At 40.3% G+C, this 72,089-nt stretch overlaps 4 protein-coding genes across 9 annotated transcripts in view; 1 reads left to right on the forward strand and 3 right to left on the reverse strand.

The window, feature by feature from the left end:
• Positions 1-13,069: 13,069 nt before the first annotated feature.
• On the forward strand, positions 13,070-16,656 carry tlx3a (T cell leukemia homeobox 3a). Its single transcript, XM_088987458.1, has 3 exons — positions 13,070-13,662; positions 14,416-14,653; positions 15,760-16,656. Exons 1-3 carry the CDS (start codon positions 13,257-13,259, stop codon positions 15,941-15,943), a joined length of 828 nt encoding a protein of 275 aa, XP_088843584.1. The 5' UTR covers positions 13,070-13,256; the 3' UTR covers positions 15,944-16,656.
• A 140-nt stretch (positions 16,657-16,796) lies between these two features.
• kcnip1a (Kv channel interacting protein 1 a) lies at positions 16,797-55,096 on the reverse strand. Of its 2 annotated transcripts, XM_088987468.1 has the most exons (9): positions 34,399-34,488; positions 34,221-34,327; positions 23,587-23,711; positions 22,398-22,467; positions 22,238-22,308; positions 22,066-22,173; positions 21,092-21,196; positions 19,078-19,140; positions 16,797-18,283 (listed from the first exon to the last, which is right to left on the reverse strand). In XM_088987468.1, exons 1-9 carry the CDS (start codon positions 34,404-34,406, stop codon positions 18,236-18,238), a joined length of 705 nt encoding a protein of 234 aa, XP_088843594.1. In that variant the 5' UTR covers positions 34,407-34,488; the 3' UTR covers positions 16,797-18,235. The 2 variants fall into 2 exon arrangements, with proteins under 2 accessions (XP_088843594.1, XP_088843600.1); XM_088987474.1 differs by lacking the exons at positions 34,221-34,327; positions 34,399-34,488 and adding an exon at positions 53,752-55,096.
• Positions 55,097-60,464: 5,368 nt separating this feature from the next.
• LOC148901466 (uncharacterized) lies at positions 60,465-70,854 on the reverse strand. 2 transcript variants are annotated; one of them, XM_088987488.1, is made up of 14 exons: positions 70,717-70,854; positions 69,797-70,612; positions 69,013-69,432; positions 67,640-68,929; positions 67,461-67,541; positions 67,231-67,401; positions 66,748-66,864; positions 66,546-66,665; positions 66,406-66,462; positions 65,617-66,321; positions 64,836-65,526; positions 62,976-63,106; positions 62,021-62,074; positions 60,465-61,714 (listed from the first exon to the last, which is right to left on the reverse strand). In XM_088987488.1, the coding sequence occupies exons 1-14, from the start codon at positions 70,717-70,719 to the stop codon at positions 61,586-61,588; spliced, it is 4,785 nt and encodes a 1,594-aa protein (XP_088843614.1). In that variant the 5' UTR covers positions 70,720-70,854; the 3' UTR covers positions 60,465-61,585. The 2 variants fall into 2 exon arrangements, with proteins under 2 accessions (XP_088843614.1, XP_088843622.1); XM_088987496.1 differs by lacking the exon at positions 62,021-62,074.
• A 1,021-nt stretch (positions 70,855-71,875) lies between these two features.
• jakmip1 (janus kinase and microtubule interacting protein 1) overlaps positions 71,876-72,089 on the reverse strand; it is a 20,839-nt gene continuing 20,625 nt past the window's right edge. For all 4 annotated transcript variants that reach the window (XM_088987526.1, XM_088987533.1, XM_088987507.1 and 1 more), the window contains exon 23: positions 71,876-72,011. The gene's annotated coding sequence lies outside the window, so the exon portion shown is untranslated. The remainder of the gene's footprint in view (positions 72,012-72,089) is intronic.

The raw sequence follows: 72,089 nt of genomic DNA on the forward strand, positions 1-72,089 counted from the left end.
TTACTTTACTGTCACTTTAAGAGAGGACACTTTCTCCTTAAAATCTCAATGAACACATTAATGTGAGAGAGCTGAGAACATGATGTGTTGGAAAAGTTCCAAGATGGGTGTCCGTGCTGCAAGTAAGTGAGGCAAATGCAGCACTTGTATCACATAATGTCACATTTCGGTTTGCGACCAACGGGTGTCACTGTAGGCCCTGGCCTGCAGCTGCACAGGTGTTGGTCGTTTTCATCAGTGGCAGTTAAAACGACTCCTGACCGGACCATTCAGTGACAGGTTTGTTTCATCTTGTCATGTTTTATTCATGGTTTTGTTTGGTACTTTGGACCTTTTTGTTATGATGACTTTGTTGTTTGAGGTTTTGTTCGTGCCGACTTTATGTAATACTATTTGTCAAATGTACCCTGCTCCTCCGTCCTGCCTGCATTGTTGGGGTCCAATACAATTAACCACCTTGCAAACCGTGACACATAATGGAGAGGGAACACTTGTGGTTTGGGGTCGAAACATATCTTGTGTGACTCCGTTCTTGGAACTCTTTTGAGATGCCTCCTCCCTCCAACATGTTGTTTCAAATTACGATTAATGGGTGCCATTTCTACCTCGCAGTCAAAACATCTCTCGTTGGAATCTCGGTTCCAGCCTGTGTGGTCTTCACATATTCCTCAGGTTGTTCACACATCCCGTAGGTGAAATTGATGACTCCTAATTGCCTTGAGGTGTAAATGTCATTGAAACTGGCTGTTTGTCTCTTGTATTTGCCCTTCAAATGACATATGACCAGATTGCCACAAGTAGCTTGATAAGCCACCTTGCCTCCACTCTTATAGTCATAGCCATGACGCTGTGAGCAAACCATGTGATCATCATTGACATTGCAGGAAGCACCGGAGCTAGCGTTAGCTTTATGTTGTGCTGTGACAAGTGACAAGTTGCATATTGACTGCCATTAAAGCAAATGAAAGATCTAGCGAATGCAAACAATTCAAAAGCAGCTCAGAGGGAATGGGTTGTAAGTGACATCATGTATTTTGAAGAAGAAAAACATTTACAAAGAAAAGTGTGAGCTGTCAGAGTCATCTTGACTGCGGTTGTTTTATTATGAAGAAGCTGGCAGTCTCATGGTTCTGTTTGTGATTCTGTGCAGGCAGGAGCAGAGGGTGTTCCCTCCAGTGCTGGATCCACCTTATATGTCATCTTCCTTTAAAAAGGACTGCAATGGCAACAGCTCATCAAAAAACTAAATTGATACTAGACAGATTTTCTTTCAACTGTGCACTTTTTCTCTTGTCTATTACTCTATTGAGTAGGAAATGGTTTCCCAGGGGAGTAGTCACAGAGTCCAGGTCTGCGTGGAAATGGCTCACCGCCACAAGATTTAAAAAGTTTACACACTGTTTTTCAAATACAGTGATACCTCGGCTTACGAATGCTTTAGCTCACAAACTTTTCACCTTATGAACATTAAATTCGCGAGAATGTAATCTTGGCATACAAACTAGTTTTTGGCGGACGAACCAAACCACACAGCGCCACGGCGGCTGGTGGACTAGTTTTCAGCGGATGTACAGCAAACCACACGGTCGAACATCGCCACGGTAGCTGGCGGACTAGTTTTCCACAGCCCCTTTGAGTGCAGATGTGGTTTGCTATCGAGTGGAGTACTTTTGCAATTATGGGACCAAAAAAGACCCCACCACAGGCTAGTGTTAAGCCGAAGAGGACACCAAAGAGGACTGCGAGACTAATAAAGGCAAATCCAATCCAATCCAAAGAAAATTATGGTCAAGCAGAAGAAGGAGATCATCGAAAAACACAGTACGCTAAGTCGACCGTTGCTACGTGTGGCTAAGGGTGTTTCTGTGTTGTCTAAGCAACAGTCTCAGGCAATAGAAGAGGTTCAAAAACTTCTGTTGATTTGGATTAACGAAAAGCAGCTAGCAGGGAACCGTGTGAATGAGGGTATTATTGCCGAGAAAGCACGGCAATTTCACTTGGATATCATCAGGACGCAACTACATCAACGACCATCACAAAGGTATATAAAACGAATTTATTATATAGTACAGTTTATTTCTTTAATTACAATACAATAGCAGATTTATTATACATAAAATATGTATATTTTTGGTAGTTTTAAGGCTTATTTAGTAGTAAAGTGTGCTTTAAGGCGACCTGGGAACTGATTATTCTCATTTGTAATGGTTTCTTATGGGAAATAAATGTTTAGCAGGCGAACTTTTCGCCTTACACACACTTTCTGGGTACTTAAGTTCATAAACTGAAGTATCACTGTATTAGGTTTTTATGACATAAAATTGAGAACAAGACAAACCATTTCAAAAGGTTTTCCTTTTGAAGGTTCAAACCCTGAAGTTAAATTTAGCAGATGGTCGCCGTTGTGGTTGTTGGAATAGTCCATAAACATGTATAATATTTCATTTATCCATTTTGTGTAAAATATATTCCCACAAACAAAGTGGCAGTGTGTGCTTGTGTTCGTGTATGTGTGTGTAAGGAGGGTATAATGCTGCCCACCTGCAGTAATTAACATGCCGCAGATAACCAGATTCATTTAAACAAATTAGCCACATTACTGGCCACGGTGTACTCGCTGATGGCAATTAATAAGAAATTAGCCACAATCAGCCCTATACTAACATCTCACAGAGGGGCCGCCGCTGGAAATTAATAAGCGGAGATTCATCTCTCTTACTGTCTTTCTGGCTCCTTGTCCTCCTCCCGCATAGCCAAACACACACACCTACATTGTTCATCACACACCTCAAATACACTTTTTTTCTTCCTATGTAGCATCTCATGATCTGCAATCTGCTCATGTCAGCTCGCCAGCTTCCTCTTTACCAGGGTGTGAAATCTCCCTGATAGACATATGTGTGTGTGTGTGTGTGTGTGGTATATACAAGTATTACACACACACCCACACACAGACCAATAGAGATATACCATAGATCGTATATTTCACCAGTGTGCGCCCTACTGCATGCATGTATACGCATAAAGATACCACAAAAATGAGAAGTGGAGGCCATCAGTAGCGAAATGGCCCGCCTCTGGGGGTCCTCACACCAATCAGCAAAGTTCACCAAGAATCAATTAACACCAGTGGGAGGGGGCAGAGGGTACGGCAACGCACACACTAAGACATACACACAGTGCCCGCAACCATGATGCCCACACACATGGCACTGTCTGAGGAGATATCCGTCAGATCACACATTCAACTAGATGCTGGCTCACCAGCCAGTGTGCATATGTGTGTGTCCATCCTGGACTGCCGGGGACCCTCATTGTGTGAGTTTGGGGAACAGATTGGAGGTCAGCAGGTGGTTAGACCAGGGTCACCCCCGTCTGAGTCGTATGTGTGTTTGTATGTGTGTTTCTGACCCCTACCTGCTAGGCTGGCCTGCAGGGAACCATGTATATAATGGATAGAGCTAATTCCAAGTAGAAATGCGTTTAATCTGTGGAGAAAATAAATAATAATAAAATAATATAATAAATAAATAAATAAATAAATAAATAAATAAATAAATAAATAAATAAATAAATAAATACATAAATAAATAAATAAATAAATAACAAGCATAGCAGCACAAAGAACCCCTCACATTTGGACTTGATGAAAACCATTCATCATGTCATTCTTACCCAAAATCATTGACAAGTTGGGACTTAAGAAATAAATTGCGTCTCTTGAGTGATTGGGAAACATTTCTCGTGGGGGGTAGTCAGAAACATTGTGCTACAAAAGACAGAAGAGACCCAAATAAAGTGATCACAGAGCATCTTCCATTTAAACATTCCACTGTGAAACCACACCTCCTTCTTCCTGTGTCATCTCCATCTGTTCCACTGTTGCACTCGTCCATCCTCTTGCACCCCCTCCTCGCCATCCATCCCCTTTTCCCCTCGTTTGCTTTGCTCCTCTTTGGGCTTCCTACCCTGGGGGAAGTAAGGTGATCTCCACATGCTGGCGTAAGTGACTGGTATTAGTCTGCTTCTATGTCTGTCTGTTTGATCCCACCACTAATGACTCCACTGGGAGGGAGCACTGATAATGGGAAATCAATATAGAGGATAGCGCTCAAGAGTGGCCTCACTTAGCTCTCCCTCTTTCACGCCTCATGGCAAAGTGTGTGTGTGTGTGTGTGTGTGTGTGTGTGTGTGTGTGTGTGTGTGTGTGTGTGTGTGTGTGTGTGTGTGTGTGTGTGTGTGTGTGTGTGTGTGTGTGTGTGTGTGTGTGTGTGTGTGTGTGTGTGTGTGTGTGTGTGTGTGTGTGTGTGTGTGTGTGTGTGTGTGTGTGTGTGTGTGTGTGTGTGTGTGTGTGTGTGTGTGTGTGTGTGTGTGTGTGTGTGTGTGTGTGTGTGTGTGTACCTTCTTCAGACAGTACAACTAAATATCAACAACTATGATATACTTAATAAGTACAATCTAATAAAATTCAAATGTGTTTGTCTGACACCAAAACGTATTCATAATAAATGAATATAAATAATTAAATGTGGTGACTTCAGAAATTTGGAATGAATGCTGAAAAATGCTCAGTCAAACATATACACAAACACTTTCGCGTAATCGTTTCGGACACTGACGAAGGCGGAAGTAGACGCAGAAACATGTCAGGTATTTGAACACCTACACTGGCTGTAAGTAAAGAATCTGCTTTAAATTAAATTATATACACAAACAGAAATTAAGTATTGCATAGTGTCAAAGCTATCCCAGGTGCCACCCGAACATTCCCTCTTCGGGGCTTTGAGCAATCAGATTGAATGCGAAGTAAATTCAATGATTTTATATGTCATCATTTCTATGGCAAACAGATTGAGAATTTTGAAAGTCACATTTAGCTACTCTAGGTTTTACTTGCAATTATCAGCATTTTATTTTGAACTAGTTGTTTTGCTACAGTATCTCATGTCAATGTGACAAATTTAAAATGTCAGTAATGTCTGAAACTTACTGATACTTTTTTTTCTTTCCTCCATATCAAACATAAGTTTGAACTGAGAAAAATAACATTATTTTTTTAAATAGCTTTTTTATTTTACTGACATTAAATTCAATTATGCAGTGATCAAATATAAATGGTGCCCTTTTTGGCACAGTGTCTGTAGCCTTGACTCTGAAGCATTCACACCATTAGGTTTTAGAAGCATATGGACATTTCAGAGGTGTGTGTGTGTGTGTATGCATGTGTGTGTGCGCGTATATTTGAGTTAATGTGCGACTCCTCAATCAGTCATACTTATACGCCTGGAGCAAGACAGGTGGGGCTGGTGGCATGAGGCTGGTCGCCCCCCCCCCCCCAATCGCCCTCTCCCCCAACACTCATAGGCTTCCAACCCTGAGGGTCCAGAAGGCCAAGCAAAGCAGGAGGCTGAAGTGCAGCTCCCTTTGCCAGGCACCGGTCCACTATGGCTGGTGGCAGCTGGTTTACTGTCACCTCGCCTCCCTCCTCTGGCCCACTCCTCTCCTGCATGAATGCCCCATGGGCAGTCAACAGGAGGGGTGAGGAGGTCAAGAGGCAGGGGAGAATTGGTGGAACGGCAGCGACACGCGGGATAATCGGCTTTTATGAAGCGGAGAGGGCACAGACAGAGAGAAGGGGAACGTGTCTCTGACACAATGTGACTGGACGGCAAGCAGTAATGAATTAGCGCATTAGCTCTAGACCAGGGGCGTTCAAGACAACTCAGCTGCTCTTAACAACACACATGCATATGCTCCCACACACGTATAAATCACTCAGAGGTCCTTACAACGAGACCTGCAGTTAATTAATGACATCAGTCATATTTTCTCTATTCTCTATTGCGTCCATTTTCAAAAGTATCGCATTGAATCCACCAAAAGAAAATACGTATAGGGAAAATAAGAGTTGAAACTCACCCCCTATAACAAAAAAAACATTATGAGAACCCCAACATGAGTTCAATTATCATCAGGCCCCAAACGTGCCCTTTAATTCTTTAAGTCTTTCTCTCACATGACAATTTAGCTTCCACTCCCAGCATATCCCTTTTAAATCTGACCAGTGTGGTTGCATCCTTCCTTCTCATCCTCTGCTCCCTTCTTCTTAACTAGCGTGAAGGGGCAGCCATGCATTCAACCATCAGACCGGCCAAACATGCTCCATGCCCCTCACAGAGGCATGAATGCGCTGCCCAAGTATATAGTTCCTTCACATGACATATCAGTGCATCCTTTGTGGTGAAATAAGTATCCCACTGTCTTTTATGTTGATTTGAATGCACCATCCATACTTAAAGTTGATCTTTTTAGTTTTCTTTTAGCATGTCGTATTCTTCATTTTACTGCTGCAATTGTGTGTGTGAGTTGGTGGGGCAGGGGGTTGCCTGCCTTATTGTGTATGAAATTACCAATGTCTCTTTTTAAATGAAATATGAGTACAGTACAAGCAGTTCTATTCCAAATAAAAAATGTTGCCAATGCTATTATTTCTTGTAGTAGTTATTGTGGTTTAAATATGACAATTTGAAATTTTGGTTTGGACTGGAGGAAGCACTTGACGTGTTTGATTTGCTCTCGCGGCTCGAATCAAATGAAGTGTGGAACTGTATAGTGGAACTGTAAAATGGAACTGCATAGTGCCACTTAGCAGTTTTTTTGACAACGATACTAGTGCAGCGTGTTCTACCGGAAACAAATTCCTTGTGTGTCCTACATACTTGGCAATAAAGATGATTCTGATTCTGATTCTGATGTGGCGGGCCAGATTTGGCCCCCGGGCCTTGACTTTGACACCTGTGATGTAAAGTCGCTCACCTCTGGCTTGTCCCTGGTGTCATTGTAGTGGATAGTTCATTCAGTACAGACATAATGTACAACCTCCCAAGAAAAAAATACAATGGGAAGGACAACATTTAGGCGGCGTTCGCATGGCAGGCGATGATGGCCAAATCCGATTTTCTGTTCAATCCATCATTTATTTTTGGAATGGAAACTGAAAGTAGGACATTGAATGATACGCACAAAAGACATCATGCAGCAGTATTAAAGGGAAGTAAATATAGTTCAGCATTTCGGGTAGGGCGAAGGAACTGCAATTCCTCAAGACAATGGCCCCAGAGCTGTCCAGCAATGACAGTCGAATGGCACCGACATTCCTCCCATTCAAAAACAGTACTGGCATATTCATGGTGCCGAATAGCATATATTATATATAGGTGCTCTGGTTTCCCAGAACCTGACACAGTTTGGCGGGGCGACGTCTGAGCCGGCATGTCATTCGATTGTCTCTCATCATTGTATGAGGTAGGCATTAGCGTGAAGGGTCTTCAGATATGTACGATGTGTTCATAGTATAATCACTCATCCAAATATATCTCTATCTATATATATCTCTCTCTCTCTCTCTATATATATATATATATATATATATATATATATATATATATATATATATATATATATATATATATATATATATATATATATATATATATATATATATATATATATATATATATATATATATATATATATATATAGATAGATAGAGATATATTTGGATGAGTGATTATACTATGAACACATCGTACATATCTGATTTAGAAGAGGCCCAGGTCGGATTGGAAAAAATAATTGATTTGTGGTCTTTACATTCCATGAAACAAAAGAGAAAGTCACAATTTAGTTGCGGTTTTAGACACACCACACCTAAATACTAATGAGTAATTTTTAATGTAGAACATACAGTAAACTCTTGTTATATCGATATTCTTGGGAGTCAGAAAAAATATCGAGGATTATTGCAAGCGATAAAGATATCTGACTACAACACAATTAAATACATGTATGGAAAACAAAAACTGCAACGTTTACATTACTTACGTTGATGAAGTATTCTGCGGCACGTCGAACTATTTCGCGATGAATGAGTTGCTTGTTGGATTGTCCCCCACAGCCACGATTGCCTTGTATTTTGTTCAGATATCACAATTTGTTTCCCCGTGGTTGAAATTGGTGTCAAACAACTGTATACTGTTTAAGAAGACTACAGTATTGTGACGTTCTCATCCTCTTTGATCCAGGTCCGAAGTCCAACGCTTCGTATGCCGTCTTTATTTTATCCTTACTCTTCAACCACGTTGATAAAATATTTTGCGGCACGTTGAATTCTTTTACAATGGAGGATTTGCTCCTTGTTGGATTCTCCTCAACAGCCACGATTGCCTTGTATTTCGTTCCGAGGTCACAATTCTTTCGTTTCGCCATGGTTGAAAATGGTAGAAAATGGCGTCTGCTACACTGCACGAGACACGGAAGCTGGTCACTTGACCAAGTCACATGGGTGTGTGTGTGTTGTGACCAAGTCACGTGACCAACGGTGCGACTGATACAGATTTCGATAATGGTGGTACTGTATAGAAACCCCTAAGCAAATATCGATTCACCTTAAACTGCTTTTGTATTGATATAAACATAGCAAAATGGCCGGCGGGAGATGAAAAAGAGCACCGTAGTAACCGGATTATTGTAATAACCATGTATTGTACTAAACGGAACAAATTATACATAAAAAGACTAGAAATTTGCCGGGAAATGAAAATAGTATCGTAATAAGCAGTATTATCAATTTAACCGATATCGATATAACGAGACTTTACTGTAATTTCTATTTCTCTCTGGTGTGCAACTGAAAATGAATCTCCTGCCAGCCCATGGCAAAACAAAAGTCTATAGATACCTGGTCAAATAATAAAATGAGTGTTAATAGAGATCTTGAATTTGTATTTTTAAATGTGCTTGCCTGTGACTCTTGAGTTTCATGCATGAGAATTATTTAATTAACACATGAGACCCTGCACTGCCTTTCATTTTTAAGCATATAGATGTACAATTGCCCTGTCCTGCATGTGTCCCGCGTGTTAAGTGCATGTGCTTGAATGCACTGTCACGAATGTCAGCAGGTAAGAAGTGCTGCAGAGTTCAAAGACCACAACAAAGAGGAGGATGCTTGCTGATCGCGGTCCTGGCCTGCACGCTCCCTATGGGTGATCCATATCTCTCATTTCAAGCAACAATCCCACTGAGCATGTCAATATGAAACACGATAGCGAAAAGCAAGAAGCACCCAACCTCCCGCACACACGCACGCACACACACGCGCGCGCACACACGACACTCGCACGACGTGCACTGCATTTTTATGCGTGCAGGAGGGGCGAAACGTGTAAATTCGACTAAATCAAGTCCCTGCAACAGTAAAATACATTGTGGCTTTATTGCGCTCAATGTGATGTGATTTATTCCACGACTTTGCCTCGATGCTGCTGAGGCCGTAAAGCTTTGTTTGCACCATTAAAAAAAGAAAACATTTAAAAAGGAATCATCAGCCTTGTAAATGTTGTCAGATGGCCTATGCCATGCACTGTCTTTGGGCTTAATACTACCTATATTAAAGAGTTTAAATATTTCATAAGGGCGGTTTTAAGAGCGAGGGAGGGGAAATCGTTAGCCGCGGTAAAGTTTCATTAACTGCTCCCCGTTTTGGCTGCGAGGCAAACTCATCTCCTCTTATTGTAATAAAACAATCTCTCTCTCTCTCTCTCTCTCTCTCTCTCTCTCTCTCTCTCTCTCTCTCTCTCTCTCTCTCTCTCTCTCTCTCTCTCTCTCTCTCTCTCTCTCTCTCTCTCTCTCTCTCTCTCTCTCTCTCTCTCTCTCTCTCTCTCTCTCTCTCTCTCTCTCTCTCTCTCTCTCTCTCTCTCTCTCTCTCTCTCTCTCTCTCTCTCTCTCTCTCTCTCTCTCTCTCTCTCTCTCTCTCTCTCTCTCTCTCTCTGCTTCTCTCTCTGTCACTCTCTCTCTCGCCCTCCCTCCCTCTCTCGTTCTCTTTCTCCATCCCATCTCACTCTCTGCTTCTCCTTTACATCATAATAACACACTACATCCCCTTTAAATGCACTATTACTTACCGCTGCCTTTTCATATTCGAACATCACGGGCACTTTAGCGACAATATAAAAGCGTGTCATTCATTATTCACAAGCAGCCGGCCTGGTCCCCCTTAAGAATGATGGGGTAAAAAAAGAATGAGGAAAAAGTAAGGCGCGCCGGTGAAATTGATAACGTTGAGGAGACAAGCAATAAAAACGCAGCCCCCTGGTACCGAGCTGCAGACCATACACACCCTGATTATGCAGATCAAGTGGTAATTTCTCAAACAAATCGCACCCTTTCACTCTTTTGTTGTCGTTTCTTTTGGGGACGTTTGGCGTCACCCTGTCATCTTTTATATTGCTGGCAGTGGGGAAAAAAGAGGATTGATGCATCACGGAAAATTACATTTCTGCATGTCTAAAGAGCAATAAAGTGCTAAATGTTGGTTCCATGTTGTTTCTTTAAAAGGAACAGTTTACTGCGATTTGGTTATTTTTTAAATCTTAAATTTCTTAAAATCCCAGATTACAATGGATTATATTTGAAACCGTGGGTGCGCGGCAGGTCTGTGCAGGTTTTAGCGCCCCTTCAACGAAGCAGTCAGGGCTAAATGTTCCAATTTGTCACTTTTATCATACTATTCATCACCATTCCGGTCATGTCCTGCTCTCCACCCACAAAAAAGTCGTTGTGCAAATGCTTTCCATAAAATTATATTGTGCTTCATTGCATCTTTTAGTCACGCGGTCGTGTCACTATTTCGGGCGGAATTATATTCGTTAAATGTCACCGAGAGAAACATAAACACGAAGTGATGACAGCTTTTAACAGACCAATTTCTCCCCATCAAAAGCCACCGGTGAGCTCACATATGGCAACTATTGAGGCGGCCAAAACTCACGTGCTCAAATCAGGCTGTCCATATTGCCAAACAAACACCCCGGGCCTCGACCCAGCTCTTATTTGCTTTAATAGACCGAATATTACAGAAAAGAAGATGCGTATCATTTATTATTATTCTTTACTGAATACTGAATGCAAACTTTCTATTCGGGTGTCTCTTGAAAATAAAACGACATTACACATTATTGTGCTTTCTAACTAAGAATACGAATAAAAATAACAATAAGAATAAGTATAAGAAGAATAAGTATAAGAAGAATATAATGGCTACGCGATGTATTTTTGACGTGTCAAAAAAGCAAAGTATTGTGCCATATAAAAAAAAACTCTATAGATCTTTTTTATCTGTATAGCTGCTGATGTATACCGCTATTTTCATTATGACTGGATGTAGTTTTGCGGCTTGGTGACAGTATATAAAATAAAGAAACAAAATACAGAACTACATATTTAACACAATTAAATGTGTATAGTCCAATTTTAATTACACCTGCAACAATGCACGCATTGTTAAATGAATATTATAATTATTAATTTAAAAAATAAATAATTAATACCTTAATACATTTTTTTCACATTTTTGCATGCATGGCTAGAATCTTCATGTAATGTTCCCGAATATTGCATTCGAGGCAAAAGCAACACAAAACACGTCTTACTTATGTGCAGCTGTACACACTGCAAAAAAACGTTAATAAACGCATGTCTCGAATGAGAAGTTATATTTTATAAGAATAATGCAATGAATGCAAAAAAAGTGTATTTTTTAAGCTTGGGACTGCGAGTGTATAATTGGTATAAAAGCCAACCAAATAAAATGGCATTCGTGGCCAACTCTTTCCAACAGACACCAAATAAACCCACCTTGTCAATAATTGAACCTTGTGCTTTGTTAGAGTGAAGTAATGTGATCTCGTAAAAAGGCCCCTGCCGCAGCCAAGGGGTAAGCGCATTAGTCTGTCCTGGAGACAAGTTAGCAAAAATGTGATTATCGGGCCAATTTGGGTGCAGGTTCCATTGGATGTGAGGGCTCAAGCATCTTCCAGAGGAGCGAACACTTTATTTGAAGCAGCCCATGGCCGTGGTTTGTCAGCTCACTGAATGTGGAACACTGCACCCATACACAAGCACCCTGTAAAGCGCAATGGGCATGCTGGCGGGTGCATGCCTGTCAAAATGAGTTTCGACCTTTATGCACAGTTTGAAGTCATTAAAATATTCCTTCCACTTGTCAGAGACGTTAACAAAGTAAGCAATAGTCCCCATTATTTATATTAAATAAAATTCTGATACATCAAATCAACCAATATTATTTTTCCACCTTAAAATGAATTGATGAAAATGCTGCTCTTCATTTGATATGCCCTTAACATTTTAGAAATAAAAGAGCTGCATATGAAAAATATGTCCATGTCGTTTGACACTGAAGAGGATGTGTTCATTTTACAATATTCTTATTATAGACAGCCAACTGTTACTCGTGTCTATACAACGACCATCTGCATAACCGTGAGTCCTGGATTTTGAACACTTGGTTGAATACCTAGCAGATAAAGCATGACAGACGTCTCTAAGTATGTTGAAGTGCACATGAAATGCAAACAGCTGCAATATTATCAGACATTCCCGACAATGGCAATCAAAACATGGCAAGTATAAGAAAACGTTCAGTTTATCATAATTAGACATTGATGAAAAGGTTTCTTCAGCCGTCATCTGTACTTATTTGAAAGAAGAAATAAGTACTTCTTTCAAAGAAGTACAGATGACGGCTGAAGAAACCCTTTCATCGATGGACCACTCCTGTACGGCTGAGAGGCATAGCTGAAATGAGGCTTCAATATATGTCTGTGTGCTACTATTACAGTCTAGAAAATGAAATATAGACAAGCCAGTTTTAAGGGAATAGTTGCTTGAAATACATTCAAAAGGGGAAACATGAGTGCATGCCATGAAAGCACATTTTACGTGAATTATTAGTTGTGACTTTCTGCTCACAATCTCTGAAATTAGTTTGATGTTGATTTTGAGACTTGACTTGCATATAGGGTTGAATGGCTGTGAGTCTTATGAGATATATTTCGTTCATCCTGCCAAATTGACGTCCTAACCACACCGACATTCAGTCAGTCATCCCAAAACAGCCAATGAAAAGAGCAGATAAGGAGAGTGGGAGGAGGATGGAACTGCCAGACGTCGCAATTCGGGGGAGGAGGTTGAGGACGATGGAGCATCACAAACGCCCATCAAAGTTTAACAAACGCCACCACGAGACAGCGCGGTCGCTCCAAAAAGGCCGTTTGAACCCGGCAAGCTTGGACGAGCCCGACAGACATGGAGACTTGTCCTACTTACGGACCAGTTTGACCCAGTTGTGAGCCCTTAAGATAAAAAAAAACATATATTCAACTCCAACCACCAAGATGGACCAAGCACCGAGTCCTCCTCCTAAATCAAGCCAGCACGAGCCCATCAGTTTCGGCATCGATCAGATCCTGGGAGCCGGTACAGAGTCAGACAACGGGCCCGTCAGACATCGCAATGTGAGCGGTGGGGACAGTTTCTACAGTTTAACCAGCACGACCGGGAGCAACGCGTCTTCCTACACTGCCCTGTCCATCTCCCTGTCCGGCGTCATGCCCCAGGTCGAGGCGTCGGGCACGTACGGAGAAAGAAGGAGTGTGGGAAGCCGAGGAGTAATTCGGGTGCCGGCCCACCGACCGACGACGGCACCGGGACCGCAAGCCCCGGTTCAGAGTGCAGTGCCCGGCTTTGGAGGGCTGTGTTTCCCCTGGATAGGAAACCGCTTCGCCAAGGAAAGGATATCCGGTAGTACATACAGCGTTTCTTTTCACTTGCTTAAACACACACTGTGCATACAGGCTATGAATGGCGTCCCACGTATACATTTCTAGATTCGCGGTTTAATCGTGTTTACAGTTGAGTAGGAGATTGATTGAACATAAACATCACGAATGAGGGTCTGCTCGACTCAATCCACGTTTTTTTTTAATTACAAGAGCAGCCATTAACTCATCCAGCACTTCCGAATAAGGGGTGGACATTTTATGCAATTTAAATGTATCGAAAAGGTTACATTGTTTCAAATATGAAAGGCGCTTATAAATGAAATGTATGATGATGACGACGACGATGATGATGATGATGAAATATGGCATAGTAAAAAAAGAAAAAGCTTCAGAAACATTTTTTTTCATAAAACAACATGTAAATGGAAAAAAAGACCGAAGTCTATTTCCTATCTGTGAAAAAGGAGACTAACGCGTGCATTAACTCGTGATATGTAAGTGTTATTCAACATATTTATTCGTCACCGAAATAGTAAAAACACAATTGTAATCACAATTTTTTTTGATGTGGACAAAAAAGATTCAAGTTCACAGTAAAATCAAGAAGAGTAATAAAAAACAACAACATTGTGTTGGAATTCAGTTTGGTAAGTGTAAAAATGTAATGTGTACCGCGTGAAAACGTGACAATGTATGTACATAAATTGTATTTTCTAAACTTGATTCTATTTTTTACTACAGTGAATCACGGTATCTTTCTGTCCTCATCCAGCTGCTCTGGTTCCATTCTCGGTGACACGGCGGATAGGCCACCCGTACCAGAACCGCACGCCCCCCAAAAGGAAAAAGCCCCGCACGTCCTTTTCAAGAGTGCAGATATGCGAGTTGGAGAAACGTTTCCACCGCCAGAAGTACCTGGCCAGTGCCGAGAGAGCCGCCCTGGCTAAGAGCCTCAAAATGACAGACGCCCAGGTCAAAACCTGGTTCCAGAACCGCAGAACCAAGTGGAGGTGTGTTGGTTCGCATTATAATGCAATACAACACAATACAATACAATATAATATAATGCATATTGATTTATGTAGTGCTTTAACAACAGCTGGTATTAGCTCTTTAAAAGTGACGATAATGAAAACGAATTGCGTTGAGCCATATAAATCCACAGCCAGGTTTTATATTTACATTTACTGGTTCATTGACACAGCTTGCAATACCTGTATATATACAAACATTCGGGATTCTGATAAAAAAGGAACGACAAAGGTTCTCGGTTAACTACATTTTTCCAAGTGTACACGTTACACAACAAAACCTGAAAAATGTGAAATATTAACTACTTTTTTATCATGCTCATTTCTCGTCGTGCATAAATACATACTCATAATGCTCATACGCACCCACAACATGGCATAACCTATATAGACACACATTTAAAATATTAAGTGAAAAAACAACCATACGTACATTGATATATATTCATGGCAATATATATATATATATATATATATATATATATATATATATATATATATATATATATATATATATATATATATATATATATATATATATATATATATATATATATATATATATATATATATATATATATATATATATATATATATATGGCAAAATGAAATGGAAAGAAATGTAGTGTTTTCTAGATTAACGTTATAAAATTGCGAATATGCATGACGTAAATTGTTGAATACTATAATGTTGGAGTTTAATGGGGCACACAATGTTGTTTTTGGATTGAACGATATAGACAGACAGACAGACAGACAGAGACAACAGACAGACAGAGACAACAGACAGACAGACAGAGATAGATAGATAGATAGATAGATAGATAGATAGATAGATAGATAGATAGATAGATAGATAGATAGATAGATAGATAGATAGATAGATAGATAGATAGATAGATAGATAGATAGATAGATAGATAGATAGATAGATAGATAGATAGATAGATAGATAGACAGACAGACAAACAGACAGACAGACACGACTGTAGTAACTTATTTCGTTGTTTTGCAATGCTGTGAAATTTTTTTTTCACTTTTGTCACTGTGATCTCTCATGATTGTTTGATTTGCGCTCGCGTTAGGAGGCAAACGGCTGAAGAGCGAGAGGCGGAGCGCCAGCAGGCCAATCGGCTCATCCTGCAGCTGCAGCAGTCCGCCCTGCACAAATCCCTGGGCGAATCCGCCGTGTCCGACCCTCTGTGTGCTCACAACTCCTCCCTCTATGCCTTGCAGAACCTGCAACCCTGGGCTGAGGACAGGGAATAGAGACTTGACACCGGGTTTCAAACCAATGCGCGTCTTGGGTTATGCCGAATAGGGCGACAAGATCCACTTTTGGGGGAGTGGAGCCATTTGAGGACTTTTAATCTGCGAGTGAACTTTGCTTGATGGGAAATTGCAAGAGAACCTGGTGAGTGGACGGGCGGCATTAGAGCGCTGATTTTGGAATATTTTTGGGAGGGTGGGTGACGTCAATCACGAAGAAAAATGGACTTCATTTTTCACCTCTCAGACTTTTTCATATGTCCCCCCGGCAATAAAAGAATCGAGGGGGACCAAAGTGTTCAAAACATTTCAAAGCATAGTGATTGTCTTCCAAAGTGTATTTATACATTTTATTTGGGAGATTTCGCGTCACCAGCCATAGAATGTGTACAAGTGAGGTCTTATGCAATATCTCATTAATAGGCATTACTTTAAGGATACATTTAAAGGTTCCGTGAGCCTATGGGCTCTTATATGAAAATGTTAACAGCAAATAAAATGTAAGACACATGCACTCAAACTTTGTATATCCTGTCCAACCCAACAAAAATATAATTAACTTAAAGGTTTTGAAGAATACTGCACTTAAAGCCTCATTAGAGCTCATTTATCGAATGATTTATCCCATTTATTTACAGGGCACCAACACAATCACTTGTATATATGACATTCGGTGCGCTCAAAATGTTACACAATAAGTATAATTAAAGAAATGGAGCAAAGAAGAGATGTTGAGGAATAAAGGTGATGCATGTTCAATGTTGATTTGTCCGTAGTCAGGACGTTCATATGCTGTATTGTGTGCCAAAAAAAGGATGTAGGCTACCGTTTTTTTTTGTACTTTTATTGTGTGGAGAATGGCATAAATACACGTTTTTAACTAAATTGTAGTTTTCATCACATCAGCAAAAGGTTTTAAGACACAACAAGATGACCAATGATTTAGCAATAGTTTTTAAAAAAGTTTATTGGCAATTGTTTTCTTCTCATTCTTTCTTTTTAAACAATAATTCATTGCACACAAAACCACCTCGACAGTTTTTATGTTGTCCATCAGTCTTTGCTGGTGTCCCCATTTCTGGATGCAAAACTGTCACACTAGGGCCTGTTCTCATGAGAATTCAATAGGATTTAATTGAAAAGTGGCATGATGAAATAGAAAATGAAGTCATTTTGAAGGTGGCAGGATGTATGCTTTAAGTGTAGTTTTTTTAATTGTATAAAAATAATACTCCAGCTCTTCTTCATTTGGATAAATATTGTGCTGTAATGTGGTGTTTGTGCTGTGGCTGGAGAATCCATTTTGGAACAGTTCAGTTCTCAACTTTTGTATGATTTCCTATGACATTCTCCTGAGAATACAGTCCCCTACTGTAGTTGCACAGAGAGCGGCGGTTAGATTTATGTCCTTGCTATTCTTTTAAACAACTTCGCTTAAACAAAATGGCTTCAGAAATGAAAAATCAGTCTGAGTTTTGTGCATCAAGTCACATTTTTGACAACCCGCCATACTGTCATCTCACTCTCACAGTGAACGTTTTTGGTTGATGACATTGCAAACTTCAGGTCCCTCTATGTAAAATTGTCTATTGAGCTGCACATAATATGAAAATACATGCTCCGACAAATGTCATTTTTTTATTCAGGCAAACAAAGAGTTCACATTCAGACAAACATGCACGTTCCAGAGGCATTCTCCAACTGTGTGCCAGTAAAATCCCCAAAGTTACTGTCTTCTTGCTGACAAGCCAAAGTGTAAATGAAGGTACAGTATTACACAGTAAATCCAACAATGCTGTATGAGACAGATAAGCAGCAATGACCCATTGGAAGCAGAAATAACAAATAGAACATTTTATATTGTCACAACATCAAGACTCGATCGGACACACTTGGTCACAAATTTGATATGCCCCCTCAGGGTATGGATGCACTCTGTATGGCACACCAACTTAAATAGATACCTGCATGTGTGACAATATTGCTCATTTTTTGGGGACTGATACAGATATTAAAAAAAGAGGACAGTTATTATGAAACACCTGTGTGTTCAACCAAAATACATAGATTTGAATATTTTCACAAAATTCACACTTAACAATGTGACAGAAACAAACAAATCAGATAAGGGTCTGAAGGATTTTTTTTTCCCAAAGTCGATGACGTTTTCACCATGTTTCAGTCAAACACCTTCCACGTAGTTCAGTGACAGTGGCAAGTCACTTTTGTGATTTTGCTCTTTCTTTGCCACATGACACTCCGATGAGGTCATGACCTTCTCCCATTTGATCACTAGATAACATTTTCAAAGAGTTGAAGAGACCTCATGATGTTTTCATCCTGTGTCAAGGTAGATAGAGCATGGAAAATGGATGAGTAGTTCATCTGAAGTATTTTCGTTAGATGGACACCAGAGGGCAGTGTGTACAATGAAAACATAAACGGGCTGCGATCGTTCTAAACAGCCAGCTGGAAAAGACATGTTAAGATCTGGCAATGTTTACAGGAGGAAATTGTCATAATAACGGATAATAATCACATACTTTGCGATATGGGATGAAAGAAAAATGAAGCCTCAAATTGTTTTGTATTGTATTTTGTGACTCCTCAAAATGTTCAATATTGGGCGAAAAGTACAATGACTTGCCATTTTCTCAACCTCTTTATTTAAATCAATAGTGTCATAATTCTGTGTTTCACACTGAATACAGTAAAATTGTGTGTCCAGTCTGAGACCAAGTAAAAATGCATTTGATTTTGAAACCAGACATTCCCCAGATAAAAAAAATCATTGACAGAATCAATCAAAACTAATGATTATATTCTGTGGATCTATTTTATGCATCTCTTGTATTGGACCATAATAGTTTGTGCAGCTGTACATAATGTGGCCCATAAATGTTGGTGTGTCAAGACTCGGAATGTGCATTATAAGAGGAATGGCACAGGTGTGATAATAACATGCAAGATGTACCCCCTCTGGAACAGTGAGCGGGGCCAAATAAAATTCTACCATGTGATTGTATTACTCACACCTGCACTGAGTGCAAACCAACAATAACAATAACAACACTCTTCAAAAAAGTTAGCAGGATTCTCAGTCTGCTGAGAAAAAGCAATCAAATGTGGCCTACCTCTTGACAAGAATAGATGAATTCATCAATGGTTACTACCCCGTCTCTGTTTTTGTCCATTTTCTGCAGGGAAGAGCACATAATGTATGTTACCAGGTGACTTGTCAAATATCGTATTTTCCGGTGTATAAGGTGCATCCAAAAGCCTTGATTTTCTTAAAAAGGTGACCCTGCGTCTTATACGCAGGTGGGGCTTATATGTGAAGTAATATTGAGCCACAACAGCTCTCGCAACTACTGTCAGCAGCCACCGAATCTATTTCCCCCTGCAGAAGAAGTGGTGCGTAACCTCAGCCTGTATTGTAGCACCTCATCATGTAGTGTACCTTATATTTGGGAAAAAAAAAAAATATATATATATATATATATATGTAACGGAGTTGTACACTTAGGTTATTAAATTATGAAGGAAGTGACGCAACGGCGCACAGTGTGGCACTATGTCCCGCCCATAGTTTCCAGAACAATCTCGAGGAGATTCAGGGTGAGTCGCAATTTTCTGTTGGTCTTGATTAACTGCGATAGAAAAGCGCATATGCTCCTAAGTTCCACTCGACAAAACGTGAAGTAAATAATGACACAAAAAGTAATCTGGACTCGAAATGAATAAGGGAACTAATTAGATAACACTAGACAGTACAAAAGGGGAAACAAAATAAGATATTGTCATGAAAATGCGCGTTAATCAAGACCAACAGAAAATTGCGACTCACCCTGAATCTCCTCGAGATTGTTCTGGAAACTATGGGCGGGACATAGTGCCACACTGTGCGCCGTTGCGTCACTTCCTTCATAATTTAATAACCTAAGTGTACAACTCCGTTACATATATATATATATATATATAAAAACATTTGGAAAATGATGGTATATTTAAATATATATATGTATATATATTATATGTATATGGAAAACATTTGAAAATACACAATTCATTGGGAGTGCGCCTTATACTCCTGTGTGCCTTATATACCAGAAAATACGATACATAAATGCATTTTGCATTTTTCTCCATCTAAATCATTGCTCATTTTTGGATTAAGCAAGAAACACGAGTGGTTAACACACATATATTTCACAGATTTATGGTTCTGGGACCAAATTCTGGCTCTGACTGCGTGTGAAGTTTGCACGCTCTCAATATGTTTACGAGGGTTTTCTGCAGGTACTCTGGACTGCCTCCAAGCACGACCCCCGCCGCCACACACACATAATGTGGCCTATAAATGGAGGTGTGACAAGACTCGGAATGTTCAATATAAGACACAGAGACACACACACGCACACACATCTACATTCCAAAAACATGCAGGTTGGCTTCAATGAAAATTTTTAATTGTCCATTGGTGTGGAGGTGAGTGTGAATGTTGTATGTATGCCCAGGATTTGACAGGAAACCAGTCCAGGTTGTACTCTGCTTATATTATTTTCATGACAAAATCCAACTCCTTTCTTTTTTTGTCATACCATTATAACAGTCATGATATGTCACCATGCAAGTACCAAATAGTGTCCCCTACAGTGTACAATAATCTACTGCTACACTGTAGAAAGGTGGGGGACTCTGCACTCAACTGCTTATTGAACATATAGATCTGAATCAAAGAATGAAATTCGCGACAAACACTTTCATTGGGATTTGTAGACTGAAAGTACTCTGAAAAAAAGCGTAAAAAAAGAGGTGAGACTCCAAAAATCACTGTGTTTTAACAGAAAGAATAGGTTTGTTATCCTTAAGTCAAAATGAGCAACTTTTATATCATCTTTGGACTTATGAAGGTATGAACGAACGAGGTAAAAGAGCAACCTGCACAATCCTACATTATACAGGTAGTCTACCTTCAGATCATCTGCCAGTAAACCTGTAAAATGTATTTATTTTATTCTCCAGTCCAAAGTCCTTCCCTGCAGTATCTACCAATAATGTCATCCACTATTCTTACGACAGAGTGACAAAAGAAACTTGGAGTTAAGTGACAATGTTTTATTTTAAAGTGTGTTTTCATGTTGTTACCTGAAAGAAGGCATCCACATGCTGCTTGTGTGCATCTGTTTTCAAGGCGGGGTACGTGTATTTGCCCATCATATCATAAATGGCTCGGACAATGTCTGTCATCTCCTATAGAGGACATGCCATGGCCGAAAAAAAAAAAACATGGAACAAGTCAAACCCTGTTGATGCACACTGGACGCTTCCTGAGGTCCACAATCTTTGATAACGACACCGTTTACAAAATGCTGGGTTTCGATTATGTAATAATGTTCTGTATTGAGTTACATCCCATAGCTATAAATTGAACGATAAAAACTATGTTGCCATTGTACTGGAGAACTATTGGAGTAAGATATATCACTTTGTTCTTACAATTTTGGTGTAATTGTCTTGGCGAACACTTTACAGGTCAGTTGGTGCACATTGGATTCGTTTTTCGTGGTGGTTGAACTTGACTTTCAGGGTCAGCCCAACTCAAAAAAGCCCAAGTGAGTTGAATTTGTGTTTTCAGGAGATGTCAGAAGTTGGTAAAGTATTCAAAGTGTGTACAAATTGCAAATATCCCCATTGTTGGACTATTAAAAGCTTTCTGATTCTGACATAAGTGGAAGTATTAATACTAATTCAAAAGCAAAAATAATAGAACTCTAGCGTTTGTCTGATGCAAATGTAAAAAATATCGAATGAGAACAAAGTGAAAGTATTTTTTTTTTACTGACAATGTAAACACATTACGCATTTTGCATTTTTTTTTCAAGAAAAATAGCAAAAAACTGCTCACAAATGAGTTCATGTCTTTTATGGACCGACATAAACTGTCATCTTCACACTGAGAAGGGGAATAAATAAATAACAGGACAAAAGTTAGCTATTGATATAAAAAAAACAACCATCATACAGTATGTATACTACCGACCAGTAATGTCCTTGTACCAAACCAACAACTAGCACGAGTGATGTGTCCAAGCTGTGTCATTTGAATTGAAAAAGGACACCTCTTTGTTGATGTATCCATCTCGGTTGATGTCGTAGAGATTAAAAGTCCACTGGAGCTTCTCCGTGATGGAGCCCCTCAACAGGATGGACAAAGCTGTTACAAAGTCCTGGCGGTGGAGAAACATGCATCATACAAGATGAAAATTGGGTGAAAGGATCATCGGCATTTACCTCAAATTTTATGATGCCTGATTGTGCCGTGTCAAAAGCGTTGAACAAGTAGTGTGCGTAGGTGCTAGCGTCTGTATAAGTGAGCACAAGAACACGCTTGTCATTGAACAAATGTGCTGGGTAAAAACAACAACGATGGTACACAACAACAGAGATCGACCTCCATGTGGGAAAAATTGGGAGTAGATTTGTTTGAAGGTTTCTTCATTGACGATTCCACTTGGACACTCCTGAAAAACACATACACACACTTACACGCACACCATTTCAGTACAGTTGGGTAATTCATGGCAGGTAACCAAATCATAGCCTCCATTATATAAACAAATGGGAAGAGACGAGGTGCTGTTAATGATGTAGTTAAAATCTGGTTGTTTACTTAAAGAACATTGAACATGCATTTTGAAAAGAGACATTTTCATAAAAACACATTAGGGTGACTGACTGCAAAACACATCTAAATGTGGTAATATAATTAACTATAATAATATAAAATTTGTTTTGTTCTAAAAGAAGTCCCTGAGAGTCTGTCTGCAGTGAGCTGCATCATACTACAAGGTGTATGAATAGGTAAAATGATTAACTTATTTACTGCCAGACATGTGCAAAAATGTGTCCACTCCAGTGCCAGGGTATTTGTCATTGTTACTCGAATTCCAGTACCCACAGAATATTGAGTTTTAGGACAACATAAACATTCAATGCAGCGTAAGAAGAAACCTTATACTCTCTTCTTTCGTCAGAAAAAAAGAGTTACATGTATTTCCTAAATTATATGGGTCTGGAGTTATATTAGCTGGAAATGAGGGCGACTGTTCAATATACAATGCAATACATACGTATTGGTTTATATATCGCTTTAACAACAGCTGAAGCTGGAACAAAGCGCTAACATGGGAAAAAAGGGACATGCTGCCCCCCTTGTGGAAGGGAAAAAACATTGCACGAGGTCTGTCCAGCGCTTTTTCGTCATCCAAGGAAGTAAATCAAAACCCAACTAATTCGGGAATAGTGCTCTATGTCATATTTTCAATTCCCGAATAAATTTGTGAATGGTAGTGAATGAGTTAAAAAAAAAATCAATTGAACTACGACTGGGGACCATTTTTTTTAATCTGCCAATTAAATCAGTTGTCAGATTTTTTTGCTGTGCCAAATATCATTTTTGACACTGGCCTCAACAAATCCATATCAATTGGATCCTTCTTCGTCTGTGTCAATGAAGTGCATTATCACATTTCAAAAAGCTCGAGACACAACATTTCCTGAATGTCAGAAGAATACCAGTGTACTCAATGAATGCGCCAATGTATGCCTTTAAGTGGTGATGTACATGTTAAATAACGTACATTCTTGAAGCCCCTGTACAACACTTGGAGTTCTCTTTTACTGAAGTTTGACTGAGACTCTAGTTGATCGAGGCCTTCTGGTCGATGGCACACCATAGTCATCTCAAGGTCGTCATCAGCCTTGTCTGGAAACAGACAAACAAAAAGCAGGTGGTTACAAAGGCATTATTTACATCCTTAGCGCTTGAAGCTTGTCCTAGGTGATGTTAGGCAACAGACGTAGACCACCCTATCCACACTTGTTTACTCCAATGGATGATTTGGAAGTCTTTGATTAACCTAACAGAACAAGGAGAAGATTCAAACTCCACACATAGGCCTTCAGCTCCACTGGTCCTTACAAAAAAAGTATATTTCTATTTTTATGTCATCGTGCTAACAGCACCATGGTCATGTTACTTTGTAAATTGCATGGTAATGACATAATTAAATGGAATGTAATAGATGCAACGCTTTGTGTGTCAAATGTAATTCATTGTGGCTACTTTTAGCAACATTGTAGAAATATTCTACATTCATGAAGTCCTAAATTAAAGTGATTTTCGCAACTACTATAAGTGACTAAGAAAACCAGAAATAATTGTTGTGATTTGTCAGTGGATACAGAAAATAAGCCAATGAGTATTGTTTTAATAATGATAATAAATTGTATCAGTACAAAATGTTGCTACATAGTTTGCCTTGGAAACACAATACACACTTTCTGTTTTTGTCACAATATGCACGGTGGTGGTGGTGGACCCCAAAAAATGCACGCAGGAGGGAGGAGCAGGGTGTATATGATAAATTGTATTAAATAAAGACGGCAGGAACAAAATCTCAAGCAAAAGAAGTGATCAGAACAAAAAGGTCCAAAGTAGCAAACAAAATCATGAGTAAAACATGACAAGATCAAACAATCCTGACAGGGTGAAACAAACAATGACCCGACACTGAATTGTCGTGCCGGGAGTCCTTTTAAATGCCACTGATGAAAATGACCAACACCTGAGTGTCACGGTTTGCAAGGTGGTGATGGTCGGTGATCCCAAAAAAAGCAGGCAGGCGGGAGCAGCAGGGTGTATCTGACAAATTGTATTTAAATAAATTCAGCAGGAACAAAATCTCAAACATCAAAGTCATCTGAACAGTAAAGCACAAAGTATCAAAGAAAACCATGAGTAAAAATCTGCCGAGATGAAACAAACCTGACAGTGTGAAGCAAACACATTAAACGACCCGACAATGAATGGTCGTGCCGGGAGTCCTTTTAACTGCCACTGATTGGAATGACCAACACCTGCGTAGGTGCAGGCGGGGCCGACAGTGCCACTCGTTGGTCGCGAACCGAAACATGACAGTTTTTATGTTTAGTTTGACTGTAAACTGAAGTGGGCATGTCACGATACAATTTGAAGGGCATGGGGTAGAGCATGGGGAATGAGGCTCCCAAGAGGCTTGAGGTCAGATTAATGGCTCATTTTCTTATTGTCCCCGACTCCCTGTAACTGGCGCCAATGTTTAGTCATTGGTTGCCACACAACAAACATATAATTTATTTTGTCTTGTTGTTTTCTAAAGGTTTTTAAAGTTTCTATGCGAACCTTCATTTTTATGTTTTTTTTTTCTTAAAAACCCAATTACCTTATGTGGAATGTTTTGTCATTAATGACTTCCGTTTCCGTGTCACGTGTTTCCATGTCGGAATCGCCGGCGAAACAGAACCAGAGAAATTGCGAGAGAGAACGATAGTCTGTTAAATGTCATCACAGTTGATCTACTTTCGATTTACAAGTTGCACACGGTACTTTATTAATTTGCTTAGTTATGTCTTTTCGAACAGATGTAATAATTTAGATTGTTGTTTTAAACGTCTTTTAGTGTACACGGTGTTCCACAAGAAACTGTTTGGACATCAGTACGAGGCGTCATCCTTGACCGGGGTAGGTACAGTCCCTAAACAACAACAGTAAGTTGAATTGGGCACAACGGTGTACCTTTTTGCATTCCATAATAAGTAACCAAAAATATAACCACGACACAGCATGAGCACATTACGAGATTTACTTCATTTTACTCTCACTGTGCAGTATGCTACGACCATTGAGTACCGGCGTAGGGCGGCAGAACCTTGTTTAATCTTTGCCAAACTTTATGGGAAGATTTGTGTGTGAAGGCAAGGGTTGTGGTGACATCACTGTTTCTTCGGGCCATCAAACCCAGTTAAAGAGTAAAATATGCAGCATGTTGAGTGCAAGTGAGCTACTATTTTTATCGCACTTAATTGTTTTATTTGTGTATTTTTGTGGCCATCATATCGTTATGAGATTCACACAAAAAGTGTAATAGGCGCAATCTCCACACAAAATATGTACTCTGAGTTTATTTTTTATTCTCACAAATATTTTGTTATTTTTCATGAATATTTAATAACAAAAAAAACGATAACAGCAATACTAATATAGCTCACCACCGTGTTCATTAAAAATGTCACTAGTCTGCCAAATTTGGACTGGATTGCACAAAGACAGGCATGCAGCTATGCCGATTGCATCTATAGCACTGATACTGAAATAACAAAGCCATATAATTTCCAGAAAATACTATGATATAAGTCTACTTATTTTCAATCCTCTCCCATTAAATGATAGATTGTCCAATTATCCTCAAGAGAACAAAAATGTCCAAGGACAGTATATGTGCATGTGGCATTTTTTGTTTGGCTTGCGGTTGATGAAGGTACAGTAGTGGCTCCAAGCTTCAACGTGTACAAGTACAGTCAACGGGAGGCGCTGTTGTATCAAGAGAAAGTGTCGATTATTTTCTTCATTTGAGTGACTGCACTGTCTCCAGTTTAATGTTGCATCAAGGACATCATTTAATTTAATTTTATAGGCATTCAAACCGTACTACTTCATATAAATACATTTTAATAACGATAGTAAAATACATTCAGGGTTAGCACTAATTGTCATTTACCTCTTGGTGTGACCAATGTGCAGCATGTCCCTATCTCGGGATTTCATGAACAGTGTGTGGCATGGCGACTTTGATGCACAAACTTAAGAAAACAGTGGAATTGCTTCACTGTGAACGGAAACGAAAAACATCAATGTGAATCAATTTAGGGGCTAATGAGGTTGAAAGGAGGTGAGTGAGTGATTGTGCAGTACTTGGGGGATTGAGCTGCATGGGAAAATGGAATGGAAATGGCAAGGTGAACTATTCTGTGAGCAGGTCAGGGCACAAAATTGGAACAATATCGAGTTTCATTTGCAATTGAACCACATTGCTTCCTGCTGTGTTTTTATTATTTTTGGTTAGCGAAATGAGAGAAAGAGAAGCATTTCTAGATCACTTCAAACTACAACAACAAAAACAGTGAGCCGACTTTTCTGTGTACAAAAAAAAATCATCGTTGGATGGTGCATGGAAAGTCATGAAAAGTGGGTACTGACGCAAAAGTACATAACATACTCACAGACACAAATCATCATGTCTGTTTTATATCAACCCCTGAAATGTATTACAATGCCGCCAAGATCACGGCACATTGTGTTTCTGTGACTGCTGATTTAAAATTCAATGGGCTATGATGTAAAGTGAGGAAAGCACCACATTGGCCATTTATCCTCATTCCACACTTCGAAATGAATCATTGCAGTACTCATATCAGGAGTGTCAGTGCAATCACTAACTCATTCATGAATACCGACAAGCAAACACAACATTAGAAATTGTGAACAGTTTTGAATGTCATCAAGGACATGAAAACAAATATCTTGCACAGGCCTCTCGTCTTTCTAGACCCAACCTCCTGAATGGATTTTGAAACAAACCTAAGCCAAAGCTCCTCCCTTTGCTGCAGAGACTTAATATGGTGTTGAATTTACGCTGTGATTGAAATCCTGAACTCATTTCATTTGGCACTCGTTAGAGGCATTAAAGAGGTGGATTGAATGTCAGCAGAGAAAAGGCTACCACCTGTCACTTCCCCTGCACAGCTGGCAAACTTACCAAAAAAGATACAGTAAAGTCTCGTTATATCGATATCGGATATATCGATAGTCCCGGTTATATCGATACTATTACTATGCACGCACGGACAAAATTACATGCAAACAGGGTCGGATATATCGATAGTCCCGGTTATATCGATATTTTTTCGGACTTCCTTGAATATCGATATAACGAGACTTTACTGTAGTTTTGTTCAACCTCAGCCGTAAAATTCTTTCCATGCTCTATAATGATTGTCCTTAACAGGGTCACGGGAAACTGGAGCAAATTCCATCTGACTTTGAGTGCCAAGAGAGGTACACCTAATAAAGGGGTACCGCATAATAAAAAGACACGTACATTCACACCATTGGATGAATTTCAATCAAAGTAAAGTGCATGTGTTTGGAGTGTGGGAGGGAGCCACAGGGTGTGGTGAGGGAGGGGAGTAGACGAACGCATACAGAAACAATTCCAATTTCCTCCCAAATTCCCAAAACAGTCATAGCAACACTCTAAATGTTCCCAAGATGTGATAGTGATGTTCGTCTACGTGTCCCCTGCGATTGGCTGGCAACCAGTTTAGGGTGACCCCCACTTACTGCCCGAATATAGCTGGGATAGGCTCCATCACTCCTGTGACCCTTGAGAAGTTGATGGAAGGATCTCTCTATTTTCCCCAACAAAGCTCACAAAGCTCTACGATATTCATTTTCTTCCCTTACTGCCCACTTACTTCTTATGACATTTGCATGAAGGGAATTATCCTAATCTGCAGCACAGGCGGGGATGGAAAAAGGTTTGCTGTAGCTTCTAAGGATGGATGTGGCTCTTCAAGAAATTAGAGGCATATTTTAAAAATAGACTTGGGCTGCCACAGCTCTAATTACACTATGTAAGAGCTGCAAACGCAATAACGTTTAACAGCGTGATTTTAGGATCGCATCCACAGTTTCATTGTTTACAGTTTCACTCTTGCAGGAGCCTAATTGATTGCAAGCCATTCACATATACTGTACTCTTTTGGGGAGACAACCGCTTGCATGTGGTCACATATTGTGAAAAGTGATGAAGTACATCATTTCAAGTGTAATTTTCTATTTCAAAACACAGTAGAGCCCCTCAATGCCCAGTACATTGTAAAGTCGCACTGCACACTTCTGTCGGTACCGTTTTACAAAAGAAGATGTGGAAATAAAACATCTTCCAGGAAAGTTTCTAACTGAGTTTTAATCCCCCACTATGACTTTGCATGGCTGTCACAATGTGCATCAAACTCATTGTTTAACCAGTATTCGCTGCACATGTATTTTTATTCCCATCAACTACAAGTGCCACTTGCAACTTTATAGTTTAATTGCTTCTTTGACCTTGTTCAAAACCCAAAACATTCATGTTAAATAATATTTCCCTTTTGAACGAAATTAAATAAATAACATAATAGATAAAATAATATAAATACAGTAAAGTCTCGTTATATCGATATCGGATATATCGATAGTCCCGGTTATATCGATACTATTTCTATGCACGCACGGAGAAAATTACATGCAAACAGGGTCGGATATATCCATAGTCCCGGTTATATCGATATTTTTTCGGACTCCCTTGAATATCGATATAACGAGACTTTACTGTATGAATATACTGTATTGAAATGTAACAACAAACAATGCGTGCACATCTCGGCCATCAGTGTGCGTCTACACAAAGAAGAGTTTCAATAATGTTAGCTGTTTTTTTGCAGAAGGCCATTTGTAAAACAAGGGAACATTTTTGTTCCTTGTAAATAAGTTAATTTCAATTTTAGCCGCGTCAATCTAGCTTGTTAGGGAATGTGATCAAACAATGCAGCATTCTATTTATTTTTTTTGTGTGTAGATGTGAGGGGAATGACGTGAAGACTTAATAAGCATTCAGAGCAGCTAATGGGAGCGGGGGTTGATGAAGAAAGAGAGCAAATAAGAGGTAGAATGGAGGCCTAACATGAGGATTAGACAATGCAGAGTTGAAAGGTGACAAAGAAAACGGAGTAGAATCAAGGAAAGCGTGACAGAAGAATGGAAGATGAGCACCACTGTGGGGAGAGAACCAAGATAAATGGAAAAACATCACAAAGGAGATGTGAAATGTCACAAGGCTGCTCATACAGATGGCAGACAAGAATTGGGTAGAAGAAAATTGGTTTGTCAGACAAGCAGAAACAAGTCACAAAAAGGATGATGACACAGTTCAGAGCACAATGAACCTCCAGCAGAGGATCCATCACGGAAAAATCTAATCTCACAGTCTTATAGCTCTGTTCTGTTTCGCAGTAAGGCCGGGTAACAGAAAGCATGCACCACCTCAGACACACAATTTGGGAAACTGTGTTACACAATGTGGTTATTGTCTCAAAATGCCTTTATTCCATTAGAAAAATATTTGTTTATTTGTTTACAATAAAAAATAACACAGTATTGTAAAATACAGGTAACTTCCGACTTACGACCCTTTTTTGTTCCGAACAAACGGTCGTAAGTCGAAATGGTCGAAATCCATTCAAAATGTTGAATAGAGAGGCTAAATGACACGTAAACTCCCCTCCTAGTGGTGGCATCACACCGCCGATTGCTGTGCGAGAGTGCAATGCTGGCTGCCTGGCCAAAATTGTCCGACGTGTTGCCAGCCTGCTAGCGCGTTGCGGTGCCAGGCGTAGAATTAAAATTTAAAAAGATAGGGTCTGGAGGTCATGGTCGTAAGTATGGGTGGTCTTAAGTCGAGCAGGTCGTAAGTCGGATGTTACCTGTATTGACATAGGGACAAATATGAATTTAAATGAATAAATAGGTGTTGAAAAGTGCAATCAGTCCAAAGACATGCACAAACAGTCGCAGTTCCTTTCGGATAGCTGCGTCTAACTCACCCACTGCCATTCCTGAACTTATTCAGGAATTGAAAATATGACAGAGCGCTATTTTTGAATTTTGTTTTGTCTTGTTTGGATACCAATAAAACACTGGCCAGATCTCTGCCAATGTTTTTGTCCTTCGACAAGGGGGTGGAATTTCCCGTTTTTCCATGTTAGCATTTTGTTACACCTTCAGCTGTTGTTAAAGCGCTAAAGAAACCAATATGTATGTATTGCATTGTATTTTGGACAGCCGCCGTCATTTCACACTCATATAATTCCAGACCTACATAATTTAGGAATTGCATGTAACTTTTTTTCTGATGAAAGAAGAGAGTCTAAGGTTTCTTACGCTGCATTGAATCTTTATGTAGTCCTAAAACTCAATATTCTGTGGGGCCTGGAATGCGAGTAGACAAAAAAAAAAAAACCCTGGCACTGGGTTGGACACATTTTTGCACGTTGTCTGGCAGTCAATGGGTTAAGGGTGGCCACCAAAAGGGGTCCAGCACAGGGCACCATTCAAGCCATGTCCACAATTGCACAATTGTTGGGTATTTGTGTGATGATGTGTGCCTTTAAGGGGCTTGGCCTAGTTAGCTGCAGCTCGGTGCGTTGGCCATTTATCACAAGGCAAGCCCAGCATCACATTCTGCTTCCTGATAGTTGTGAGTGCTTTCATTTGGTATTTCTATATTTCACTTAAAGTGCATGGGAAATTACGCCGCCCCACTTCGCTCACTACCACAACATTTGGATTGTGACAAAAAAGGGTCATTAGGACAATCACAATTCAAGGTATAAATGTAAAGCCGAGATAACTATGTGCAGTTCTGACTGATTAACAATATTGCATTTTTAAAACTGTTACACATTTGTTCAGAGAGAAAACTGTCATAATTTAGCGACAATACAAAAGTAAATATGCATGATATTAGTGTATTACAGATTGTTTCATTTGGCCCGGACCGGCCTCCCACTTGTTTACATGCAACTAAACTCAGCATGACTCCAGACGTCAGATATTGTTTTCAATATTGAACAGCCTATTTGCCTTTAATATGTATATTTAAACTATGCTGTCACTGTGAATTTGATTTTGCAAGGGTGTGTTGGTTGATGCTTTTTCATGACCACCAGCTGGCAATAACGAAGTATAAGTTGTATTTTTTTAAACACATACGATGATGCACTGATTAACCCATTTCTGTATGGCATTTACCATTTTAACGACTACAAAGTCACAATAAAGGCCTTTTCAACCTATCATTTGCTCATTTAGAAAGATCCAGCGGGCAACAACAGTACCTCGAGGAAAACATGCAAATCCCACACAGGGAGGCCAGAGGGGGATTTGACGTCAACACGCTAACCACTGGTACTGAATTAATTTTCTCAATTTATGGCCAATTCTCTGCGTCCAAGCTTTCAACTTCGTAACAGCAGTTTGGGGAAGGAACTCAAATATGTATGTAAAAATGGACACAATGCTCTACAGACATGCTACAGCATTATGTAGAAGTCTTCGCAGAGGTGTAGAAGCCATTATAAAAGGGCCAAATCAATTTCCCTTCCATTTTCGCTTCTAGTGAGTAATCTATTTTCCATACAGAGTATTTCCTTCACAGGTAAAATGGTTGTTATCACATCGTAAGGAGAATCAGATGTTTCCACAATATGTTTGCACCTTACTGCCACCTTATTATTTCAAACAGCACCACATTTTATGTTTTGCTTCTGTTAACACTCATGGAAAAGGTGTTTGCGTGACAATATTCCAAACACGGAAGAAGCCAGATATGCACTCATTTGGAAAATGTCTTGCATGTGCTAATTTGCACAGCACGGTTGGGGTGGGTGGGGTCTAGGGTTTGGTGTGGTGAGGTTGAAAAGGGGGTAGAGGGTTACCCTAAATACGGTAAAGTCTCGTGATATCGATATTGGTTATATTGATAGTACTGCTTATTACGATACTATTTTCATTTCCCGGCAAATTTCTAGTCTTTTTTGTATAATTAGTTCCGGTTATTACGATAATCCGGTTACTACGGTGCCCTTTTCATCTCCTGCCAGCCATTTTTCTCTGCTTATATCGATACAAAAGCAGCTTAAAGGACAACCGACATCACTTTTTTGTTTCCTAACTGACATCAGAAAAACGTTTTTTATTTTTAGTCAAATGCAAAACACCAATAAAAATGACTTAAAGTGTCCAAAATCTGCAAAAAAATGAACCCGGATGTGGCCAGTTTCAGAAGGTCCCGCCCCCTTGTTCGTGGTGTCACCCCAAGACGTCTTGACTTGCTGGAGAATCAAAACAATGGCTTCAGATTCGGAGAATATGCTTTCTTGTTACTCATCCAGTTATGAATATGATTCAAATAGTTCTGAAGAGGAAAGCATACATGTTTGCAATCGATTAAATAATTTATTCCGTGCTATTTTGAGGTATCTGGGGGCGGGAAATGTCAGTCGATCGCAGAGGAGCTTTTTGCAGATAATTTTACTCTTATGGGACCGAAAAAAAACCCACCACAGGCTCGTGTTGAGCCGAAGAAGACACAAAACAAAATCACTGTTGAGGAGAAGAAGGAGATAATTGAAAAACCGTTTGTGTGATTTAGTGGCCCAGTACGGCTATGCTAAGTAAACCATTGCTACCATTCTCCGCAACAGAGAAGCCATCAAAGGTGCGTCTGTTGCAAAAGGTATATATATATCGATTAAATAATTTATTCCGTGCTATTTTGAGGTATATATATATATATATATATATATATTGCTCAATGTTCTTCGTGAAGCAGACTTAAGAGTTTTTAAATCATTTTAAGAGTTTTGAAAGAGCTTCACTGAATTTTATAAGATGCAATACATCCCCTTCAAGCAACGAGTCTTAAATACATTCCAGCCTCACGTCATCAGTACGTATAGGAATACCCCCCATCCCCTAATAAGACTCCCGACCCCTCTCACCAAAACTGACATCTTTTGTTGCCATGGCAACCGTGCTTCCAAGGTAACTGCAAGACGGAAACGTGGTGTGTGAGCAGAGTGACAAATACCTTCGACATGCGCATGTTTACCATTGCTGCCACCGGCGCACACACGCAGCGACCAGAAGGACCGAGTAACACAAATGCCTCTGGTGAAGCTGAACACATGAAGGATTGCGCGGGCACTCACTGCACGTACTACACACACAAACACCCACACACTTGTAAAACTTTATGGCGCGATGAAATGGACTATTTTTCATTTGAAAAACCTGTTGGTCTTTTCTAGCTATACACCCCCCATACACACAACATGGCACACACTCCTATTCCAACACTAACAAGCCAATAATTGAAACATCCATCCTTGTGAATGGAAGCAAATGTACGCACATATTTGTTGTGGCCATCCAAAGCAGGATGTAAGCAGTTAAAAACCACATTGGTAAAAGTTTAATTGTCTTTGCAAGGTGATGCTTGTCTCCTAGTGAGTGAGTGCATTTGTGTATATGTGTGAGTTGTAACTGTCAGTGAGTGCATGACATGCATAACCTTGCATGTCTGCAATTAAAATACACAACAGTCCGTGAAAAACAAACAATTGGAGATGCTTCCACTCCAAAAACCCTAAAAGTGCACATTTCTACTCCAAGTTTTACTGCATTTTGCAAATGCCTGTAAGGGAATGAATAGCTCTGTGTGCACATATGCATGTACGTGTGCATGCCTGTGAGCTTGAGTGTGTTTGTGTATGAATGTTTGTGGTCCCTCACCCCTGGATGGCCTCCTCGTCTTGGTCTGCATGGTCAGCGTGCCCACCACAGCCCCCATGCTTGCAACGTCGTCGTGGAAACAAGTGCGTCTGTCCAGATGCCGAGGTCTGGATGTGTATCGTCACATGATGACGAGTGCACACACACGTACACAACCAAAACACACACGCTCACTCACCCTCTCATCCTACCTCCCCCTTTTCTTTCGTCCTACAGTATCTCTCTCTTGTTGGTTGCTCTCAGTACAAACCCCCGTTCCAACACGTACACCACTCCTTCTAATCATGCTTTCTCACTTCATCTCCCCGTGCTCCTCCTCTTTTTTCCTCTCTCACCACATTTGGTTCCCTCACTCTCCTGCACCCCTATTTGGGGGTATCTTGCCTCTTCTCCACAGAGCACAGCATTGACGATTCTGAAGGATTTTTATTCACTGAATTATTTAATTGCAGTACCATATATTTGATTCTTCAAAGACAAAGGCCATGAATCACCATGAGGGGAAAAAGTTGGGTTTCACACTCTAACATAGTAGATATGCAGATGAGTAAGACTTGAATAATTAGTTGAAAGTACAAATAAATTACACAGTGTACGCTGGTGACAAAAAAAGTAGGAACAGAACCATGCATCACTTTCTGTTTGGTCCCAACAACACCATTTCTTTGAGGAAAAGCAAAGTTTATCCATCAACTTCGCTCCATCCATTGTGCAGCCACAGTGGAAAAAGAAATGGACCAACCGTTTGCAAGATTGGCTGTCATGGCAGGAAGAAAGAATTGTCAGCCAGTAGAGCGCATAAAGAGTGATGCTTAGAGTCGAGAGAAGAGATTAAAAGGGGCGAGGGATTGAGAAGGAGTGAAATGTTTAATGGGGTAGTAGTAATAGAGGGATGGAAACAAGTGTTATTGAGAAGCATAAGTGTGTAAAGGGGGCTTGTTCCTGTCTGCATGGATGAAAGTGAGATTCATTTACAAACAAATCAATCCAAACAAGGTTCTACATTGAGGAAGACAATTCAGGTGGAGGGAGGGTGAACACTGCAATACAAGAAGGAGAAAACAGTCACTATACAGTAGCTTTAAAACTTTCTGCCTTGTGTGCGGGCAGCACAGCCATGTGAATGTGGATGTGTATGGTTATTCGTCCCCATGCTCTGTCTGTGGCAACCCGTTGAGGAGTCCGCCCGATATTCCCTTGAATTCTGGTAGGTTTGGCTCCAGCAATATCCATGACAATCTTAATATTCATTGTACAGGCAATGTCCTTGACATCCCAAACGTCTCATACAATAAGACACAAAAGTTAACCAGTACCGTACTAATAGAGTGATGGTGCATACATTTGCAATTTTGAGCTTTTTGGGTGCCAAACCTTTTTGTTTGTCATTCTCCCGATGCCTCCCTGCACAACCTGGCATTTCTTCCACGGGCTACTTAACTCCCCACTTATCTACTGGACCATTCCTTAGTTTCCAATCTAAGCAGTACTACCCATTCTACTTGTTTTTACAGTCTTTTTAGACCTTTTGTTGAGTTGTTACTTTAGGATAAATGCTACTTAAAAAGGCCTCATTGCATACCAAACGCTGGATGGTGAGTCAAAATCTGGCATAAAAATAAAACATGAAAACAATGCATAGTGTCATGTTGAGTGAGTAGCTATAGAACTAAACTATATTTTGAAATGACAAAAATATACTGTATGGTTGGATTTTCTGTCAAGAGAGGTCCTCTACATTTCCTGAGGTATGCTTCATCTGCCAATGTCAAAAACGACTGGCTGGCATTTTCCACATCCATCAGCCTGCAGACATGAACCAATTTACAGTTGGTAGCCAATAGGAATGATCTGCTGCAAATCAACCCCAGAGTGTAAACATGTTGACACTTCCCTCATCATTTTTCAATCTAATACAAAAATTACAGACTTTCAGGAACCGAAATTTGAGTTTTGATAGTTTAGAGGTACAATTTATGAGATAAAAAGGTGTGCTTTCGTTGGGAAGTCACCTTTCCATAAAAAAAAAATATCTTGGAATTTCAGTTCATTTTCCTGTTTGTAAAATCTATCCATCCATCCATTCATCCATCCATCAATATCAACAGCAATAACATTTGAGTTACAAACACATTCCAAAATATCCAGGTTTGATCTCATAGGTAAGTGTACTTTTTAGTAAGTTCATTCACTCATTTACAGCCAGACGATGTGCTAAAAATGTGTCCACTCCAGTGCTTTTGTCATTTTTCACTCAAATTGCAGGACCCACAGACTATTGAGTTTCAGGACTACATAAGCATTCAATGCAGCGTAAGAAACATACGACTGTTCTTTCATCGGAAAATAAGTTAATTCCTAAGTTATATGGGCTTGGAGTTATCTGAGCTTTAAATGGGGGTGGCTGTCCCAAAGGCAAATGCTACACCTTCGTTGGAGGGCAAAACATTGCTTTATGGGCACCTCCCCCCACAAAAAAAATCAGGAATGGTGCTCCACGTCATGCTTTTCATTTCCCAAATAAACTCGGGAATAGCAGTGAATGAGTTAAAATCCAACCTCTCCCTATTTGTGTTCCATGCTACTTTCATGATGTCTGCTGTGCACACGGCCCACGAAAAAGTAAATACAGTGATAAGACTCATATTGACACGTCTCTAAAGGATATGATGACAGACATTAGTTGTTTATCTTACCTTATATTGTAAATCACAAAAACACCAAATAAAGCAACATTAGCCTGAGGCAAAGCACAACTCCTCTTTCAGGAGCACAATGTCAGCTCTCCCAACTGAAGTCAAGCAGTTTACACACACATGCACTTGGACACATGTGAACACAGTTTTTTTTCTTGTTTTATAAATGGATTGTCCCTCCAGGAATTTACAGACCATCAAAGTGATTTCTAACACATTGTCACTGTTAGTGACTTCATCCTGAACTTCCATTCATCACTCCCTCCACTCCCTTATCTGGGAATTTGTCTCCCAGCATCGAGTCATTGCCGCTAACCTTTTATTTTTCCTATCCTCACATATAAATCTTCACTCACAGCGTTGCTGTCGTATGAAATTTGCTAGCTAGTCGTACATTTTAATCCATTTCTGTCATATTTCGTCAGTGACAACCCTGTGTCTATCTACATTTCACTGTTTGCGTTGGGAGACAGAGGCAGAATTAAGGAAAAAGAGGGAAAATGGGACAAGGAAGAGAGTGGAAAGACACGCAGAACATATGGAGGTTGAGGAAAGTAGATTTGTTGGCAAAAAAATAAGAAGCAGAAGAATAAAGGAGGAAAGAGGCCAGGAAAGCTTCCGGGGGAGATTAGAGTGGGATGCAGGTGGCGAGAACAACAAATGTCCATGAAAAGAGACAATGAAGTCATAATAAAGAGCAAGTGGGACACACAGAAGGAGGGAATGTGGGCAACTTGGTGGTCTAGTGGTTAGCGCATCGACCTCACAGTGGAAACAAAGATCATGGATTCAATCCCCGCTCCTGCTTCCTTGTGTGGAGTTTGCATGTTCTCCTTGGGCGTGGGTTTTCTCCGGGTAATCTGTTTCCTCCCACATGTGTGGCACACTGATTGAACACTGTTAATTGTCCCTATGTGTGAACGTGAGCACTGATGATTGTTTGTCTCTGGCAACTGGTTCAGGGTGTCCCCGCCCACTGCCCGTAGACCCTTGTGAGGATAAAGCAGATCGGAAAAGAAATGAATGAGCTATCCGGTATGTTGTCCATTAATGTGTGCACATAGAGTACAATTGTTCATCTGTCTGTGTCGGGAATATCAATATCCGCTTTGTTTTAAATGACTGCTCCCTCAAGTCTCAGTGTCCTTATTAGGATGTGCTTCTCACACCCATCATATTATTAAAAAAGGAATAATTAATGGTAGCTCTGCTATTGATCTCTCATCCGACCGAAAAGGATAGAGAGAATGGCAGTTGGACTGAGATAAAGTACAAAGGAGGAGATAAACTTATGTCTTCACCAACAAGTGAGCTTGATTTCATTTTATAAAGCGTGAAATAACATGCAGATGTTTTAGCTGTTTTAATTATTGAATATTATGAATATATATCCACCCCAAGCAAAGGACCGCATTGGAATATTTGGCTGACAAACGGTTCAGTGATCCCCTGACCACCGCCAGGAGACATGTGCGATAGGCCCAAAAACTCCCGTGAAAATGGATTGATGGATATGTAGACAAAAATATCTAATCATTTAACCAATCTGGGTTTTGGAGACACCACACAATGAAATAAATGAATGGTAGTAGATTGTAAATTGCAAATTGCAACGTGACAGCTTTGGCTGTGTTTCATTCCCTGCTTGCTTTAGATGTATCCATTAACTCATCCAGTTTTCTGTTTTATTTCTTTGTAATGCATGTTTGACATGACATGTTGCTTGATATGACTCATTACAACTGTCTGGGTGAATTAGTTGGCAGTTGTGTGTACATGGGTTGCGGGCAAAAAATAAATAAATAAATAATAAAATTCCTACATTTATCTGTTTTTCTGTCATCAGCTCCAGTCAAACAACGGGGCCTGAAGGTAACTGCTGTCTACGGAGATAAACCGAGTCAAGGGGGTTGTTGATCTAGGATAAACACAGTGCAAAATTGGTCTCAAAATGTTGTAGTGGGTGTAATATTTTGGTGTGTTTCATGTTGTATTGGAAACAGTTTACACAAAAAAAATTAAACTACGGTAAATAAAATTGATCATACCATAAGCACACACACACACACACACACACACACACACACACACACACACACACACACACACACACACACACACACACACACACACACACACACACACACACACACACAGTCTCACATACGCACAATGGGGATGGTATTATCGACAAGAAACATTTTAATGTTAATGTTGTCATGCGTCGACTAAAGCCCCTTTGCTGCCATTAATTGGCCCTTCTGGTGCATTTCTTTTGATGTTCAGGGACGAGAGAGAAGTGCGGGTACTGTATAGCGTCATTACAATACATGATTTCAACTCTTTAGCCCTGCAGCAGTCCAGACTTCAACACTCACCCCGAATACACTCGCATAGGCCTCAAACTGCACGGTTACATTGGGGCTGAAGCTTCAAACAGAAAGATGTTAGATTAGATCCTCTGTATTTGAGTCAGAGAGGAATGAAAGAGACCAGATATAAACAGAGCTCAACAGAAAATGGAGTCGTCAAAGATCAATCCAAGTGCAGCTCAGGGAAGATAAATGCAAAGTCTTGCAGGGAGGACTGTGTTTATAAATTTGCACAAAGCAAAGAGAGAGCATTAAAATCCACTTGGCATAGAGCATAGAAACAAGAGACAGGGTTAAAAAAAAAGGAACAAAATGCCACGGAGTGAAGGTGTCAACAAGGGGCACCTTTTTTTCCTGACAAGCTGTCTTCATTGATTTTCTTCTAGCATAAATTAAAAAAAAGTGTTTGCTTGCATTATGGTTTTCGAGGTGAGACCCTTTTTCTTTCATAAAAATATCAATTAACAGATGCCACAAAAAAAATGACAAACCAAAATGAAGTGCACGAACTCACTTTGTGCATGTTTTCACAACAATCAACTCACTTTAACATTTAATATTTCTATAACACCATTTAATTGACATCAGTAACATTTGATCATGCCACTGCTTCCCAACATGAGTCCTTCTTATTTTAAGAAGTGTTTGCCTTGGGGTGGCATCTGCCTAGATGTCTGGCACCTCATGATGAACACTGTTATTCCAATTTCACACAGCCCAGCTACAGTAAATGAATTTTATTTTAATCATGTTCTAAAAATTAATAAAGGGCTAGCCCGAGAGTGTATGTGGGTGGCATGCGGGCCCATAGGGCTCAGAATTGCCGATTCATCCATTTTCTAGATGCTTGCCCTTTTTAGACTTGCTGGTGGGCAGATGACTTTGGGGAAGAGGCAGGGTACATACCGCCCATACTGGTTCCCAACCAATCACAGACCACATCGACTGGAGACAAATGAGCATCCAGAGTCACACTCCCATCTATGAGTAATTTAGCAACTTCATGGAATCTATTGTGCATGATTTGCACCGCCCAATGCACTCTTGAGGATTTACACATAGCAAGAATCAAGACAAGAGCGCAGTAAATCCTACTGGACCCTCCACACCCCGCCCACTACCAGCTCCTCCCCTCAGGCAGGCGCTACCGATTCTTGCACACCCAATCCAGCAGACATTTAAACAGCTTCTTCCCCCGTCGTCATTAACTCTCATAACTGTATAGTGCCTCTTTGCAATTTTGCACAACCCTGTGGAACAGCATCCAGTTATATTAATTGTAGCTCCAGCTCTTTACTCACTTTAACCACTGTCTGCTTGATACTTTGCACATTGTCTCACAGTTGTTTCTGAGAGATAACATTTACACTAAGGGATTAGATTACATTAGATTAGATTAGATTAGCCTTTATTAGTGTCATCCATACTTATTTGTCATGTCTTTTTTATAATGATACTAGTGCAGCGTGTACTACCGGAAACCAATTCCTTTTGTGTTCTACATACTTGGCCAATAAAGATGATTCTGATTCTGATCTTTTGGAATGTGACGAGAAATAACTCATGTAAATCCGGAGAAAACGTGAAAACTTCACACAAGGAAGCCAGAGCTCCGATACAGTATAAACCCCAAAACCCTTGGACTGTGATCCAAACATGTTATTTAAAGGACAACCGACGTCACTTTTTTGTTTCTTAACTGACATCATAAAAACGTTTTATAGCATCTGAAATACCCAAAACATGCAGGATGATATTTTTATTCAAATGCAAAACACCAATAAAAATGACTTAAAGTGTCCAAAATCTGCAAAAAAATGAGCTGCGAATTGGGCATTTTCAGAAAGTCCCACCCCTAGTTCGTGACGTCACGCCAAGACGTCTTGCATTGCTGAAAAATCAAAACAATGGCTTCAGATTCGGAGAATATGCTTTCTTGTTACACATCCAGTTATGAATATGATTCAAATAGTTCTGAAGAGGAAAGCATACAAGTTTGCAATCGATTAAAGATTTTTTTCCGTGTCATTTTGAGGCAAACGGGTTGGGGGGAATGTCGCACCCAAAAATGGTGACCAGCTCCCGTGAGGAATGAATCAGCCTGTTTCCTCAGGCTGATAAATTCCTTCCATGGAGCTTGGACGCCCTTTTCTGGTGGCTTTTGGTTGCAACATCAAGGTTTTCAGACAAACAGTACAGCAAAATACATTGACGTGATGAAGGACTGCTACAATGTGTCTTTTTGTCAGTCAGGGGGGGGTCCTTTCGTGACGTCACCAACTCAACCATCTCAAAAACAAGACTTCCTGAATATTCAGCGCGAGTCTTAAAACGTATAATACGTATAGCTATATGCGGTGGAATCTTTGTAAAATACGCTCAGTGGAAGTCATTTGAAGCCATTTTACAAATTATGGACACAACTTGTCCGGAGACGTCGGTTGTCCTTTAATGGTGTTACCAAACAGAATAAACGGTTTGTTAACCTAAAGATTCCATGATATGGTTAGACTGACAAATATTAAATGTCATTCTAATGGGTATTGAAGGAATGCAGATCACGTGACTGCAAAAGTGAGTCTGAAATATAATTAATCGTTACATGTGTTGCAAAGTTTGCTTTTGGGTCTGTTCTAGTTGGTCGTTGGGTTTTGATCAAGAATAGTCCAAATGAACAAAATGAGTTTTGCCCAGCTTTCTTTCTGCCAATCTTTTTTTGTAGCGGCATAGCAGATGGTGAAATACACACATACACAGACATGCACACAGACACACACACACATGCGGGGACACTCACGCAAACATGCATATGCATGTTCACTGACACTCAGCGCCCCGGGGAGCAACCTTGTCTCCTCTCTCAACTTTTCTCAATGTCTGCCTCCTTGACTCATCCATGGCCTTGATCGAGCACATTCACTGCCTCACAGTGGCAACTTCAAAGTGTGCGCTGCTTGGAGGTTTAGACAAGCAGTGAAGAGATTCCATCAAAAAATGTCCAAAATACATCTTTATTTTGCTTTGTAAGCACGAATGCCTTGCGGAATAACACGGCCCAGTTTCCCTTGAACGCTATGTTGCTTAGTTTATCTTCTTTTTTGGCTCTCACTTTGTTTTTTCTCCAGGAGAAAACATCCACCTAAAAAATGAGCCTCGAGTGACTCGTTCGACAACCATCTGAAGCATCTGCTGAGAGCTGTTGCCATGCAATGAAATGAGGCGCAGGATGGAAATTAAAATAAACAGCCCACGCAGGATGCTCTATATATTCCTGTATTTCACTCAAGCATTTATAAGGTGCATAAAATTGTCTTTCCCCCACACCCTCACTCCAACCGCCTCTGTCTCACACTATGTGTGGTCTGCTCCTGTTTAACAGACACAACACATGAAAAGAAACCTCATCAGGGACTTGAATCACATTCGCAGCCTGTCGCACTGGCATGTCCCCGCACTGCAATTTGGGATACACTTGACGAAACATGATGATGCCAAGTGACAAAAATGAGGTTCCAGGTCAACAGTTGCGAGGCAGAACGTGGTCAGATGCCAACACGTCACGTGCGCATTCACGGCACGCCGACGATAACACTGCATTCAAATCTTTTCACATTTTCAGAGTATGAATTCACCTCATTGAAATGCTTCAAGAGCCTCTGCTAATTGTCTCTTGTCAAACAAGAGCCTCACCGACAGGAAACAGGTTGGCTTGGAGAACAGGCGTAGGTAAATACTATCACCTTTTATAGGCATGCCCAATGGCATGGCTTTTCCATTTCTCTCTCACACACAAAAAAACAGAAAAACACAAAGGCGCATATCTCAAATCCACAGTTCAAACAGGGGACAGTTGGTCCTGTGTAGGCTTTGTCATAAACCAATAATGAATGATTATTTCATGCCAACTTTGCCACCGCACGTCCAAGTCATTCGCCGTAATGCATTGCGTGCACGATATATATGAGCACAAAGACACACAGCAACTTTAACCAGAAGCCACTAAAACAAAACCTGGCATGTGCAAAGCAAACACAAACTCGGTAGGAGATTGAAATCTTCCAGTCACACACATCTTACCTCTGTGGTAGCTGACTTGCTTGGACTGCATGGAGAAGGTCCCCATTACAAGACCCATGATGAGAGTCGGTCACCGGGAGGTTGCACTTGTTTTGTGAATGTTTGTGTTTGTGTGTATATAAAATCAAGTGGAATCAAGATGTGTGTCTACAGTGGATGTGTACACTGTAATTAAGTTAGTCCAGCTATCACTCGTTATGCTGCCTCCTCGCACCCACACAGCCTCACATCTTCCGCTCTGGGCTCCGTGTGTCTGTGTGTGTATGGGTGTGTGTGTGTCTGAGTGAGTGAGAGTTTGTGAAAATAATGGCGTCAATGATATGGGAGCGGGTGTCACATGCACTTTGAAGCTACCTTTGACGGTGCTGTGACTGAAGCTACTTCTTTGACACGCTCCTGTCTTTCTCTTTCCCTCTCACTCTGTCAGTCATCATCAATTCCTCTGCGCCTCTTTATCCGCGTCTGCGTTTCTCCCTCCTCTATCGCCCTCAGTCGCTCCGTCTGGTAAAGAATGAAGTGTTGCTCACTGTTGCGCGGATGGAGACATGGAGGGAGGGAATTTAACAACAAAAAATAAGGGTAAGAAGTCACATGTTTTGCCAAAATTAGAGATAAAAAAGGTGAGAGTGACACTGATTTTGAGTGACAGAAGGGAGCGGCTCATCTGTAAGGACGAGAGTCATGGTTTGAAACACTGCAGATAAATGAAGAATGTTAATTAGTTGTAAATAAGATCCTGGTGTACTTCCTGAAAAGTATTTGATTTATTTTAAAAAGTTTTTTTTAGGTGGTTGGAATGGGCGACTAAGTCGTTAACCCTCATATTATGTTAAGGAGTCAAGTTTACCTGTTTCCATTTTTGTTGTTGTTGAGTAAACCAGTGGATATCCTTTCTTTTTCCTTTCTTCAAAACAGTTCTAAAATATCCCAATGGGATAGAAAATATGTTGTATCTCCTTTCAAGTATGTTAATAACATCTCAGAAACAGTTGTTGCTGACGTCACCTATTTGACTGTTTTGTGTGGATTTTTACATACGGGTAAAAATGACCCACAACTTAATCAATGTGATTTTTTTCACCATTTTTGCACAGCATCGCATTTTCCTACAGTTGCAAGGGGTTGTTGGTGGAGAAAGAAAGTCAGACATACACACATACATTGAAAAAGTATTTAGTAACAACCCTGTATGCAAAAGGAAACAGTATTCGGTAGCCAGTCAAATTTTAGAATTCAGTCCCAAGTCTGCTATGAATATGAAATTGGCATCGCAGAAAGAAAGAATAACTAATGCAGCCACATGATAAGTAGAGCAACCATCAGATTCAATCACAGTCATGTGACTGTAGTTAAAGAAGCAATTCCGGAAGGGGTCATCAAGGCCAATAAAAGAGCCGTAAAATCACAGAGACGGAAATGACAAGCTATCGGCCGCAGCTGATGCTGACCATCTACATGCAAATAAGAAAAAGCCGCGCAGGATAGCAAAAAGATTAATAAGTGAAAGCCTTAATGATGACAACCATTTGCAGCAGCTCATCCCAACAGACACTTTGCATTTTTTATTCACCTTTTTACTTTGCACAAGTCTGCTCTGACAGAGACACGGATAAATAGGTTCAATTTCAAACATGATGAAAAATTGAGATCAGGAAACTTTGCAGTGTCATAGCATGCTGATCCTATGAGAACATATTAACTAAATCAATCCATGCCATTTATTTTGTTTTTACTGGTGATTTGGTCACACTTTAGCTTTGAAAGCCTTGTATGTTGAAGGGCGTCCTTAGTGTGTTTATCATCTAATCATTTGAATCAGGTGTGTTGCAAAAGGTAGATTAAGAAAACACGCAGGACAGCAGCCCTCCAGGACCTGAGTTTGACAGCCTTGATTTAGAGCGTTCAATCAGCAGGCCATGTATGTTATGCGAACATGGGAAGAAACCTCAGTACACAGAGAAAACCTACCCAGGTAAAGGGAAAACAAAAAAGGAGCATCAGCGCAGAGCGCCGAGGCGTATGTGGTACTGTTGCTGCTCGGAATTGAAGCGGATTTACTTGGGACAGGAGATGTGAGACAATCCCTTTTGTCAGTGGATGCTACAGCTACATGTTTGATTTTAACGTTTAGCTTGCAGCAGGCTTGCACATTTCACCATGACGTCTCTGATCCACTGGTTAAAAGGACACTTTGATCCTCTCTTCTTCCATCTAGAACTGCTTCATACAACAGAGAGGGTGCAGAAAGTGCTTAAGCATGAATGACTGTGTGTTTGCATTGTCATATTATTTTGTTCTTGTTTTTTTTTTGTTCTTTTGACATTAAAATGGTGCCACGAGAGTGGCTGCCTTTCCAGCAGCTCCTGTATTTTGGTTTTCTACTGCTTCCTTTCCTCTTCCTTCCATAACTTTGCTGCTGTCAAAATGTAAATTTATCCACTGCAAGACTAATAAAGGCTAATCAAATCCAATGCGCGTATGAATTAATAAACTCATGAACAGTGGCTTGTCGGAGAACCTGCGAGGGCCTGGAAGGTGGATGAATTGAGGTGTAAATCCAAAGAGAAGGTAGTGAATGATAAATGTATTTGCTTAGTTGCTGCCTGCTCCTATTAGACGAAGGTGGGATGTGATCAGTCGTATTGACAAGCACGTAGAGGTGAGGAGTGTGATGATGGAATGAGGCACATCAGGGATGGGGGTGCAAATCGAAGAGGGAGATATGTGGGAGGTGGAGGAAGATCAAAGGAAGGAGGTGAAAATGGAGAACATACAGAGACAAGAACAAGGATCTGTTGTGTCATCTGACTCATCAAACCGACAGATTGATTTGGTGACGAGAGTGGACGAAGTCCAAGAAGGGGGCGAGCTTAGTGACACAACTCCGAAAGGGGCTAACCTGGAGATCTGCCAGGTATTCCTGCAAAAAAAAAAAAAAATCAATCACAGGTCTCCCGCACAAGCTCTGGGGAGTGAGACATCAATCAATCAATGTGGAAGTATAAACACAATGGCAAAGTCAAAATGTCTACTTTAGGAGACACTTTCAGGCTTATTCTTGTCCAGAGTGCATATCTTTGTGTTATTCGTAGTTGTGGGAATAATAGCGGTAGCAGTTCATATATTATAGGCTTCAGCATACCTACAACCATAACAAGGGGGAAAAAAGTATGAAGGATTGATGGATTACCGTAGTTTATTGTACAAAAATGTCTGCTGTGTAGGCTCCGAGTTATTCATGTTATGAGTTGTTCTATTTGTTTTGTCGCTGTACGTGTTTTAGAAATACTAGTGTTGCTGTGTTTTGTGCACATGTTGAGCTTAATCATGTGCAGTGTCATGTTGGATGTTGTTTAATTATGTGTTGTGAACGTGTATGTTAATGTATTAGTGCACATACAGTGTAGCAGTACAGTGACTTGTTGTATTATTTATTTGTGTATTGCTTCATTTATTTATTTATTTGTTTGTTTGTTTATTTATTTATTTATTTATTTGCGGATGTTTCATATTTGTTGTATGTTTTTTTTAGATTTATAAGTTTTTGTAAAGCCGTAGTGAAGCTTGTGGGTATGAATGGGTTGCGTTGTGTATATGTGAACACAACCGTGTACGTGTACAATGCAGTGTTTTGTTGAATTGTGGAATTGTGTAGTGTTGCTTTGCGTGTACTAAGTTCTAAATGTCTCGTTTTATGTTTGAGTATGTGTTGCTAAAGTGTTTGTGCTGTCTTGTGGATGAAAATGTGTGTGAATATATTTGTCAGATTTTTTTATGATTGGTTCTCAATTCAGTTCTCAGAATCAGAATCATCTTTTTTGCCAAGTATGTAGAACACACAAGGAATTTGTCTCCGGTAGAACACGCTGAACTAGTATCATACAGTTGTATTTGGGTTACTGTTTAGAGAGTTAATGGCTTGGGGAAAGCTGTTTAAATGTCTACTGGATTTGGTGCGCATGGATCGGTAGCGCCTGCCTGAAGGGAGTAGCTGGAAAAGGTGGTGGGCAGGGTGCGGAGGGTCCAGTAGGATTTTCCGCGCCCTTGTTTGGATTCTTGCAGTGTCCTCGAGAGTGGGTAGGACGGTGCCAATGATTTTTTTCCGCCGTCCTAACTGTCCGTTGAAGCCGGGATTTTGTGGCGGCTCCGAACCAAACGGTGATGGAAGAACACAGGAGTTTATTGTTTGCATCCACTTTATTATTGGGAGGAACAAGAAAAAATAAAAAATCAATCACAGAAAATATCTCCAATCCCTGATCATCTAAAATAGTGGCCTACAAACAGCCTTGTCTCAGGGTTGCAACATGATTAAATTGATTTAGGGCTCTGTCCCTAACAACACCCCATTTGTCACATCAAGGCCACTCATTTTGTCCTCGAATGAATCTGTCCCTAGATTATCCTTCTTCATACTTTATGTGGCATGTCAGGGAAATAGAAAAAGAAAAAAATAATGAACTTCATAGCGCCATCCAAAATCCCTCATATAAGATTGTGTTTAGAAGGTGATAGCTTTGTCGCACTTCAAGTACTAACAAAAACAAAAAACAACAACAAAAAAGATGCAGTTTAATGTGTTGCAACTGGCCCGTAATATTTTCTCTCCTGCTCCTGTGATTTACACACAGAATCACCGAGCTCGGATCATTTCCGTGGCGCCCCTGTTTGTCTCTACAAATGCACAATTTAAATTATCCTTCCAGGTACAACACAGGGAACACTCGTACAATGACGCTCAATCTTGTAATTCTTTTTTTTAAACTTGTTTCGCTTACTGATGGACTTCATTTTAGTCGTAACCTGTCATGTGACCAAGAAGTGTACCTTGACTAGCGTCGAGAGTGACATACTCAAGACAGGTGTAATCGAGAATCCGGTTATTTCTAAAAAGAAAAAACGTTATTGAGAAAAGCAATATAAATTATTCTTTCCTTCTGTGCGGATGAGTACCAAATGGCCAACGGGACAGTACCAGTCCACGGTCATGGAATATACATTATTAATAGTAAATAATAAACTCAATATCGTGAATAGTATGTTCAGTTAGTGCACTAAATTGCCTTACTGGTAAGAACAAACAGCATACTGGAACAGTGCATGGATCTTAACGTAGATAGCAAAAAGCAACGTGCTCCATTAGCTTGCCAACATCGTGATCCCTCAGAAACCTTTCTATACAAATCATCGTGTGTGACATTTTTAACTTGGCCGGAAGATCATTAAATGGTATGGCAGCATTTTTAAAGCAAGCAGACAACAGGAGATGTAAACACGTACATGCTAATAGCCACATGAAAGTATAGTAGTACACAACACACAGTTTAATCTTCTCATTTATCTTTGTCTGGCGCCATGCGCTCATTTAGCCACATCCATCAAATGTTTTTTTCCTCCTTGGCGCAATTTGAAAAGCGCAATACAGTCCCACGAGACCGGAGGGGAGGCTGAAGAATGTGTGAGGGAGAAAGACACCGATGAATATTTCATGTGGCACTTATGAGACGAAGTTCTGTCGGATAGACCCTCAAGTCCGCACGACCGCCAGCCAGCCTGTCATCATTCATCACAAGATTTCAGATGGTTAACACTCTCATTCATTCTTCAGCACCAATATAGAAGGGATTGGCTAAGGTGGAGAAGGGGGTGGGACTGAAGAAAGAGACAGGAAGTAAACTTGGTGACCTTTGCTGTAAAAAGTGTCTTGCATGAATCAATAGTAATTGGACATTTTGAAGATGCAGTGACCCGTCAACTCTATTGTATATTTATTCCTTAAAAAGACCTTTGAAAATTACCAGGGTAGCATATCTTGTTTTTGTTCATTTTGGACATTTTTAACAGTGGTTCTGAAAAGAAAATGATTACAGTGAGTGTGAGAGATGGACAGTGAAAGCAGAGAGAGAAAATGAATGACCAGATATTCTTAAGGATGTTATGATGCTAGATGAAAAGACAAAAACAAGTTAAATTTAGGTGATATACCATATGTGTTTAATGCATTTCTATGCAACGAGCTGTGTCGAGTGATAATAGCCAGGATGGGGCTGTGGGAGGCCAAGTAAGAGTTTTCTCAGATAGAAGTATCAGCTGTGTGTAAATGGACACGCTCAGTACAGAAAAGTTTTGTGGGGAGAAATGAAGAATGTGACATACAGTAAAAATTCGGGCATGTGTTGATGGGGATTAGGTCTAATCGGTGCCTGCCGCTTGACGAAATGAGCAGTAAAAGGAAAAAAAAATCCTGCACGCTGCAAAGTCAAATCGTTTCTGCTGCAATAATGTTTGCTTGAAATGTGGCCTTGATCGCTCAAAAAAATAATGGGTTAGGCAAATACTGTCGTCATGGTTGTCTGATCAATTTGAAGAACAACACCGGTCACATTTGTAAAAAGACGCAGAGTGGATAACTGCAATAGTTGGAGAAATTCACCTCACGGGTATTGTGTACATGGAGAAAAGTGGGTCATGATAATATGGGTATATTAAATATTTTGAGGGAAATGTGACTTTTAATAACCAGAGAAAGACTTAGCATTAGGTAAAAACAGCACATTGTCTGGGGTCTGAGATTTCCAGGACAACGCGAACTTCTCCGAAAAGCACATTCATAGACGCATACTTAAAATCCTGAAAATGCTAATTTCATAAATGTGGTCATTTTGAGTGCTCCCTTCCTCTCCTCTTGTGCAATGGACTGTTGCATCTTTGTTAGAGGTGTTTATTTATGGAATCTTTATAAAACTTAATTGAAGTATTAATGGTAGAAATTGGAGAAATACCTCAGCATTTGGTTGTGTTAATTTGAAGATTGATTTTGTGTTTGTTTTATTATATCTGATGTATTTAATCGATGAGAAGGTTTCTTCAGCCGTCATCTGTACAAAAGTGAAGGTTTCGGACGTTTCGCCTCCTATCCAAGAGGCTTCGTCAGCGAACTAAAGTCTGACTGGTCGTATCGGCCCCATATATATAACCCTAATGTCCAGACCTGGTGGCGCCGGACACAGCTATGATAGGTAGTATAAATCTGATGTATTTGTATGTGTTTTATTAATTTTGTTTGTTGGTTAACTGGGGGCCTGAATACTATCTTGCTTAATATGTATTTGTACAGCATACTACTGTTTAAATGTAAAGTTTTACAATATTATTCTATGCCCATGTATGAGTGGAGCTGTAATAATCCACAAACAAAAACATCCAGATGTATTTTGCTTGACTACCTTTTACTCTTTGTTAATGTGTTAACTGTTCCAAAGGAAGATATTTCGTGCCATATTTTCTATCTTTGTTGTTTCAAATAAACAATCAGTGGAACACTGATTGAGTGTGCAAATTCATTCATGCATCTTCCAGACCGCTTCATCCTCATGAGGGTTGCTGGAGCTTATTCCAGCCTTCTTTGGGCACCGGGCAGGGCACACCTTCGCTCTCACAGTCACACCTAGGGACAATTTAGTGTCCAATGACTAGTTAAGTAAATAAATAATAAAGTGTGAGACTAATAAAGGCAAATCCAATCCAATCAGCCATGCATGTTTTTTAAATGTGGGAGGAAAGGATTCGGACTGATGACTTCTGGACTGTAGATTGGCGTGCTAACCACTCGACTACCGGGGCCGCCTGTGTCAACTACAAATATATTTATTCCACATAGTCAAAGTCAGCTTTATTGTCAAATACTATGCGAATATGCATGACATACAGCACAGATGAAATTAATGTCCTCTCGGACCCAGCATGCAAGGCACTTATAATGACTTATAAGGAGACACTGTGTCGGTCTTTATCCCGGTCACTTGGGTTTTTGAAAATGTGAATTGAATATCCCTGATGTACGGTACTGAATTGCTGTGATTTTTTTTCTGTGCAAGTTCTTAAAGTAACCAGCAGAGGCCAGACTTGCTCTATCAACCAGCATGGGCTTTTTTTTTTTTTTTAATACAGCAACCGAGTCAGCGTTTTGTCAGTGAATAATTACGGACATTCATAGATGGATGGTAACACCAATATTTACTTTAAATGGGAATTAAATGTGAAAACGAATTTTTGACGTGTTTGTATAAAAATAGTTGGGGCCATTGGTGAAGTGTGAAATGATAATACCAAATTAATCTAAGTGTCGATTAAAAAAGAAAATGACCTTGTGAGCGAGCCAATCTGAATGTTTCTGCTTTATGATGTAACATGGAACACAGTGGTATGAATGAGTGGCAGATTCATGACATAAGGCAGCCCTCTCCCGGCAGGCTAATTTCAGTAAACAACAAAAAATTGGGGTGCAATAATTCTTTTAACAAAGCGTTTTTTTAACAAATGCATTTCACAGAGACATTATCAAGAAACATGTGCGTCATTTTAACTTAAACATAAAAAAACACTTATTAAGTCTTCTCTAAATGAACAAGTGATTGTGTTTTAGTGTTTGTAGACCAAAGGCAAGGGAATGTAAAATAGTTTGGTTTTGTATAGCTTGATGGAGTGGAATTGGCTTGAGTAGACTACAGGGCACCATTAGAACTGTTTTTAAATATGTGACTCAAGTTGGAACTTCTTTTTTGGGATGTCCTCATATCTCTTCATTTGTATATAACCAAACTCCTTTTATTCGTCCCTCTGGAGCCTATATCTTCAAGGTAAATCATTTTCTGGAACACAAAATTCCTTCACCGCTGCCTATAAAAAATGATTAAATTAAGACAAAGGTACTGAGTTACTCAGAGTATCCAGTAGCATTGCATTTCCAATGTACTAAGACTTATTTCAATGGAAACTCATTGCTAAAAGTTGCTCACCCCGATTTTGGCATTTGAACTGTACTGTAGAGTTAGTGAAGAAAAAAAACGTTTCATATTTGAATGAATTGTTTCCACACAAATAACTTACATTGTATTCATACAGAAATTGATATGGTTGGAGTCAGTGGTTCAACTACATTACCAGTGTATATTGTGTTAGGTTATACATGCAGCCCAACTAGTGTTCATCAGATGTTCAATTCTGAAATCAAACAATAAACTTTCTTATAGCTTTTTTGTCATGCTTCTCCCTGCTGTTTCTTTCTGTTCTTTCTCTGCTGTGTTGAGTAGTACACTACAGTATACTGTAGTGTTCCGCCCTTGTTGCCATGGAAACCAAGTTAGAGGTGCGACTGTCTTCCAGTGGGCATTTTGTGTTTTGGGATGGTGATGCCAAAACTTAGTACTGATGTGGAGGGTGGGACGTGGGTTGAATCTGTTCTGGTCTTTGACGCTTTTTGAAAATGGAAATAACATTGAACAACAGCTGATGTAGTTGCTTGCATAAGTCTGCACACCAACTAACTTTGATCTGACCATATACACACATAACTAATCACCTTCAAACACCTATTACATGGGATTCGCCACATGCTGGCCTACATGTCAATTATTCCTTCCGCACTGACTGAGGCCGTTATTTAAAGTTTTTCAAAGATTTGTATTGGTCTAATTTTTTATATCCCATAAACCTGCCATTTTAACCAGGGAAGGTAGATATTTTCTATTTACTGTATTAATGTGTGTGTGTGTGTGTGTGTGTGTGTGTGTGTGTGTGTGTGTGTGTGTGTGTGTGTGTGTGTGTGTGTGTGTGTGTGTGTGTGTGTGTGTGTGTGTGTGTGTGTGTGTGTGTGTGTGCGTGGACGCTTGAGAGAAATGAATGACGAGAGACCTGGAGGGCTACCGCACATCTACAAAATGCATTCCCAAAGCTGTTTTCAGTACTGAATGCTGTTGAAATACCATTTGTGTCTACAATATGTGACACAGAATGTGTGTCAGCATTTGTGTCATCTTTGATGTTCCCTGGTACCACAATGACCCATAGCTCAATACCGTGTATGTGTGTGTGTGTGCAAGCGTGTGCGCCTTAAGGCAGCTTTTTTCTGTGTAATTTCCTGCTTCAACAGTAAAAGCACCACAAAGTAATAAAAGAAAGACCCCTGTTAACTACACACACAAACACAACTGTGCAAACCACAAACAACGAAGGAATAACAACAGTCTCGCTACTTCCTCAGCATCTAGTGTGTGGCTCTTTTTTATTGCACACATTCATCACAAGCATGCCCTATATCAACTTTATCCCTGCTTCTCTATTACTAGGCTGCTTTCATCACAGAATAACGTACAATTGAGAAAAGAAGGAGGTCAGCCGCACACAAGAGTAGGAACAAGGCAAGCGCCAAAAAAAAAACATGTTACATGTCGTGTGCATGAAAGATGATAAAAGGATTGGACTCAGCTTTTAAATAGCCCAGTGATGTGATGTAATGTAACAAAGCCAATTCAACATTTTTTTACAATTTGAAACTATGAGAATAAATCACAACATATCGCTTCCTAAAAATATTTCAGCATTTACCTTTACTGAGGGTTCCAGTGAGCAGTTTGTGAAGAGACAAAAAAAACTTGACAATGGCCCGTTTGCAGCGCTTGGCGCATCCAGTCATGCTGATCAGAGCAGAATCACGGTCCCTTGGCGGTAGGAAAGTAGTAAAATTGGTCAGTGTGAATGCAAATCGTCTTATTGTGGAGGATGAAGAATGTTACAAGGAGACTGCTCTCTCTGTGTGAGTCCTATTGCACTACTGTAAGTTAAGTCCTCTTTTTTCCTGCCTCCTCTCTTCCCCCTCCTTCTCTTGCATGAAAGTGATCACATTAGAGAGACTGTATGTCAGCACCAAGATTGGGGTGGGGTGGTTGGGGTTAAGAACTGGAAGTACTGTAGCCAGTCTGTATTCAGCTTCAGGGTGAAGTCCTCCTATTGTGTCTACCTTCAGAACAGCTTTATTAAAGCAAGAAGGAATGTGTCTACTTTCAGAACCAGTGGTAATGGAAAGCTCCACACATTGCACGACAAGCTGAGTACTAAATTTTTCGATAACGAGCTCAACAACTAGCGGCACAAGTAGAACGCTGTTTTTTGTCTTCTCTACTGCCTTATACTAGTGTACTAGTTGGCAAATGTACGCAACGAGTTCTACTGGTTAGGAGTTGAATGGGAACTAGATGATTCTAAAACTCGACGAGGTGCACACAGTCCGATTGTGGCAAAAGTTGTTCTACTGGTGAGAACAAACAGACATTAACGCACACAGCACAGACATTAAAGCATCAGTCAAGTCAAACATTTTCACTCCCGTTTAAATTTTCTGTGCTGCAAAACACATGTGTTCCCCATAACTGATATCTTGAATGCTAACACACAGTGTAAAGCTCTACCGACAGACTAATTTAAAATTAGCATTGACTTGACGGAGTGATAAATATTTCTTCACTCACTGCATTATTACTCGGAATTTTGAAACTGTGATAATTACAATAGCAATATTTACCAGTTCATAGCCATACACAGACATTTCTTACAACACCATAAATCCTGTGTATCTCCTCCTACCACACATTTGTTTGCCTCTCCGACTTAATTTTGGAGATTCCGCTTCACAGACAATGATGTGTGAATTGTGGATGAAAACGGTATTTGGGGGTGGGGTTGCACAAGGAAGTACACAACACTTGCCTTAATTGTTTAATTAAGGAGACTACAAGTGTGTCACACGTTTGCCATGCGTTTGGTTGGTTTTCTGCTCGCACTCGGGCTTCCAATTACAGGGTGACCCCAAAAAACGCGTACCCATGAAAATTTCAATTGTGGCTTTGATTAAAAAGCTATTTATTTCAAATTACAACCACACATTATTCAGTTTATGGAGGACCATTCACCAGAGTTTCAACTATTTCTGTCAATTTTTAGTCAATGTATGACTTTCTCAAGGTGTGTTCCAAATGTCCACCATTTCGTTGCAAGCAAACCTCCAGGTCAGAAAAGTGGCCTGACGAAGTTGTCAATCACTTTTACACACTCCTCTTTCGGGAGGGTGACCCAAAAAGATGCGTCCTACTGAGTCCCTCACTGCAGCAATATTTTCTCCCAAAAGAGTAGTGTCTAAAAGTGATTGACAGCTTTTTCACGAGTACAGGTTTGCTTGCAACGAAATGGTGGACATTTGGAACACATCTTGGGAAAGCCATAAATTGACTAAAAATGGACAGAAATAGCTGAAATTCTGGTGAATGGTCTTCCATAAACTGAATAACGTGTGGTTGTAATTTGAAATACAGTAAATAGCTTTTAAATCAAAGTCTTTTTTGGGTCCAATGAGGATGTGTGTTTGATTCATAAGACTTGTCATCTTTAGGGTTACCCTAAAGATGACAAGTCTTATGAATCATCTTGTCATCTTTAGGGTTACCCTAAAGATGACAAGTCTTATGAATCAAACACACATCCTCATTGGCTAGTTGACAGGACGATAGGCAGAGCACAATATGACAACAATTTACATACAAATTGTAGACTACTGTAACTGCGCTTTTTGTGTAGGATATTCAAGAGGATGCCTATGTATTATTTATTGTTAACAAACAATATTCTGCTATATTGCAAAACATATTTGGAAAAATGAAACAAAAACAGACAAAAATGTAAACACTCAAGTACACTGACGTCAAAGCCCAATAGCTCAAGTAAATGTAATTTTTTTTTTTATGATACAACACATGAAACACCGGAGTTCTTTAGACCTCTTGAACTCATTGATCGAGTTGGCTCTTATGGCAGCTGCACCATACAACACACCGTTGTGAGGATACCAATCAATTCATTTGCACATATTTGACGCATCTCATTACAGCTAGCGTGCCTTCGACCTTTACGAGAACACTCATCCAGTGGCACATAACTCCAGAGAGGTGACGTCTGAAAGAGGGCGACAAAAAGAGAGGAGGGCACGTGATGAGATCAGAAAAAGTAAGATCATTTCATAACATTCTCCTATTCTATTCTTGGTTTGGAATCAGCACGGTCGCGGAAGCCGAAAATGCAAAAAAAAAACAAAAAAAAAACGAGCAGCTAAAGGAAACCGAAAGAAGAATGGAGCAGGATATTAACAAAGACACTGGAGGGCAAAGAATGGGCAATGAAACAATAAAAATGCAGATGAAAGTGGAGAAAAACACCTCTAAAAAGTGAGTTGGTAGAGGTGACCAATGGAAAGTAAACTCAAAGTCCAATGTGATGGGATAGGAGTAGGAAGCTCAGCGGGGGAGTTGGATCAATACCCATGAACACTCAAACTTGTGGACAAACGTCAGAACGAACCCAAAGCAGCACATGGAAGAAGTGACTGAAGAAAAAGAAGTTAAACGGTTTAATGGAAGAAGAGATTGTTTGCACAGAAGAGACGATTGTATGAGAGTGTGTGTGTGTGCGTGTGTGTGTATGTGTCTCTCACTTTTGCATAGATTTGCATAAACATACCATTATATCACCACCTCCGCGCTTTATGATTAACGAGATGAGTGTTGGCTTGGTGTGTGGATTCAAATGTTGTAACAGCTGTTTTCCCGGTAGGCAAACTGAAGAGGATCCAGGAGAGGTCCGGTGATGTTCTTTAGGTGGTTCAGCACGAGGCGTTCAAAGGACTTCATGACCACAGACGTCAGAGCAACAGGTCTATAGTTGTTCAATCCCGATGGTGATAGTTTCTTTGAAACTTGGATGATGGTAGACTGTTTGAAGCAGGATGGGACTTCACATATAAAACCACGTAATCATGACATAGAACAGGACTGTTATTTTGACAGTAAACTTCAACGGGAAAGGTAAATAAACATCTCGGACTCCTCTGACAATCAATAATTCCTCACTTTCTGCCAAACTGTGACTTGTAGTTGAAGAAGTCCATTGACCTGCTTTGGACATTATCCATTTGCGAGCTACCTAGCTGGCTATCTATTTTCTATCCATTTGCTATCTATTAGCTATCTGGCTAGCTAGCTCGCTATGTAACAGGCTATTTATTAGATATATGGTTAGCTAGTTAGCTAAATGTCTAGCTGGCTAGCTATTAGCTATCTGTTAGCTAGCTAGCTTTCTATCTATTTGAGTTATTTCTGGGTTGAGTGAACGCTGTCGCATGTGGCTGCCGCTGCTCACCTGCAGAAAAAACGATCCTGTGACTATAAGGTGACCTTGAGAGTTTTGAAAGGCGCTTATAAATTAAATTTATTATTATTATTATAAATGCAAAAGACAAACAACTAACTGGTAATCATTATATTTCTTAAATCAGACAAGATTTTTCCAGTTCATGTATTTATTAAACAATGTGTCCATTAACATGGATAAACTGTAGTTTCAAGTGGTGTCGAACTAAGCTCATTATATTGAAGGACTCATTTTTCACCACCAAGATAAATAAAATCTTCCAAAGATTACAGACGTCAAGATGATGAAGTGCAGTTCCACATCACTGGAAAGCTCTGTCACACATATCAAGCGCCTTCATAAAGGAGGTTTGCAACAATTATGAAAATTTCTCATTATTTTGTTCAATGAGTAACTCTCCCACAAAAGGGAATGTTACTAGTTTTCTAAAAATAGTATTTGTAAAGGATATCACATTATTAAAAATGCTAAATGCTATAAACATTCAGTGTATTTATTGGTTGTGATTTGTGCTACAATGATATTGCATATGAATGGGGGAGCGGTTATTGGGGAGAGGGAAATGGGGGGAAAACGGTGTTAACGCTGCGGAAGTGTCAGAATGAAATCGCAAGGCGACCAGCTGTAGACTTAGATAGTGCCTGGCCTCTAAATATAAGCTGCTCTTTGTAAGATGAACTGATATCACTGCAACGCCATGCAAAGATAAGCAATATAGAAATTGCCGCCACTTTGTCGTGGAGAGGGCGATATGAACCATTTCTTAGCTTGTGAATTTAAAACATAAAAATATAACAAGAATATAGTATACTATAGAAGTTTTATAGAAGTTGACTTTTGTTAACAGAACAGCTAGCTATAGCTATATCTGAACTCTTTCTGAGCGGCCCGGTTGCATGTTCTCGCCGAGGCTGCGTGGCTTTCCTCCGGGTCCTCTATGTTTTGGGTTTTACTATGCAATGTTTCATAACAGTTCAGAGTTATGAGCCATAAATGTGATCACCTATTTGTCTTGTTAGTAATGTTCATTAGAGCTGAAGATTGCTCGATAAATTAAAATGTATTTAAATAGTCAGCATCATATCTTAAATTCATGTTATTTTGTTTCATAACACAGGGTTGATTCTCTTACCATTGTCATGTTGTTACTGCAATAATTTCAGGGACTTACTACAGTTTTTCATGTAATCAGGTTACAGAGTGCATATGCACATCCGCTAGACAAAATCCACTTCTCCAAGTGAGGCTGTCCCTGGAAGATCCGGGGAGTCCACTCATACATGATAGGTGTCAGTGGCAGTGAAGGACCACTGACATCCTCTTTGGCTGAAATTAAAACCTCCTCTCTCATTCTTTCACCCTCTTCTCTTCTTTCTCTTTAGGTTTTCTAGAACACCACTTCTCTGACCTGCTGATTACAACTGTCTGTCAGCACTTCAACATACACACCCATACCCCCGCCCCCACCACACACACACGCACACACACGAACACACTTGCGCTTTATCGCGAGCCGTTTTCCTTCCATCTTCAACATCCTGCCGGCACCGCTTTCAGTCTACCATGTTGGCATTATTAAGACACAGCATTAACACTTAATTAACCCACAGGCATTACGTTATGTAAACAAGCGATAAAAAAGTGCACGTGTACACGCACAAACAGGGTCTAGGCATGTATGATGAATATGATGTATTGCGTGTTAATAATGAAGGTGAGTGTCCCTGGTGAGTGTAATGGGAGTCCCGCAGGGTCGAAGTGAGCTTCAAGGAGCCACGTTGTGAGGAAACTGGATTGCAGTTTTCAAGCTTCCTTTTGAATTAGCACAGTGCAGGACTAATAGCAAACTACCCGCTCATCAAAGAACGGCAAATGGTAACAAGATAAACAACATTAGATTAATTGTTTTTGTGAGTGTGCAACGCCCTGCCTAATAAATAAATAAATAATAATTGGGTGAAATTAAGCCATGTTGCAGATCAGTCCAACAATCAACTTGAGCCACTTGTTTTCGGCAATTTAAAATAGTTTCTGTGTAAGCTCTCAGTCGTACAAGAATGGTCCATCGATGAAAAGGTTTCTTCAGCCGTCATCTGTACTTCTTTGAAGTTCAAAAGAATCTAATTAAAATTGTTTATAAATCTTTGTTAAATTGCAGGATGTTAACTCATTCACTGCCAGACATGCAAATGTGTCCACTCCAGTGCCAGGTGTTTTTTCACTCAAATTCCTGGACCCACATAATATTGCGTTTTAGGACGACATAAACATGCAACGCAATGTAAGAAATCTTAGACCTTCTACTTTCATTAGAAAAAAAAGAGTTAATTCCCAAGTGATATGGGTCTGGAGTAACAAGAGGTGCAAGTGGGGGTGGCTGTAGAAAAGGCAAATGCACTTTTTAGTAAAAGCACAGAGAAAAACAATTCCTTCTCATTGGCTCTTCTTTTTTTTTGCTTCATTTTAGTGGACAATGTGCTACCCCTGATGTGCCGTCATCTGGCAGCATATGCTACAGACATACAGATGTACATGTACATGAAGCTAATTACAGCACATTAGTAAATGGTGATCATTTTTCCCCCAAGGACTAAAGAATATATGTCCCCGAGTTTTGTTTTGTTCCATTACCTGTGTTCTCTACCATTTGTGTTAAAATTCTTGTGGCTTGAAGGTTTCCAAATTGGCGCATCAACGCCATTGTATTTTTTGTATTTGTTAGCATTAGGCATAGTCGTCCACATCACTACTGTTCTCCCTCTCAAATATGGCACTCAAAATGGCGATCAGGTGCCGGTAAGGAGTATTAGCAGGTGTAGTGAATATCTTTATTAAGTTCATAGAGTTGCTTGTTCTGTAGCCACAAGGAGACAAAAGCTAGTGTCTTGTTGTGCCGGTCCCAAGCCCAGATAAAAACAGAGGGTTGTGTCAGGAAGGGCATCCTACGTAAAAGGTTGGCCAAAACAAACATGTGGATCAAACCTCTGAAGATGGAGGACACTGATTCGCAGTGGCGACCCCTTGAAGGGAAAAGCCGAAAGGAAAAGAAGAAGAAGAGGCTAGAGAGTCTTTATTTGAGCAACACTTGTGGCAACGTGTAATCCCTTGTAATTATATTTAGTTGGACAGTAAATTTCAACTGGGGTTGGCAACAACAGTTTCACATCATTTTCTTAACTTTTAAAAACATTTGTTCAGAATTCTTGACTATTCACCAAAGTGTTGCTTACAATGAGGTGAGTTGAGTTCCCTGCCACCATCCAGCACTTATAGCTCAGATTTTTGCACGCATGTTGGTTTACAGCTGCACACACTTGTGTGGCATCCTTTTATTCTCTGTACAGTTGCAAATTGTCAATGGCAAAACAACAATATCCATCGTTGGTAGAAAAATACAACGGCCATACCGTGGTTACTCTACACCCGTATAGAAGTGGCAAAAACATGTTACTGTATGTCAATTTTGGGAACCAAACACAGTCGTGTGCAAACATGACATCTGCTTAATCTTTTATATGGGATTGTGTGCAAAATACTGAAAAACTCAAGTAGATTCCGTTTGATGTCCATCACAACATGTTCAATGTCCTTGCTCATATTTGGCTTGTTGTGGGGGTTTAAATGTGTCGCCACGTGATGCTGTTAGTGTCGGTTTCATTAAATTAAAAAATGTAAATAAAATTCTTGAGTGTCACAGCATTCGGAGGCAGCAGCAGTCGAGCTCTTCGGTGAATTAGTAAGTTCCACCATGTTCGTCTTTGTTGATCGCAATGTATACACGTGGCTTGAATTTGCAAAAAAAGTGATCAAATTCCGTAGTATGCACGTCCAAAAAGGCCCTTTCAACGCTAAATACTGTCATTGATGGTCACCTGCGTTCACGCAAAACGTGGCAGGAATCCTACACTTTTTTTTCAGTCTTCAAGTTATCACATAGAGGTCCAGTGTCCCACAAGAGTCCCCAAAATGCTCACTGGACAGTCAAGATAATGTATTCTTGGTGTGTTGACCTGAGCCGGTCCAATGTGATGACACCATCACCCGTGTGATGCTAGGATGCTGTTCGAGGGCATGAAATAGTTGTTCGTATAAAGGTCAACGATTGATGAATTAAGACACATGAGTATCCATAAATTTGTTTTTCTAGAAATAAGCACATTATATAATTAATCCAGGGCAGTGCAATTCAGAGGCGATCTGTCCGAGATGGAGGCGTATACACAGTGTGTACACTGTTTGAAGTCAGCCCATTGGATCCCAGTGTTTGGATGCTAATCGTAACCGGCGAAATCAGTTCCACATTTTCCAGGACACACTGTCAAACAGACAATTCGAATATCAGGTTTGTTTAAAGAGGTTGCAAATCTGCTTTCAAAAAGGAATCACCCTCCCACAGTTTGACTTAAGCCACAGTTTCTTCTCCTCAGGGAGCTCAAAATCATATCTGCTACTGAGGCTATCTTACTTCACACAGTGATGATGTTGCGCTTAATAGACTTACACTTTACAAATCAAAATCTTGAATACATTAGAACAATGGGATCATATAGAGATTCACCCCCCAAAATGAAATAATAACTTTCATGATGATATTAAAAATAACAAATTACGATTGACACACCTTAGTGCATGCTGAGCTCATCACAGACTTGTAAAAGTCCCCATTCAGCAGCACCTGAAAGTGCAGGAACTTGTCAGCAGACATATGGTCAATCATATTGTTTTAAAAATCTTGCTTCAGACTTACAAATATTGTATTTTGATGCTTGTGTATTTTCAAATCCCATTGGCGTAGCGGTACCAACTTCAAAAATATTTGAAAGTGTATTAAAGTACAATATAAAGTGTATTTTATATTGCAAGCAGTGCATCCAAATGCATGGCTTCAGGTGGGTAAAATAGGGCAAACCACTACTTCAATGATGATTCAATTCAAATGTATTGGACAGAAAACTCCAATAAAAATTGGACTATGGGCGATTTTACACAGTGGTATGTCTGCTACGAACTTTATCAAATGTCTCGTCAATCCCCAGTCCCCCCCCCTCCCCAACACACACATAGAGCTGGTCATAATGTTACATCACAATCTCTTCTGCCACAGTGCCTCATACAAAGCCGCAGTAGCTAAAAATAGTTTTTTTATTTTTTTTAATTTCATGTTATTTGGTCAAGTGGTTGCACACATAAAAATATTTTTTATCAACATACAGTACATTTTTGAATAGTTGTATGGTCTACAGTTTACAATCTAGTTTGGATCAAAATCTATCTGGATCCATATAATTTCGTTTAATAAAACCACATGACAAAATAAAATGGAATAGTATATTATAAGGGAAATACAACTGAACTGTGGTGCACTAGGTTTAAAAAAATGTGATTATAAGACTACTCTAAAATGTATCTGGATCCAAATGATTTGATTTTGTGCAACCCCTTGACCAAATAAAACTGATTACTTCAAAGGTAAAGACAACTGAACGGTGCCGTACTTGATTAAAACAATCATAATCCATGATAATGCAGCTGACAGCGACACGAATGGCTCTGATTTGGATGTTTGTTGTGCCTACCCTGTAACCATACACAAAGGTTCCATGACTGCAGCCCAGCTCATCCAGAAGAGGCCTTTCCCAGCCAATCAGGAGACCGCTCTGACCCACTTGTTTGATGACTTCCACGAAGCACACCTCCGCTGGAGCGTCTGGAAGATATCACACGAAAGTCAGGGAGATCACAAAGACTGAATACATGCAGTATTTTTTCCTTCCGTTTTTTTTCTCATAACATGAATTATTCAAAACAGTTGGCTAAGGAGAATAAAAATTGCAAAGTTATGAGATAAACTCCACAAGAATTAATCTTCCGTGTCAAGTTGATACAGGGTGTCCCCCGAAAACTGTCACCATTTGATGTCTAAGTAATAAATTATTGATCAAAATTCCTACAACGTATTCAACTCGATACAGTTTTTATTGGTGATTTCACAAAACTTCAAAAATGTTAAATAGGCGCACCGCAGAGGCAAGACACATGTTTCTCCTGTCGCCTCTTATTTTGTTGTGCCCTGTAAAAATCTGCTCTCCAGCTGGTATATTTTTCTTGAATTACCTTGATACGTACAAGCTCACTTTTGACGGTTTGACCATATTTTGACTGAAAAATGGCTTTCAATTGCTCGGGAATAACATTCGTTAACTTCATTTTTTTGTAATCGTAGTAGTAATACTGAACTAACTTTAAATTGAAAATGAATTTAATTTAATTATTACATGTTTTTATACTCATCTGGTGAAAACTCGAAGATTTCCATGACAACAGTTTCTTATTAGACCATGAAATTGTGTTCATTTTGGGCAAACAGTTATCCTAATATGCTGTTTGCTTAATTAGCGAACTGGATTTTGTGAGCACATGCATGCACAAATCCAAGGTCCAATTAGACAGCTCTGGAAAAGAGACCGACAATGCCACCACATTGTTATTGCAACTTTAAGAACTTTGAGTGTTAGTCATTTTCTACAAATGGCTTTGTGATTGTGGGACAAGCAAGGCAAGCACATTCATCCCAAAACAAGTCATTTTATTATTTGTTTAATTCTGCTGTGGTCTCTAATTTTTTTTGAGCACTTTAAAATAAAAGGTGTGGTTATTTGGAGTCAATAAAGGTTGACAAATGATGACATCATTCACTGTACTCCATGAAATTGAAAGTAGCCTCCAAACAAAAAGACACCCATACAAAAAATAAGGAACTCCACAAATAACAATTTTACTTTTGTTAACCCATTCACTGCCATCCCTGAATTTATTCGGGAATTGAAAATATAACATAGAGCGCCATTCCCGAATTTGCTCGGGTTTTCTTTTTTCTTGCTGGGGTGCCGATAAAGTGCTGGCAGAGACCTCTGGCAATGTTTTCCCGTCCACAAGGGGGCATCATTTTCCATGTTAGCGCTTTGTTCCAGCTTCAGCTGTTGTTATAGCGCTATATAAACAAATACAGTAAAGTCTCGTTATATCGATATCGGATATATCGATAGTCCCGGTTATATCGATACTATTTCTATGCACGTACGGAGAAAATTACATGCAAACAGGGTCGGATATATCGATAGTCCCGGTTATATCGATATTTTTTCGGACTCCCTTGAATATCGATATAACGAGACTTTACTGTATGTATGTATTGCATTGTATTTTGGACAGCCGCCCTCATTTCCACCTCATCTAACTCCAGACCCATATAACCTAGGAATTAACATTTTCTTACGCTGCATTGAAAGTTTATGTAGTCCTAAAGCTCAATATTCTGATGGTCCTGGAATTTGAGTGACAATGGCAAAAACTGGCACTGGAGTGGACACATTTTTGCACGTCTGGCAGGGAATGAGTTAATGTGTCAGTTCAGTGTTGGTGAACGTTCATATTACCTGGCTTGGGTCTTGAAGATGTCAACTTCTCTGAGGAAACATGGAACTTATTTGATGATCTCTCAGAAGGCGACTTGCATGTAGTGAAGTCCGAGGCATCACACACACCATTAGGTTTTATAACCTTGCTGAAAACGTCAGCTTTGTGGACAGTCGTTTCAATCGGGGCACTTGTGTCTGAGGCAGTGCTTTTCGGATTTGCATCAGAACACACAAAGGCGCCAGAGTCAGTACATTTTGAGGTCATTAAAGCTAAGGAAGTGGAATGTTCAGCATTAGCCTCGTCAGGAGGAATGTGTTTTTTCGGTTTGGGGGTCATTGTTACATTGGAGTCACTGCTTGAGGTCCAGTTGATTTTGCATGCGGCAGCACTGCTCATCATTGAGTTAGTAGCGGGGCTTGTGATGGATGCCTCGCCTTTATAATGACGGTTCTCCAACAAGTGAGGTGGGAACGTCATGTGAGCACATCTTGCGGTGACTGCATTAAAAAGTGATGTTGTCTGCTGTTTTTCCATAAGAGGTGGCAATGTCACCAGTGAAGGGTGCTTGGTCGTGCTTGAAAGGGGACCACTCAGGGGAGCAAAGGCATCGAGGCCATGCAACTTTTTCTGGGAAGACATGGTCGGGGATGCTGGAGCTGAGAATGACATTCTTCTGGAGTGCTCTACTCTTCCTCTCTCCAACACAACCTTGGAATTCAACCAGAAAGAGACATATTCGATTTATCATGACTATAGTTCTCAATTCAATCAGATGAAACACCCGCCCTATAGCTTTACCTTACAACGACTTAGCAGAGTCTCCTGTAACTGCTCTTGGAGGTTAATGATCTTCTCAGGACTGCTCAGCCTCTCGCTTACACTGACATGTCCCATCAAGGGTGGAGATGCAAGACTCAGAATAGACCCGCTTGCGTCACACACATTAGATGGGCTCAGGCATGCCTCAGGTCTTATATCCAGAGCTCTTTTTTCAGGTCCAGCAGCAGAAACAGGAAGCTCCTTTGCAATGGTTTGTACGGTACTATGAACTTCATTCTCACGTTCCAATGACGATGGCACTTGATTGTCCACACTTGGCACAGGTGAGGTGGCATTTTTGCAACTTCTTTTTACAGCTGGAGCTGGCACGCACGTGACATCACTGCAGCAATCATGGACTTTTATTGTTGACTCTTCCAAAGAAGTCTGTTTTGTTCCTTTCCGGTCTCTGCAGTCATCGTAGGAATCATTCTGTGTGTGGCTACTTGTATAGTTGAGGAATTTGGAAAAAAATCCTGGAGCGAGCCCATGATCCTGACCTTTTGCAAAGCTTCCTGGTAAGAATGCAGCAGCGTACTCAAACAGTACCGTGTCCCTGAGCAACTCATCTGTGCGTTGTCTTAGTCTAAAATCCACAACACTGTGTCTTTGCAAATGCTTCATCATCTGTGCCAATAAGCTGTTTCTCTCTTGACATTTCAGCACCAAGCAGGAAAGTTTGGCCTGCCATTGGATGACACATTTGTCAGTTCTGATCTCAGAATGACAGAAGGACATTCCGCTGAAGCGATCTAAGACTTTCCTCACCTTTAAGGGAATTAAATCCACATCAGTCTGGCTCTTTGTTTTCTGGAGTGCATCATACTACAAAGGGAAACAAATAATGTACATGTATGCCATACACTGGAAAGACTTTAGATTGAGACCAAAATCACACATTTGCCCACCTTGGCTTGGACTTCATTGTAACGTGTGCGGAGGGACACAAGCGCAGTGATGTCATCTAAGTTGTCCTGCCCTTTTTTTAGAGCAATATACTCCAAGTTCAGCTCCTCCAGAGCTACCGTCTATGGAGTCAAACGCACATCGGGTTTGACAACAGTATGCAAGAACAATTGACCAAAGCAAAATGCGTTTCTACACCGTGACCTTGGCTTTGAGCTGCGCTGCGACGATCTTGTGTTGGTCCTCAATTTCTGACTTCTGTAACATAATGGCAGCTTTTTCCTTGACGAGGATGGACACTTTGCTTTGTAACTCTTTCACCTGAAACAGTCAACAGTTTTATCTTACAGAGCAATAAAATAAACAATGATGAGCGGCCTGGTAGTCGAGTGGTTAGCATGCTGACTTCACAGAGGTCGTGAGTTCAAGACCCGCTTCGGCCTCCCTGTGCCGAGTTTGCATGTTTTCCCCAGGCCCGTGTGGGTTTCCTGCGGGTCCTCCGGTTTCCTCCCACATTTGAAAAACATGCAAGGCAGGCTGACTGAACACTCCAAATTGTGCCTCCGTGAGAGTGATTAGTTATTTGTCTCTGTGTGCTCAGCGATTGGCTGGCAACCAAATGGATGGATGGACAAATAAAAGAATAATAATACATAGGTAAATTCAGAAACAGTAGACAGTAGTTACCTGTGTGGAAAGGTGTCCATTTTCCGTACAGATGTTGTCTGCCTGGTTGATGAACTCAGTCAATCTCTTAACCTCATCGGCTGCTTGGGATGCTTTCCTCTCTGCATTTTGCCTTCTGCCTTCTGACTGACTCAACTGCATGCGTAACTCCGTGATCCGCCAATCTGAGATCTACACAAAATTTTCATTTTCAATCGAGTACAAGAAGAAAACATGGTGTTTAGACTGACCTCTGCATGTCTTTGTTCCACTTCTTGTGAGTTCTTCAGTTCTCTGATAACTTCAATCTCACCCACCAGCTCACTTGGTTCCTGATTTTTCATTGAAATAAACAAATGTTGTGAAAACAATCTTGTCATGATTAAATGCTGATACCAACCCAAGGCGACTTTCCCATGTGTCTTCATACCTGCAGAGTGCTGTCGCCGAACTTTGTTCCATTTAATTTGTTTTCGTCTTTAGTCTTCTTCTGGTTTGATGTATTGTATTGCGTGTGGCTGTGAGGACAAATTTGTTGGTCACTTATTTGTTCTTTTTGAGATTGAAGTAATTTCACTATCTGCGCTTCCTCCTGTTTCAAACATCTGACTGAATGTTCAGTTTTTTCTTTTTCATCCTTCAGATTATTAATTGACTGGAGGAGCGCCTCATAGTTTCCTTGTAAATGGCAACATGGTTGATTCTTATCTGTTGCCTGTTGGAGAGAACCCATTAGTTTGTCTGGTTCTAGTTTCAAATCCAGGACTTTCTGACTCAATTGCTCCTTCTCTCGCTGCAAATGTTGCACTGTCTGTGCAGTATGTTTAAAGGCCTCTTTACCATTTGACAGTGACTCGAACAGTTTCTCTTTTTCTCTTTCAAGGCCCGAAAAAGACTCAGTGAGCTTCAGTTTCTTTTCTTTCAGATCACTCACAGACTTTGAAAGACGAACTTGCACATCCTTCAGTCCACTGAGCACACGGATTATTTGGTCCCTCTCTTGCTTGAGACCATCCAGAGATCGAAGGATCCCATCTTTTTCTTCCTTGAGTGCCCAAATCGTCAGAGTTAAGTGCTGTTTCTCCTCAGTCTGCATTCGTACTGACAGAGAGAGGGCTCTCTGTTCCTTTCTGAGCATTTCAGTGCGGCCATACAACTGTCTTTGCTCAACTCTCAGACTCTGGATGGACGTGGTGAGCTGCTCCACGTTATCACTATCTGACTTCACGAGGAGACAACTTTGTGGCGTGTAAACAGGCTTAAGAAATGTACTCTCGTTCCCTGGTGGTGGACATGATATCAATTGTAGTTTGTCTTGCTCTAGTCCCACACTCTCTGGGTGGCTTTCTTGACAACTTTTAATGTTTTTTTGTTTATGACAATGCTCGTCTAACTTCTGTCGCAGGTCCATGATTGTATTGAGATCATCCTCAGTCTTTCTGGTGAGTTCTGTGATGAGACAACTGTGCTCTTGCTTCACTTGTTCCAGCTTGGCCTTGTCTTCCTCCAGATTCAAAATATTTGCCCTCAGCTGAGATCGCTCGCTCTTCATTTCTTCCTCATTGAGCCCAATGTGAGTAAGCAGCTCCTCGATGCGGATAGCCAAGGCTCGGTTCTCCTGATTGAGGGCGTGGAGAAGACTGTTGTGGTCTGTGACATCTTCTTGGACAGGAGATGACTGGATGGCAACAGTTTCATTACTGGTTAATCTTGCGGCAAACTGAAAAAAAGCAGCACTCTGTTACGTATGTTAGTTATAAAATTTGATCAACACTGTAGATACAATATGTGAAAATATAACACCTGCTTCTCGTCTCTTTGGTTCCTGAGTTGCTGTTTTAGTTGCGTGTTCTCCTGAGCCATGACCTGCAGCTGCTGCTTTGATTGCTGAAGTGAGGCCTCCAGGTGTTCACATTGTTCTCCGAGACCCTCGAGGTCTTCACCGAAACCTAAGCTTTTGTATGCCTCCCTCAGGGCTTCAGATTCTTCGCTGTGTGTGTCCTCCACATTAAAGCCCCCCTGGGAGCCGCAGTCTTCTTTTGTCTCTGAAGCCAAGTTGAGGTTTTGGCGACTAAGGTGAGGAAAAACGCTTAGGGAGCCATTTTTACATGTATAGAGAGGCTCATGTTTGGCAGTAATGGTGGGAGCTTGTGCGGCACTCTTGGCGCTCGCTGCTGTAGCTTGGTGGTGGAGAGCTGGAACTGGATTGTGCAAACCTACCACCTTGTAGAGCAAAAAGAACGTTGGATTAATGGAGTGAGTTTTCGTTTAATCTACAAATATGGAAAATCTTCCCGGACTGCATGATCAGTAATGTGAACTAAATAACCAGCCATCCATTTTTAAATAGTATTTAGCGCATTAAAGTTGCCATTGAGCGGGAGCCTCTTGACATGGAATGGGGTGGGGTGTAGCACAATACAAGAAGGATTTACTGTTAATAACAGTACTCAGTCTTAGCTGAGACAAGTATGTTCACCCTCTTGAGTATATGTCAGAAAATGGAAATCACACACACATGCGCACACACACACACACACACACACACACACACACACACACAAATAAATAAATAAAAAATGAACACCATTTCCGAGGTTCCTTCTGGATGAAGTACAACTGTAATTGTGTCAATGGCAGCAGAGTAAATATCAGTAGAGATTGCAGACGACTGACTGGGAGTTTGTTTAGTTGGATCCTTAAGGTCATGTTTGAGTTTGTTGTTTTCCACTCTTAGCTCTTCCATTTCCTTCATCAGGGCACTTTCAGACAAGCTATGCTGTTGGAGCTTAAACTTCATCTCTTCCACTTTGCAACAGAGAAAAACGCTGCTCTCCTGGGCCTCCTGCAGCTGCTCTATCAACATCCTATGCTCTGCAAGCCCACTTTCCTCTCTCTCCAGAAGCACCTTGAGATCATCCTGCAGGGTCACGATGAAACCTTGCAACCTGACATCATTCGAGTTCAGTTTGGTGTCAGTCCGCCTTTCGTTTTCAGCTGTTCCATTGTCCCCCTCCTTCTTTGCATCTCGTTTCCCTCCATTATGTGGCTGCTGTTGCCTCCTTCTGCCTTCATCTACCTCTTCTTCACCTTCACACTCTTCTCTAGCACCTGGCTCCTGCCAAGGTGTTTCAGTCAAGCGGGGTACAATTCGGACCGCGCTCAATGCTGCGACATCAGTGGCTACAGTCACGGTGATGTCCAGTAGCTGCTTTTCTAAGATGTAGATGCGCTTCTGCAGGGTCTCCTCTCTGTCTCTTGCTAGACTGAGCTTGTGGTGGAGCTGGCGTTTGAATTGATCAAAGTATTGGGACTGGTGACTCATCTCATCCTCTTTGTCTTTCAGTGTCCTCTGACAACGCTGCAGTCGCTCTCGCCATACACATTGCACTTTGTCACAAGTCTGGACAGAATATTGTGTGTTAGTATTCTGTTTTTCGTCTGTCGCGTCCTCAAACTACCGCTAAGAAGATAATAAAATGACAAAAACGCAGAGCTCTGACTCACCATGGTCCTAATCTCCTATATCGGCGCGCAGGGTTTTCTCTGATCAAACCTCTGGTAGTATTACATGCTGGGATGTTGTGGGAGTTACACACAAGTGACTCTTGCTGCAGGCTCCTCCCTGCACTCTGTTACTCTCTGATCTAACCACCACAATACAGGGAAAAAGTCATCCAACTTCTAAGTCTTTCTCATTACCATTAGTAAAAAGCAGCAAATTGCTTATTATCCTGAATTAAACTGACACAATAGTTACACGGGAGGATGTAACAGGACGAAATACCAAAAATGGGTGAGAGTCTCACATCAGCGTGTCCTTGCTTACCTGTTACTCAAGTTCCTGTTTGACTGAATGGTCGAACTTGGGAATCCCCTTCGAGACCCTAACTCTCTCACACACTCAACAATGTACAGGAGTCCAGTTGCATCCAGCAATATCCATGGTAACAGGACTGTTTCCACTTCTCCCAACCTCTTACAGGGTCATGTGACCATCTTTTGGTTTGTGTTTCCCTGGTGACTTCTCCCTCTAAAAGAGCAAACAATGCTATAAATGATCTGTATGCACCAGAAAACGTATTCTATTCACAAAATGAAGACAGTTGTGCATTTTCTAATATTCATTGCGGTCATCTATTATTGACATTCTTAACAGCTTGGGAGCAAGGTGGAGTGGATCACGAGCTCAAGTTACTGCAACTCCTCTTTAGTGCTAATCATGTTTTTCACCAATCATCCCAAACTGCAGTCAGTCGTGAAAAGTCACATAAATATTCAATAAAAATATGACAACAATGATGTTTTGCAAGTGATGTGTAGTAACCTTGTTTGCTGCATTGCACTGACTAATTTTCCTCTTCTCCACGTAGATACAAGCCAGTAAGATCATCTGAGCAGATTTGTAAACATGTGCTCCACTGCAGTTTCCCTAGAAACACCAAAGGTGATACTTTGGCAGAATCCTTAACTTGCCCGCCTCTCCCTCTATGCACTTTAATCTTCTCCTACTGTGGCTCTTTTCACTTCTGTAGTGCACTTGATTCAATGTGTTTCTCCATAAATTCAAGTTGTGTGCATCTATTCCAGGTCCAAATATCAGCACAGCAGTCATTTCGTAGTCACTCGTAAACAAACCTTTCGTCTCATGTATATATGTAGTTATTTGTTTCACGTGTTAGTAGGTGCTTTCTTCTGCAAAACGTAAATTTATCAAAAAGGCCATTTGGGTTTTCATGAAATGTATAAAAATGCAATTATGCGTTGTTTTGTCCTTGCTTGCCTCTGCAGAAACGTAACACCTGAAAATAGAACAAGAGATTTGTGATTTCATTAATAGGCTACGGGGGAAAGGTAATACAACGCTCAATGTGTACAGT

Source organism: Hippocampus bargibanti, linkage group LG02, assembly GCF_051943395.1.
Source record: "Hippocampus bargibanti isolate YZ-2025 linkage group LG02, ASM5194339v1, whole genome shotgun sequence".
In the NCBI taxonomy this organism is placed as follows: Eukaryota; Metazoa; Chordata; class Actinopteri; order Syngnathiformes; family Syngnathidae; genus Hippocampus; species Hippocampus bargibanti.

What these genes read in the sequence shown, in the direction of transcription:
- tlx3a (XM_088987458.1), top strand. Translation starts at nt 13,257, where the DNA reads ATGGACCAAGCACCGAGTCCTCCTCCTAAATCAAGCCAGCACGAGCCC. An exon ending in CGCCAAGGAAAGGATATCCG is followed by an intron (nt 13,663 to 14,415) that starts GTAGTACATACA and finishes GTCCTCATCCAG; the next exon opens with CTGCTCTGGTTCCATTCTCG. An exon ending in AACCGCAGAACCAAGTGGAG is followed by an intron (nt 14,654 to 15,759) that starts GTGTGTTGGTTC and finishes CGCTCGCGTTAG; the next exon opens with GAGGCAAACGGCTGAAGAGC.
- kcnip1a (XM_088987468.1), bottom strand. An exon ending in TGTACAGGGGCTTCAAGAAT is followed by an intron (nt 22,468 to 23,586) that starts GTACGTTATTTA and finishes TGTGTTTTTCAG; the next exon opens with GAGTGTCCAAGTGGAATCGT. An exon ending in TCATCTATTCTTGTCAAGAG is followed by an intron (nt 18,284 to 19,077) that starts GTAGGCCACATT and finishes ACCTTGACACAG; the next exon opens with GATGAAAACATCATGAGGTC.
- LOC148901466 (XM_088987488.1), bottom strand. An exon ending in CAGAAGGAACCTCGGAAATG is followed by an intron (nt 69,433 to 69,796) that starts GTGTTCATTTTT and finishes TTGCTCTACAAG; the next exon opens with GTGGTAGGTTTGCACAATCC. An exon ending in TGAGCTCAGCATGCACTAAG is followed by an intron (nt 61,715 to 62,020) that starts GTGTGTCAATCG and finishes TCTGTTTGACAG; the next exon opens with TGTGTCCTGGAAAATGTGGA.